Below are 72,089 nucleotides of genomic sequence, written 5' to 3'. Positions count from 1 at the left end.
TTACCTCACCGACTGCTTGCTCGACGGCCTTGCCAGCCACATGGTAACCGTGGAGCAACGCGGCAAGCAGATGCAAGCCCAAGAGTCCTTCCGGATCATATCCCTGCAGCGTAAGCTCAGATCCTGTTCCGATGTAAGAGCGGTTGAGTATGACTCCGGCAAGCTCGAGTGGAGCGTTCACCCACGGCCACGGGATAGATGGAGGAAGGTTCAATCGACGAAATTGCTATCGGGCCCAATGTACGCAGCCGGCCACATATCCTGGCAAACTGATGTCGCCAGACTGCTCGTGCTAGATACGAGCACCATGGAGTTCTCGGAGCCCAATGTCCCTGGGCACATAAACTCTACCAGTTGGGCCATCGGAGAGCTCCGGGATGATGAGGGCTGCCTTGTGTGCCTCCAACGACCTCACCGCCTGGAAGTCTGGGCACTAGAGATGGAGATGAAGGATAAAATTTGTTGGAAACGGGTGAAGCATGTCCCGGTGAGCAAGATCCTCCCAGAGGATGCTCGCGTGTGCACAGTCCGTAAGGTTATCAACGGACTAGCGGTAATTGGCTGCTCGAAGCACTTCTATGCTATTGACTTGCAGGCGGTGACTCTCCTGGCCAAGTTTTGGTCTGGTGGAGATGTTTATCCGTACCAGATGAAATGGCCACCTGGCATGCTGGCTGCTGCTACTAGTGTGGTATCCAACCATTTAGGAGCCAACCTATTAAACGAGTAAGCTTTTACCTCTCCATATTTTCATTTGGGAGTATCAATCATAAATTGCAATTCAGGCTGGTGACATTTTATCTTCCCTTGTACATTCATAGAGCGAGTGCCCAGATTCCTAGCAACAACACGGACGGCCGAGAAGGCATCTCATATGGTGGATCGGAGCCCGGTAATACTCTATAAACAGAAGAATTCACTATGTGCCTCAAACTTAAAAGTGCAATTGCATTTCCAGCAACTTTCTCTGGATTCATAGGTAACTAGAAGAGGACGCGCGCTTTGCCGCGCCGTTTTCTCCATATAATTTATTTTTGTCGTCTGTTTGATGGTGTGTTCTATTTTTGTGTTTTTAGTTGATTGAAGAAAAAAAGTGTGCGTATTTTAAGCTGATTGAAGAAAGATGCAGCATAAAAATGTTATTACAACCAATGCACATTAGATCGTGCCCATGAAAAGTGAAGTATTATCCCAAAGAAATAATTTATGAATTTACAATATACTATCCAATAGATACAAAATGAGTTTCTTTATTACTCCCCCCGTCTCATAATATAAGACGTGTATATTCAATATGCTCATATACTGGATGTAATAATGTCTTATATGAGACAGAGGCTACAGGTGGCGTAAGCTCCAACTTACAAGTGTACATAAGTTAACTACCACAACTTTCCACTTCAGAAGACTTTGATACAAAAACAACTAATACATGACCTTCCTATTAGGAATTTATTCAGTAACCTGTCATTACTGAGAAGAAAATCAGGGAGTCTCTCCCTGATTCCATCGCAAAACAATGAAACCATACAAAGTTCAGTTCGACGAACTAAGACTCCGGTGAAGCTGTTCTAAGCAAAATCCCGCATGAGGCCATAATTTTGGAAGCAAAACAAACACATCTGCAGCACAACAGATCACTCATTCTCCTTCAGGTCCATTGTGTAGTGCTGCAGGCCAGTCAGGGGAGATGGCGCCCCTGTTGCTTTCATGAAGTCAGGCCAACATTCTTGTCCACGTAAATCACCCAGGTTGAATCATTAGGGTCAAATCCAGTGTCCATTCAAGGATGTTAACCCTGATTTTCTATATCGATGCTCTTAGAGTTGACGAAGGGTTGCTGACTCTTTTTGTTTCCCTCCTGGATGGTTCGATCAAACCAACTGGTGACCACTGGTGTGCATAGCACACACTAAACCCTGTAATAATCTATCGAACACACTTATACTATACGCCGATGGCATACCAAGATATGTTTTGCACACACAACTCACAGATTAAACAATGCAAGTAGACACATAGGAAGGACACAGGTTCGTTTCTCAGGGGATGGGAGAGAATAGTTCCGGTACCACTAGTTACCGGAAATCTTGGCCCAAATTTTTCTAGGGTAGCAAGTACAGCAGTACTATGATCTACCATCAGCACTTGTGGTGCCTTTGAACCTTACATATTCAATCCTCTCACTTCATGTTCAGTTGAGATCTGTCTAGGGGATCCAGAGTGCGGTTGAGTAGCAGACAGTGAGAGTCAAAATTAGGATTTCATATCTGCAGTATGTTTTAAATGGGCACAAAGTGGAAGTCACTATTCCAGTATGGAAATATATATATATGATGGCCCACCATAGGCTATAAAAAATACAACTGAAGTTGGTGTATGAGTGAAGCTACCCTAAGCAGAAACAAAAAAGGTTAATCTTTCCATTAAGCCATAAGTTGTTAAATAAAAAAGAGCTAGCTAATTGCATTTGACATAAAGGAATATGGAATCGATTTGAACTTTCTAAGGCAGCAATTGAACTACAATGTCTCATATGGCTTCTCAATATTAACTTGAAGCATGTCCTGTCTATTACTACACACAGTGAAATCGAAACACCATTACTCATGTAGGCATGTGTAGATGCTGTGTGACTAAGAAAACATTAGAATACATGATAATTAGTTTCTACTTTCCTCCATTTCCTTAGATGTCCCGCCCAACAAAAAAATATAATTTAGGAAAATATAGATCGATAACAAAAATGATTAGAAAATTTGTTTTTTTAATACAATGTGAACATGAGATTGCTTGCCTTGGGGTGCATACCTTTATGATCTGCACAGAAAAAGCATGTACACCCTTAAAAGGCAAAGTTAGCAAGAGAACGAAAAAATGCCAGCATTGGTCATTCAGGTATGCCAACATGTAAAAATGAGTTCAAATATGTGTGTACCTTATAGCAGTTCCACAACCGTGACAATATAAAAGACAGTAAAACATGCCATATCAGTCCACCGAAAGAATACATAACAGGAACTCCTCACAGCATGCGCCACAGCAGTGTAGAGACCAACACTCTTGCAAATCATTTTTTGAATGCACCCCTTGCACTTAAATATAAGTGTCTATCAGCACAGAACAATAGCTGTCATTAAGATAATGGATGCTTCATGATATCCTTAAAACTATAAGGCAATTTTTTTATAAGAATATACTTTTCTGCTACATCTTCAATAATAAAAACCATGGAAAAACTGATCAATTTGTTATATTAGTGTTGTTGCGAACTTCAGCCCTTTGTTTCAATACCAACATCTGAATACCTTTGTCATGGACAAAGAGAGAGGGGAGGGGAGGGGGGATGGAGCTGGCTGAGCAGTGGTGTTGAAAGCTACCAACCAAATTTTAACACCAATGGTCAGAAGTGGTTGCATTAATACCAATCAGTTGACTACAACTACAGTAATCAAATATTGCAATTAGGCTATTGAGGCTTAGGCTATAGTGGGCGTCAATGGAAATCACAACTGTAAGATCAGGCAACGAAGAACTGTGAATACATGAAACTGACTTGTTAAATTCGTAGAAAGCCTAGAAAATGTGGTGCACAAGAAGAAAACCAATCACTGGCTATCCAAAGCACCTACATTACAAATCGTTGTCTGACCTACACATGCAGTTGGGAGAAGCAATTTCATACATCCAGTCATAAGCACAATAAGATAAAAGACAGTAAAACATGCCATATCAGTCCACCGAAAGAATACATAACAGGAACTCCTCACAGCATGCGCCACAGCAGTGTAGAGACCAACACTCTTGCAAATCATTTTTTGAATGCACCCCTTGCACTTAAATATAAGTGTCTATCAGCACAGAACAATAGCTGTCATTAAGATAATGGATGCTTCATGATATCCTTAAAACTATAAGGCAATTTTTTATAAGAATATACTTTTCTGCTACATCTTCAATAATAAAAACCATGGAAAAACTGATCAATTTGTTATATTAGTGTTGTTGCGAACTTCAGCCCTTTGTTTCAATACCAACATCTGAATACCTTTGTCATGGACAAAGAGAGAGGGGAGGGGAGGGGGGATGGAGCTGGCTGAGCAGTGGTGTTGAAAGCTACCAACCAAATTTTAACACCAATGGTCAGAAGTGGTTGCATTAATACCAATCAGTTGACTACAACTACAGTAATCAAATATTGCAATTAGGCTATTGAGGCTTAGGCTATAGTGGGCGTCAATGGAAATCACAACTGTAAGATCAGGCAACGAAGAACTGTGAATACATGAAACTGACTTGTTAAATTCGTAGAAAGCCTAGAAAATGTGGTGCACAAGAAGAAAACCAATCACTGGCTATCCAAAGCACCTACATTACAAATCGTTGTCTGACCTACACATGCAGTTGGGAGAAGCAATTTCATACATCCAGTCATAAGCACAATAAGATAAAAGACAGTAAAACATGCCATATCAGTCCACCGAAAGAATACATAACAGGAACTCCTCACAGCATGCGCCACAGCAGTGTAGAGACCAACACTCTTGCAAATCATTTTTTGAATGCACCCCTTGCACTTAAATATAAGTGTCTATCAGCACAGAACAATAGCTGTCATTAAGATAATGGATGCTTCATGATATCCTTAAAACTATAAGGCAATTTTTTATAAGAATATACTTTTCTGCTACATCTTCAATAATAAAAACCATGGAAAAACTGATCAATTTGTTATATTAGTGTTGTTGCGAACTTCAGCCCTTTGTTTCAATACCAACATCTGAATACCTTTGTCATGGACAAAGAGAGAGGGGAGGGGAGGGGGGATGGAGCTGGCTGAGCAGTGGTGTTGAAAGCTACCAACCAAATTTTAACACCAATGGTCAGAAGTGGTTGCATTAATACCAATCAGTTGACTACAACTACAGTAATCAAATATTGCAATTAGGCTATTGAGGCTTAGGCTATAGTGGGCGTCAATGGAAATCACAACTGTAAGATCAGGCAACGAAGAACTGTGAATACATGAAACTGACTTGTTAAATTCGTAGAAAGCCTAGAAAATGTGGTGCACAAGAAGAAAACCAATCACTGGCTATCCAAAGCACCTACATTACAAATCGTTGTCTGACCTACACATGCAGTTGGGAGAAGCAATTTCATACATCCAGTCATAAGCACAATAAGATAAAAGTTCAATGGATCCTTGTTGAAAAAAAAAGTTCAATGGATGATAAAGGACATCTTCATTGCAAATCATCATCCTACTTGTAGAGTATCTAAGTATGCAGTCATGCAGCCAAGAAGTGGTCACCTTATCAAAACAACACACTGGTTAGAACATGAGAAGTAAAATACCACAAAATTTGATCAGGAGGGCAGCGGTGAGAGCCTTGTAATGGTGTCCCAGGCAGCGCTGCAAATGATGGCTCCGTCGGAGACAAAACAAACTTGGCTGGTCGCCACTAGTAGAAAACGGAGCTTTAGCGCCGGTTCGTAAGGGCCTTTAGTGCCGGTTCCATAACCAGCACTAAAGGGTGGGCACTAAAGTTACCAACCGGTACTAAAGGTTTTTTTAAAAAAAAAATTTGATTTTTTTTTGATTTTTAATTTTTCTGAATTATTTGATGATTTAGTCTCTAGTCACCTCTCTTAACTACTCAAGTGTGGATCACTCATTCCAAATCATCTAACCTCCCGACGGGTCACCCATCCCTCTCACTACTCTAGCCCGAGCACGCTTAACTTTCAAGTTCTATTCTCCTTCGTTTCCGAGTCTGCACTTGTTGTTTTCCTGACAATAGTAAGATGTCAATCCTATTAACCCTCAAGAGTTTAGCTTGAGCATGAAGTCACACATTTCACCGTTTGAGTTTGAAACTATTATTCTAAAAAAACAGTAATTATTTAGTAACGCTAATATTCCTTGAATAAGTTTGACCATAGTTTGACCACAGTTTGACCATAGTTTGACCAGATTTGACCAAAATTTAAAAAATTGAAATAATTATTTAGTAACACTAATATTCTTGAATAATTATGTAGTAACATTAATACTTCTTGAATAAGTAGTTTGACCAGATTTAACCAATTTTTTTTTAAAAAAACTGAAATTTGACCATATCTTTTTTTCCTTTTGGAATTTGAGGATTCTAAAAAATTCCAAACAGGCCGTAGGCGGTCTCCAACGGATGCGGATTTTCGTGCTGAATTTTTTGATATATTATACGTTTTTTCCAACATCGTATGCAAAAGTTATAGCCGTTTTACATTTTCCCTACACTTTTTGCAAAACATGTCCAAATTGTAGTTTTCAAATTTTCCTAACTAGTAGATGTAGTAATATAACTACCTCTCGAAGGATTTTATTTTTTGAAGTTTTTATCATTTTCTTTTGATTTTTTCAGAACTGAAATGGCGACACAGGGGGGGTAGAGTTTGAAAATTGCCCTATAGTGCCGGTTTGTGTCACAAACCGGTACTATAGGTCAGACCCCTTTAGTACCGGTTCATGGCACGAACCGGTACTAAAGGTTAGACCTTTAGTACCGGTTCGTGCCACGAACCGGTACTAAAGGTGATCGTGGGGCCTCGGCCTGACGCCAGCCTGCCACCACCCCTTTAGTACCGGTTCGTGCCACGAACCGGTACTAAAGGTTCAACACGAACCGGCATTAATGCAAATCCGTTCGAACCGGCACCAATGATACCATTAGTACCGGGCCAAAATCAAACCGGCACTAATGTGCTTCACGTTTGACCCTTTTTCTACTAGTGCGCCGTCGCATAAGCACACAGGCCACACGATGAGGAGAGGTTATAGGGAGGCGGCGGCCACCGTACACCCATTATTTTAGGAAAGGAGACAAAAGGGAGAGAATCTACCTCGTCGTAACCAAATCTGAACCTTACTGCAGATACCCTTTGACTTGCCTGCCATATCTATCATCTGCAGCCAAATCTGTAACTTCAATATAGCCTATAGATACATACCAACCCTTTGGGTCACTACTAGGGAAAAGCCTAGCAGCAGCGAGGATTTTGGGCCTCTCAGTAGCGTGGGTAGGCGCGCTACTAATAAGGCGCTACAGCTATTGCTTAGCAGTAACGCGTGCCAGCACGCGCTACTGCTAGGACAAGTAGCTGCAGCGTTTGTTCAATCCCACGCTACTGCTAATGTAACTACTGGCAGCGTGTTTTCTCTCCCTCGCTACTAGTATTCTTTTTTTATTTTTAGTGTATTTATGCGCCATCGTACAAATATTGGTACAATACCAGTTATGAGGTTTACATCATTATGTCCATAACAGTGTGTCAAATGAAGGTGGATTAGGTTCAAGTGGAGGCAATATGTGGTACATGTCAAAAGTATACTACTAATCCAAACTTGATCTAGTTTGGACTAATAGTACTTTCGATGTGCACCACATGTTGCCTCCACTTGAATCTAATCCGCCAGCACAAGCTATTTAATCATCATCATAGTCATTACCACCAACAATATTTATTTAATCACCACCAACACTAGCTAATAATAATCATCATAGTCATTACCACCAACACTAGCTATTTTATCATCATGGTAATAGTGTAGCACATCATCATCCTCAAACTCATTTCTAGCTAGCTAATCACTCCTGCTGCTCTCTCTTAGGTAAAGTAACATAAAACATGTGTAGCTCTCCTTCTTGATCAAGTTGGAGCATGCAGATGGACTTGTCTCCTAATCGTGGGTAGCGCCTCTGTTTGCTGCCCCCTAGTACTTCTCTGCGCCCCCCATCACATATTTGGTCCAGTCTTGCACTACTAAGCATTCGTCTCTAATCTTGAATGCACTAAAGTAATCTGTAGGATATCTTGGCCGTAAGCTAATAATACTCATGGTACCTTCAGTCTCGATCCCATAAGGCACAACATTCATCGGGAGTCCCTGTTGAAGAACATCGTATGGTAACATACTTAGCAATGAAGTTTAGCTTCAAAAATAATGTATGGAAAAGATGCACTGAGGACAAATAGTAAAAATCTTACCATCCTTCCTAAATAGATGTGACCGTAGTTCATTACGAACACTATAGGTCGCACGTTTTCAGTACTAACATTTCTAAATCCAGGAAGAAAATTTGTCTTGACAGTATCAAGATCCGCAAGCCATGAAACATAATGACTTAGCTCCTCGCAGTTGAGTTCAGCCCCGGGACAGTAGTAGGTCCTGTCTACCAAGCGCTAGACATGTTTGCTTGCACCGAAATAAGCTGACAATACAAATTAGTTGTCAACTATTTTTGAATAAACAATGTCAAAGACATAAATATGGTTGAGAAACTTACATAATGGTATAACTGGAGGCGTCTGCACATCGACCCAGATGTCGGTATTACCTTCAATATCATCTTCCGGACGAATATCAAAGGTGATAACCATATTAGGCTCAAATGCATAAGTCTTGCATAGTGCTCGGCATGTTTTGCATCCAAAATAGGTGTAGTCGTCTGAATTGTATAATTTTGCGTGGAAAATATAACCATGCTCGGTCTTACACTAAATAGTTAGGGTTCATACTAAGCAGAGAAGAGGGATCGGAAGGGGAGAGTGCTTACAGAGGGCGGGGAGAGAGATGGGGTCGGGGGAGACGGCGGCACCGAGGCGCAGCGAAGCGGGGTTGGGGGAGACGGCGGCGAGGCGGGTCGAGGGAGACGGCGGCGAGGCGGGGTCGGGGGAGACGGCGGCGAGGCGGGGTCGGGGGAGACGGCGGCGAGGCGGAGGCGACGAGGAATAGTAGAGGAGATCGAAGCAGAGGAGATCGAGGGAGTCAGGCCGTGCGGGGGGTTAGGTGAAAATAGCTTTAACAGTAGTGTGGGGAGGCAAAACGCACTGCTGCTAAAACCCGTAGTAGTAGCGCTGTTCGTAGAAGGGCGCTACTACTATACCTAGCACGTCGGGAACGGTGTGGCAATTATAGTAGTAGCGCGTTCTGTCCCTACCGCGCTACTGCTAAGCGGGTAACAGTAGCACCGTTCTAGCAAACGCGCTACTGCTAAGTAGCAGTAGGGCCTCTTTTTAACAATCGCTACTGGTAACATTTTGTGTATAAGGTTTTCCCTAGTAGTGGGTGGATGTTTGGTGTGCCTGTCATATATCTCTCATCGGCAGCAGCCAAATATGGTATACCAACCCTCCTGCATGCGACTACATACCTATCTGGTATGTTGATGAAATTGGCTGATGAGGCACTGGAGCCCTTCTCTCGCAAATCAAAATGCTTCTCCAATCCTCGGGGTATTAAAATTCCAAAGCTAACAAAATTTGGACAAAACGAGTAACTGCAAATTGTTTGTCATGTGTCCTCAACTTGATTGGGAGGCACCTGGTGCTTGGATGTTTACAGTGCAAGTTCATTTTTATGCGACTCTGCTTTGAACTTGTCAAATTAAGAAATAATCCTTTTTCAGTTGACCATATGTACTATATTATTCAAAATCGTCCATAAGTAATGCAGTTTTATAGCTAGCACTGATCTCATGCGAGTAAGAGATTTAAATGCCATTAATTAACCGAGAGGAATTTGCAAACAGGATACGAGGAAACTGAGCCACGCAATTGACCAAGCCTGCAGGTGTGCGTGCATGCAGAGATGGTAACTACCTAGCGTACGTAATGATCCTTCTGTATGATGCGTTATTTGAGTGAGTACTCCAGCTTTATAGGAAAGAAAGTTACTATCTATACCAAAATTTCAACAGAGAGATGAAAGGGCGCGTTCCACCTTGAACTCAATTGCGTTCCAAAATTACAAGTACGTACTAGCAAAGGAAAGAGGATTCAGCCGCTCATAACTACTCACACAGGAAATCAAGATCACTGGGTAACACACCAAGTATTCTCACAGTAATTTTCACCAATTAAGCCATGTCCATGCAACGATTCACAGGGTCATGTGCATGCAGATCAAAGCAAAACAGTAGAGAGTTTCAGAGATTTACAACCAGAAAAGAGAGATTCAGAGTTGATTCCGATGATGTAGATGTTGCAGGTGAAGAAGAGGAACAGCAGGGACGAGTTGGAGACGATCTGTGGCAGGAAAGGCTTAGATCGTTCAAGGTCCATGAGCAGCAGAAGGGAGGTGGTGACCACCCGCGGCCACCGTGAGAAGAGGTGGAGGAGCATGGGGATCGTGCATCAGCTTTCTACACGGCGCCAGCTATGAATCTAGCAAAGACAGACGGAAGCGGGACTACAACCAAGCGAGAGGAGACGCCTGCCAGCTGCTTTGCTGGCTAACCGAACCGGAGATTATAAGTCCCACATTTTTTTTTAGAGAAAAGGCAGGAGCCCGACTTTATAAATAAAGCCACCAGGCAAAGTTACATCAGCAGAACCAACACCCAGAACGAGTTTAACAGCCAGGGAACATAAGTAGCATTACAAGGCCTTCAGCCTAACATGGCACACAGGCCAGCACTTCACCAAAAAACATCGGAGTAAAATTAGGGAGCCGCCCTCGGAGTACGCCGAAGAAGGAAGGACGCCGTAGATTTCATTCTAGATGACATGTCGTCGAAAGCCTGAAGGTCCCCTTCCTTAGTCAATAATCTCCACTGCTGCAAAAAGACATTGGCTTTAAATAAGCAGCTGACAGGGTTAGCCGGAAAAATGCGTTCAATCGTGAACTTGTTCCTAATAGTCCACAGAGACCACCCGATCGCAGCCCAACCCACTAAGAAAACCCGCTTGGACTGCCCTGATAAGGAGTTAGAATATCGCCTTAGGTCCTCAAAGGAGGAGGGAGACCGCTTAACATGAAGCCAAAGTCTGATGCAACACCACATGAATTTAGCTAAGGAGCAATGGAAGAAGATATGGTCAGTATTCTCAAGAGCCCCACATAGCACGCACCTATCAGTGCCCGGCCTGTTCCTTTTCTTAATTTGATCGGCCGCCGGCAGCTTACGGCGCACAACTTGCCAAAGAAAGATTTTAATCTTAGGAGGGATACGGGCAGACCAAATATCCTTAAACTTCACCGAACGGCCACCAGAGATAAGCTTAGAATATGCTGATTTAACAGAGAAGCGCCCCGAAGAAGATAGGGGCCAAACCACGGAATCCTCTTCCGCTGAGAGCAGGGGGAAGCAAGCAGTAAGGCGCTGCTAGTCTTCCAACTCTACAGGGGAAAGGGATCGCCGGAAATCTAAAACCCAACCCTGACCCGAGAGCTCGGAGATAGAGATCTCAGGATCAGCACAATAAGAAAACAGGACCGGGAAGGCAGCCGCAAGCGTGGTGTCACCGACCCACCAATCTAACCAAAAACGAGTGGATTTACCATTCCTGACAACAAATTTGACAAGGGACCGAAAAATTGGCCGAACTTTAACCAATTGACGCCAAAATTGAGACCCGCCAGAAGCAGAGGTGAACATAGGGCTCGAGGTAGGGAAATATTTAGCTTTAAGAATCGAGAGCCAGAATGGGCACTCCTCAAGAGTCATTATCTTCCACCACCATTTAATCAAAAGACAATTGTTCATGACTCTCGTATTAATAATGCCAAGGCCCCCATTGTCCTTAGGACGGCAAATGATGTTCCATCTGACCAATCTATATTTGCGTTTATTGTCCGCGGAATTCCAGTAAAATGCACCCCTATGTTTGTCGAAACCAGAGTGAGTCCCATTAGACAGAAGGTAAAAACCCATCAGAAACATCGGGAGGGATGAGAGGCACGAGTTGGTAAGAGCAACTTTGCCCGCCTGCATGTTATAGCGGCCTCGCCAAGGGAGGACTCTATTGCCAACTTTAGCGACCACCGGGGCAAAATCTTTAGCCAAGAGTTTAAACGGGGAAATAGGAATTCCAAAATATTTGAGAGGATACAACCCAAGGGAACAATTCAGAAGGTGAGCCACCCGTTGCGCTTCCGAATCCGAAACCCCAGTCACAATGACCTCGCTCTTGGAAAATTTAATTTTAAGACTCGAAAGAGCTTCGAAGCAAAGCAGAAGGAATTTCAGATTAGTGAGACTGGTCTCATTGAGCTGTACCATAATGATGGTGTCATCCGCATACTGAAGATGAGAAATGCCATGAGGGATAAGGTGAGAGCTCACCGGGGAAATATGCCCAGCCAACACGGCCCGTGAGAGGATACGAGATAAAGCATCAGCAACAAAATTAAAAAGCAGAGGGGACACTGGGTCCCCTTGTCTAAGACCCCTACCATTAGCAAAGAAATCACTAGTTTGGCCATTCACAACCACCGTCGTGTGCCCACCAGAGACGAGTTGCATCAAACGATGCATCACCGGACCCTCAAAACCCTTAGCCAAGAGGACTTGCCGAAGAAAATTCCAACTCACCGAATCGTACGCTTTTTCAAATCAAGCTTAAGGACCACAACCTTGGTCCCCTTAATCTGCAAATCATGGACTGTCTCATGTAAACACAGTACCCCATCCAAGATGAATCTCCCTTTAATGAAAGCGGATTGGAAAGGGCTAATGACCCGATGAGCTATCGGGGACACGCTAGTAGCCATGCCCTTAGCTGGCATCTTAGCAAAGTTGTTAATTAAAGCAATGGGCCGAAATTGCGAAATCAAGTCAGCCCCTTGATTTTAGGGATAAGGGTGAGAACCGCGTAATTGAGCCTCGAAATGTCAACGGTGCCCAGCCAAAATCCTTGGATGATTGCTTTAAGCAGGCCTTTAAGCTGAGGCCAGAAATGTCGAAAGAAAGGAATGGAGAAGCCATCAGGGCCTGAAGCCGCATTAGAATTGGCGATCCGAATAGTTTTGAAAATTTCCTCTTCAGATGGGGGAATAAGCAGGAGGTCGTTATCAGCGTTCGACAACTGCTCAAGGGGTGGCCAGAAACCCGGGGCGAGCGAGAAACCCAGCTCAGGTTTAGCCGCTAACAAGTTAGAGAAGAATTGGACCACATGACGAAGAATGACCGAAGGGTCCGAAACCCTGACACCATCAATCAAAAGGCTGTCGATTAGGCATCTACGACGTCTACCATTCGCAATGGCAAAGAAATAAGCTGTGGGCGCATCACCCTTAAGAGTCCAGTTAATCGTGCCTCTTTGCTTCCAATAAACTTCCTCCTGGCGGTGAATATCCAAGAGTGCCTTTTCTAGGCCGTATCGGATCTGCCATTCAGCCTCAGAGAGACCAGAGTTGTCAGCACGAATATCAAGATCACCAATTTGGGCACGCAGCCTCGATTTGTCACGCCTTAACTCAGCAAAATGATTCTTAGACCAACCTTTGAGGAATTTGCGCAGGCAATAGGAAACATGATGCCAATCATCCATAGGGCCAAAAGAGCGACGGGGAGAAGAGAGACATGCCGAAATCTTCCGGGCCATCATGGTGGGGAAACCCTCCACTAGGAGCCAAGATGCATCGAATTGAAACCTATGGCAGCCAATAGGACCGGACCCGTCGTCAAGGATAAGGGGAGCATGGTCAGATCCCACAATGGCCATGGCACGCAAACACACCCGAGGGAAAAGGGCATCCCACCCAGGGCAGAGAAAAACCCTATCAAGAACCGAGCGGATGGGGGAAGCTTGACGATTAGTCCAAGTAAAACGGGCCCCAACCCTATGAATTTCACGAATGGCCGTATCCCTGATGAAAGCATTGAAGGCCTCGGCCAGAGCCCAAGAAAATTATCGGAGCTCTTATCAGAAGGATATCTCAACAAATTAAAATCACCCCCAATCAAGAGGGGGAGCTGAAAGGAATCAATTTTATCATAAATCTCATCCAAGAAATCGTAAGAAAAGGAATGATCTGTCGGGCCGTATACCACCATGAACTCAAGAAGAGTATTGAGGGAACGATGGGAAACTACCGTACTAGCCCAGTACCTACCGTGATCAAAAGCTACAAAGTCAAATATATCATTATTGGTGCCCAGAAGAAAGCCACCCGACTGACCAACAGAGGCCACAAAATTCCACCTGAATCTGTCTATCCCAGCAACAGCCGAAAGTTCACTCGAGGAGAAGGAGGGTTTGAGGGTCTCAACAAGGCCAATAAAATCAACTTTTTCAGACCGCACCAGATCTTTGAGTTGGTCCCTGCGCCCCCTAGCGCAGAAACCTCTGATATTCCAAAATAAGGCCTTCATCTGAAGGAAAGATTTTTGATTCTAAGGCTCGACCTGCATGGAGCCTTGCAGGGATTAGCGCGTTTCCCAGCCCCCTGAACCGGAGAGACCTGACACCCTTTAGTCTCCCCCACTACCCCTCCGGCCACAACCAGAGGGGCGGACACACCAGCCTCAGCCTCCTTGGCTTTCGCAATGTTAGCCTGAGCTAGCTCGTTAGCTCTAATCACATCAAGTAAGGAAGACGGGGAACCCAAACTGGAGTCTAAACAAATCCCAACATCATCTAATATCTTAAACAACTGCTCATCAGACTGAGAAGGTAAAACTAATCTAACAGGAGACGTAACCAAAGGAGGGGGAGGAGACGGAGTAGGGCCCGAACCTGGAAGAGGAAGATCCCACGCCGCCGCACGACGGGCCGCCCGGTCAGCCACCCGCTCGCCGCTGTTGGAGACCCGACCACTCTTGCGAGCAGTAGAGGCAGGGGAACGAACAGGCACAGGGCGAGCCCGGCCGGGGGAAGCAGCCGCCGAGGACGGGCCCGAAGCCGCCCCCAAGTCCACCTCCAGCCTACGGCAAAGCCCAGCCGCGGACTGCCTGGAATCCCCAGATGCCCTGCTCTTCGCAGAGAACTTCTTCACCGATGATTTCTTCCTCTTCTTGGACGCAGACGGGCCAGCCGGGGGTAGATCTTCAATGCCTGACAGCAAAGGGGAGGTGGGGCGAGTGGGAAGATTAGAGCACGCCGCCGACCGTGGGGTGCCCTTCGTCCCACCAGAGGCCGCAGCCCCACCACCAAAACCTGGCAAGGAGCCCTGGATCCCACCGCCCGCCGGAGCGCAATCTTTCATAAAATCTTGTTCTTCAGGGGACATCCCGTCCCACTCGGACTGGGTAAAATGAGGATCTGTGCCATGCATCGAATCATCATGGCACCCATCACCATCCTTACTCTTGTCATCGTTGCCGGAGGCCGGGGGGAGGGGAAGCAGCGCCAGGAGCACCCTCCACCTGGACCCGAAGCCTGAATCCACCCGCCGCCGGGAAAACATCAACATAACCACGAATGCAGATAGGGTCAACACACCAAACCCGAAGACGAACTGGTCCAAGAACAGAGAGCGAGTCTTGATCAACCTCAATGGGCTTCCCTAGGAGCACTCCAAAAGCCATCAAAAACTTCGAAGTGCGCATGTTAGGAGGCACGTCATCCACGAGCACCCAGACATCGGAGAGGGAAGCAATGGCCTCTGATCCATTGGAGGCGGCCTTGACCGATACCACAAGTTGATTCAGAGGGAGCGTGAAACTGGTACAGGAGGATATCATGCGAAGGCTCTCTTTAGAGGGAAATGTAGCAGCAAACTCAGAGTCAGATAACTGGCGAATCTGCCAGTCCCACCCGCCATCGTCCCACAACCGAAGTTCATCCAGAAGGGCCTGGGGGGAGATGCGCTTGTCCTGAACAGATATGATACCAACATTGGAAAGCGAGGGATTGGGAGCAACTACAGGAACCTCCTTATCAAGGGCAAAGAAAGAACAGCCAGGGAGGCCAATCCCGTAATGGACGAAGGAAGGAGGTTTGACACGGCTTTGGCAGTCCACCGTGAGGTGGCCGTCCTCCCTACAGATGAGGCAGAACGGAGGATTTTCACAGCGGGACTGGAAATGGCCAGGACGATGACATGCGAAGCAAGTGAGGGTAGGGTTGGAGACCTGGGAGTGAGGGGGGTTACGGCCAGGGCCACGAGGGGGAGGAGGAGGAGGAAGAATACCATCACCAGGGGAGCCAGCACCCACACCGGCGCCACGCCCTGCAGCAGAGCCGAAAGGGCGGCGGGCCGGGGCCCCCGACACTCCACGGGGGACGAAACGAGCTGGCCCTCCACCAGCCACCGCCGGCGCCCGCGGCGGCCCACCACCCTGGGGGACACGCGAGGGGGGAGACGAGGAGGGCCCTGAGGAACCCGCCCGACTCCCCAGCGCCGCCTGCTCCCAGGGATCGACCGCAGCCACCGGAGCAGTAGACACAGGAGGTGGAGGGTTCGCTAGCCCAGATCCAGAAGCACGAGAAGACGCACCGGCCGCCTCCGCCGAAGCCCTCGCGCCCGGAGCGAGCGAGGCATGGAGCTTGGCACGGAGCGAAGCCTCATACTCCAGATCCGTGGCGGCGTCGCCAGAGCCGTCACGCCCCCGCTTGTGGCCGGAGACCGCCTCGCTGGAGGACCCGCGGGAACGATCCATCGCGGCCACCATCGCGAAGGGGAGGAGGAGAGGGGTTGGAGGAGTAGATCTAACAAAACGGCAGATAAGGAGACGGTGACGGCGCAGGTCAGAGGAAGAGGCCGGAAACCCTAAAAAGGAGGAACCGCACCCTTCTGAACCCATATATAGCCAGCGCTAGCCAAGCCGAGCTCGCCAGGGGAGGCCGGGGAAGGAATGGGCTGAATCTGGGCCAACCTCGGCCCGTGATCCAAAGGCAGGAGGGGGGAAATCAACAGAGGAGACCAACGAGGGAACCGAAACAGGCCCACCCGGCCCAACGACACCCAAAGAAGCCAACGGCCCAACCCGGGGCACCAGCGCCTGCCCCAGCCCCAGATCTAGGGTTGGCACGGGCGGCGCCGCCGCCGCGGAAGCGGGGACCACGGCCGAAGACGAACCAGGGGGGGCAGCCGCCGGAGGGGAAGACGCCGGCGACACCACCACGGCCACCCCAGGGCCCACCAGGGAAACGTCCAGAGACCAAGAGGCAGCGCGCCGGTGACCACGTGCGACACGGCACCAACCATCCGCATCCACACCCAGCCTCACCGACCGCCCCCTGCCACCCGGAGCAAACTTGCGCCGGCGACCCACCGCCAGAGAAGACGACGGACCACCCACCACATCCGGACGAGAGGGAGGGGGAAGGACCTCAGACTCCGAGCCGGAGTCATCCGAGTCGAGCGCCCAAAACCTATTGGCCCGGGATGCAGCCAGAACCGCAACACTGGGGGGAGCCGAGGAGAGGGAGGGGGTGGGATTCGCCGCCGGCGAGGAGCCCGGAGGAGACTTCGGAGGGGAGAGGGAGAGAAGAGCCGCACGAGCTGGGGACGCCGACGAGGGAGGGCCGCGAGGCGACGGCGCCCCAGGGGAGGGGAGAGCGGAGGGAGAAGAGAGCGCCATCGCTAATTTAGGTGGACTTGCACCAACATATTTGTATTTTTTTTACGAAACTAAGGGAGTTTTATTCATGGATCATAAGGTTACAATCGAGTGGCAATATATCCTCACAACATGGAGGACATCTGCTCATATATACCGCAGCACATGACTCAGTACGACTATAATTTGCCATACAATCTGCTACCCTATTTTTGAGCTCTACTGGTTTTCTAAGGAATAAACTCCCTGCCAATCATCGTCGCCTTGATTTCAGCTACCAAGTGTTCATAAGCTGAACGAGACCAATTATCACCTACTAGTATTGAGAGAATCTCTGAGGAATCTGCTTGGACCATCGCTGGACGATCCGTATGTTGTGCAGCAAGGGCCAAACCTTGCATAAGTGCCTGTAACCACAATGGTTGTCTTACATCTACTCCCTCCGTTCCTAAATATAAGTCTTTTTAGAAATTTCAAATGGACTACCATATACGGATGTATATAGACATATTTTAGAGTGTGGATTCACTCATTTTGCTCCGTATGTAGTCACTTGTTGAAAATCTCTAGAAAGACTTATATTTAGGAACGGAGGGAGTAGTACATTGCATCTCGATACTGCACCGGTAACATGCTTAAACTTAATTTCATCATCCGCAAAAAGAAACTTATAATTTCATCAAGTTTACATATTATTTAATCTAAACAAATCAAGTTAACATATTTGTGCATGGTGAGCCTAAACTTATAATTTCTTTAATAAAAATGATGATAAAAATATTGAACAGAGTTTACATATAAAACTAATGGAAACTTTATTGTACAAACTGCACTATTGCCTAAACACTTTGTAGGAGCAATGAGCAAATGGTTCAACCCTGAGGAAGAAAGTCATATAATTCTCAAGGTGTTGTAGAACGTAACGGAACTGCTCAAGTGCCATGGTCACATGCACTAGGATATTATACCTTCCATGTACGTACAGACTGAAAACGAGCTAGAAGGTTATTTTTGATTTGACACATACGTACGGCTCCGGCTCGGAGTCAATTAATATAATTATACAATTCTAGACTGCGAGAAAGGGGTTCACTATGTGACAATCGATGAATTGCGATTACATGTATGGATACTAGCAGAATCAGCCGATGGCCGGGTGGGGTGGATGTTAGCGCACAAGACCAACCTTGGTCCTTATGCTCGCATCATAGACAAATACTCTTACATGGAGCACATAGTGCAGTGGGAGGCAGTCGACAGCAAAAAGGCTCTACTTAGCTTGTTCAGAGTTCGTAACAATGAGGAGGATAACCAGAGCGACACATCCGATCATGTTGACAGCAACTATGACGACAATGAAGATGGCATCCGTGACACTAATGACTTCAGTGACACACCTGATGACATTGATGGCAACGGTGATGATGTTGATGGCAAAAGTGATGACGATGAACATGATGGCTGTGAGCCTGATGACTTCAGCAACACAACTGATGACGTTGATGACGAAAGTAACAACAATGAAGATGGCGTCTATGAAGCGGATGACTTCAGCGACACAGCTGACGATGTTTATGCTGGTAGTCAAGATGAAGAAGCATATGTGCGTGAAGATGAAGATGGCCAATTCGAGTACTCTTGGAACTCGGACGAGGACAACTTCATTGATGTGGATGGAAGTGTCGCCGACCCCGACGATGATGAGCGCGATTGCCATCTCATAGGATTACATCCGCAGATGGACGTGGTGCTCCTACAAATCTCCAACCGCACCGTTGCAGCATACCATGTCATGACTTCAAGAATGCAATATTTAGGAAATCGTCTTGTTAAAGACCCTTTCACATATTATCATGGCGTTAGATCTGCATTTCCTCACCGTCCATGCTACGTTGATGCGCTTCCACGTAGATGAACTTCCAGCAACTATAAATATAAACCACACAGTATGGTTGGTAATCCGTCCTGTCCCGTGGGCGTGTAAATCTTTGGGGGGAAGATAGATCAGAGAAAAATAATTCTATATATTTAACTGTCTGACTGCTGCTTGTTAAATTATCAGCTGGGTGCAGCCAAAAACAGATGGATGTGCTTGTGAGAGGATCTAAGAATCCATTTATATATTTTTGCGAGAAATTCATTATATATATTGTTATACAAGTTTTAGAGTGGTTGGGCTTTTTTAGAACCGTTCGTTGATGTCGATCTAACGGCAGACAAATACGAAGTACTGGGTAGTACTCCGATGAAAGTACGCGAAAGTACTAAAACGAGTGGGGCCGGTACTCGTGACAAGGTGGGGACGCGTTTTAATCTAGGGGCAGTTTAGTCCTAAGAAAATTTGCACGCGCCGCCCCTCTCGTCGAATGCATAACCGCCGCCATGGTGCTACACATTCCACAATTACTCATCGGCGGCCATCTCCTCCCTCTCCTCCAAGTCCACCGCAGTCATCTCCTCCTTCTTGCCGCTGCAACTTCGCTCCACTCAGGCAACCCCCCCCCCACCCCACCCACCCACCCCCACCCCCTCTTACACGGCAGATCGAGCTGATGGCCGGCGGCGACAACACCAACTTCGTGCAGATCGCCGGCGGCGACCAGGTCAAGTTGGCCAGGTTGAGGGAGATCCGTTCTTGGTTTGACAACACAAGGCAGATGAACTGGACGGCAATGGCCACTCTCAAGAATTTGAGGAAGAAGGAGAGGGCAAAGCTTTGCCCCCGCCCGCACAACTGATTCACAAGATCGAGATCCTCCTCTGGGCGATGGAGCAGGCCAATTCGTCCAGCGAGTGGACCAGGCAGAGGTGGTGGGCGTTCAGATCCAGGGTAGAGCATCCACTGGATCAGGAACCCACCGTGCACAAGGTGCCGTTGCAGATTGTGCAGCCTCCAACCGAGTCACCGGAGACTCCGAAGCGCAAGATGAGGAGGATAGTGGTCGCGACCTCACTTCCCCGCCGTTCTCCACGCTTCCCTCGGCGCTCTCCTCGTCTGAATGGCGGCGGTAGCTATGTTTAGAGTAAGCTTCCCCACTCCTCATCTTCCTACTGCTCGTGCTTACATCGTGGTGATGATCGTAATAGCTCAGAGAGGGAATGCTAGATGGCATTTTAATCTCAATGAATTCCATGAATATTTGAGTACATGGATTTGGAGGATGGATTATGATGTATGTGAACCCTAGGCATCATATGAACCCTAGGAAAAATTAGTAATGTTCTAGTGGTAGACACTGAAATATTTCGGTACACACCGGTAGGCACTGAAATATTTCGGAACTGCCCTAGGCAAAATTTGTAATGTTGTAGTGGTGGACACTGAAATATTTCGATACACACCGGTAGGCACTGAAATATTTCGGTACTGCCCTAGGCAAAATTTGTAATGTTGTAGTGGTAGACACTGAAATTTTTCGGTACACACCGGTAGGCACTGAAATTTTTCGTTACTACAATTTCAGTACACACCGATGCACACTGAATTATTTCACTACTGCAGTTTCAGTACACACTGAAATATTTCAGTACTGCAAATTCTATACAAAGTTGGCATTTTGTCATTTATGTGTGACTTAATCCATGCATCATATGGCATAACTTTGTACATGAGTTTGGGTCAATTTCATGTCTATTTATTGTTAAAATTATTGTCATGCCATGAAACACAAGACAAGTCATTGACCCAAGCTTGCAAAGATGCCATATCAATGTTGCTGATATGAATATGCATGTTTTCACTAAGTCTTGTGTCTGAATTAAAACTGAGCATTTTTTCTTGATGGTATCCATGGATCTAGAACTCCTATGAATTTGCTCATGTTGGATGTTTTGTTCTCCATCATTTGTACTAGCATCCCGTGCGATTAGATGCCATGACAAGACCCCTGGCATATTTATTTTCTTGCCTCCAACATCATATGTGTGTTTTGCAGGAAAAAACCTGGAGTTCACCAGGCTGGCTGAAGTTGTGAGGCTGGGAGGCTGATGGTGCTGCTACTGGCTGATCCTTTTTCTTTCAGTTTTTGTTCGTCATTTATCAAGCCGTTGGACCAGGGCTACTTCCCTATGTGCTATTAATGTATTAAGTAGTTCCTTTGAATTTGTAGTATTAGTTAGTTTGAATGTGGAAGTACCTTAATTTTTGGAACGAAATGTTGCTATGTAGGACCAAGGGTTTCATACCTTAATCTTTGGATAATTAATTATGTGAATTGTTGGATGTGGCGCACAACGAAACGCCTCTACCATTGATACTATAGTTCGAAACGCCTCTACCATTGATACTATAGTTCAACATGTCGGTCCAATTAGAGACCAGCCACTACCATATAGAACAGTTAGCATTTCATACTACAACCTGGCACGTACAAAACATCACACAGTGGAAGCACATCCCTAAGCACCTTGCATTGTACAAGGTCTTAGAGACCAGCCTCTACCATATATAACAGTTACCATGTCACACTACAGCATATAAAACATCACACAGTGGAATAATCATAGCTAGTAGAGCATTAATTACCAGTTAATAATAGTTGCAATCCATCACAAGCAATAGTACCTAGATATGAGTAGATATAGGTACGGTAATACACAAGTACTCGCAAACTAGAGCTAACATAACAAGTTCATTTCACATTGATACATGGCCCACCCCAGTTCTAAATGAGGTGGATGGTGATCATCATCCTCAAGTCATGGCGACGGGTGTTCGCAACAGTGAGTAGGATGGCCTGTCCTACCCGAAGATTCTTGGCACGAAGGAACTTCTTCCACCCTGCCCTGCTCAAGACAGTGCGACCGTCCGTGTCCACTGCATAGGCACAGCTGGTGATGGAGCCCGTTCTGGTAAGGCGTAGTCCAGCAGCCATGCCTTCTTCACCCGGGTCGATGCCACAGCTATCAAGTAACCTCTTAGGTAATTTCTGAAAACAGTTGACATGATATATGATCATGTCACGTGCAATTATCAACAAAGCATACACTTCAAGACACATATATCATTGGATTCAACACTGAGCATATATATCATCACATCACAACACTATACGCCAAGCATCAAATTACTACAGTAATTAGGCATATCATTAGATTACTGCGTACACTAAGCATATCATCGCATATTACTTCACTACATGCATGTCAATAAATTCTTCACTAAATGAATTCTAAACTTGGCCTCTCATCACAGTACTACAACATGCATATCATATGAACTACTACACTAACTAAGCATGCATATCATGTAATTACCACACTAAGTAACATACCATGATATGCCGTTTAACATTCGTCCTTGTGAGGCGGGTCACGAATGGCTTCCCTAGGTTGTCTTCACGTAGCAGAAGCATGTCCCAGAGGTTGCCGATTTCCTTGTCGCCCAGTCTGAGTCCTTGGGCATACAGGTATTCAACAAGTGGGTTCTCATCATCATCTGAATCAGCACCATCTTCCTCCTCATGAACTTCATCCTCACTATCCGGAATCAAATTTAGATAAATAACAGAAATCCTGGGCCTATCTCTTCTGAAGGAGAAGCTGATCAATTCACCCCTACTAAGACGCATGCGGGCGATGAAACGATCCCAATCATCTCCTCCTATCTGGTTTATCTTTCGCCCCTTCTCGACCTGCATAGTGTATGGGCCCCCAAGAGCGTCGAAGGTCACGGTGTCTGTGACGAGCTCATTGAATGCCAATCTCACATTGCATGGTACGATCTGTGTAAGATAAAAACAAATAACAGACACAATACATTAGTGGAAATAGCAAAAACAAAAACAAAAAGAATGTACTGTCAGAAGGTTCATATAAATTATTACCGCTGTAACAACAAAAGAAGGCTGGAAGTAGATGCCGAACAACGTGGCAGTAGAAAGGCTGGTCCGGCACCGTGAGTTGCAGCGTCCACATTGTGCTTCTGCCATTCTACACAGAACATGTTGAACTCTAAGTTGATTTGTACATAGTACAATACAAAGATCATACATATAATAAATCATAGTGATAACCTATACTGGCAATGGCCAATCAATCTATTTTCTATCATCTACGTAATAAAGCAATGCCAATGACAATGGCAATGCCCGTCTCATCTAAACCTGGGAATAGTTCGGTATCCAAACTAAAACCAGTCCAATCCACGGCACACATCAAAACCAAACCAATCCAGATATTTTCATTTAGAATCTAGACCAAACCGAACTATACATGCGCGTCATCCAACCCAGTCCAAACCGTTTTCAACTTTTGAATTGAATCTAAAGGTTCAAACCGTGGACAAAGCCATATGCGAGGGCACGTCATGAATCTATATCAGACATGGCGTCAAAGCTTGTGTGAGCCGACGAGCTCCGACCGGCAACAGCGGCTCTTGGATTTGAAGCAGTAGTAGGTGGTAGTGGCGGCTCAAACTAATTGATTGATTTGGTCTCAAACCATATAAACCAAATCAAGATCCAATCCAGAAACTAAGTTTTAGTCCAAACCAATCGGCTCAGATCCGCCTCCGTAGGAAGACGCGTTTGGGGATGGGAAGAAGAGGGGAGATCTCACGTACTTGCCGGAGTTGGCGGCGGCCGCGCACCGGCAGCGAAGAGAGGGGTCGTCGGGAGATGGCGGCGGAGGCGGCGGCGCTGGTCGAGAAGGGGAGAAAGAAAGATGTGGAGTGGTCGAGACAGGGAGAAAGAAAAATGTGGTACATGTGGTGGCTCGGTTGTGTGGATGACAAGCGGACCCACTTGTGAGACCGATAGCAATTGATGGCAAACCGCAGGAGGTGCATGACCGCGTGCACGACCGCCACGTCCCCACGTGGAATGGGGATGGCCGGGTGGGTGTGTCAAGTCAAATCAGCACCCGCGGCTTCTCGGTAACTCCAAGAGGCAGGAGCAGTGCCTTTCTTCCCCAAATCGGGTAGAAAACCCTCGTCCTCTCCCGAACCTAACCACCCTCTCTTCCTTCCTCACCACCCCACCACCCTCTCCTCCTTCCTCACCACCCTCCTCCCTTCCTACGCCTCCCTCCTCCTGTCTTCGACCGACGATGAAGCGGGGGCATGAAGATGCGGCGGACGAGCCGGAGGCAACCATCAGAGCAGAGCAGTCTGCTGCCGTGGCTGCAGCCGTGGGTGGAGCGGCTGAGTCCGCCGTAGCGGCGGAAGCTGGTGGTGCAGCGACCGTTGTGCCTGCTCCCGCTGCCATAGCAGCCGTCGAGGCACCCGTTGGCGAGCACAAGGTCGGGGAAGATCTGGAGAAGGAGGAGATGGGAAGGCGTAAGCGCAAGGTGCATGACGAAATCGACGAGCTCTTCGAGGAGAACGCCATAAAGGAGTTCGACCTAGATAGCAGGAAGGGCAGCGACTTCGACGAGGATGCCATCGACGAGCTATCTGAGGTAGTACTCTGTTTTTTGCTCTGTTTTTTTCATGACATTGGGGTTTTTCTTGTTAACTACATGAGCATCAATTTCACTTGGGCGTGCTAGTTGTACGTATGTAGGATTGTAGGGATCTAGCATAGATCTTCATGTTGGATGTGGTTTTTTAAATCTGATTCACATTCTGATTCCAGCTGATACTCTGGGTTTTTTTCATGGCATTGGGGTTTGTCTTGTTAACTAGATGAGCATAAGTTTCACAAGGGATACATTAATGAAAGAAGTGGGGTAATGAACCCAACTATAAGAAAATGTTCATGGCAGGGATACATTAATGAAAAAAGTGGGTTAAACAATGGATATATGGCAGGATTCTCCATTGGCTTCCCCAGGACAGTGACAAAATGATGCAGTTCCTGATTCATTTTAGTTTATGTAGATGAATTAATTTGCACACATGTTCATAGATGATTAGGTTGCACACATGTTCATAGATGGTCCATTTGCAAATTCTATACAGATTTCCATTTTGCAAAGGAAGTGATCACTCCCTTAATAATTATGGGCTGACAGTACATATCCACTGGATACCAAAAAATCAAAACATTTCATCTAGCCAATTTTCCACAGTATGTTATCTAGATGATCACAGCCACATCTTCATCAATATGAGCAGTGAGACACCCAATAGCTCCTTTACCAATTTCCTTCTGAAACTTATCAGGGTCTAACAATGTTGGAGAAGCAGTATTGCCGCTGTCAGAAAAAATAATGGTTTCTTCATTCCAATAGATAGAACAAACCCCCCTTGTGTGAAACATGGAGGAGTACAATGAAGCCATTTTCCTGATTCCAATAAGAATTACACCTATAACAAGTATCAAATATCATTAAACCAAGCCACTTCATGAAGTCTTTCATGTGTTAATTATGTACTACTTCTGCACTAATCTATAAATGCAACTATTCCACCATCCATATTTATGCATGTCAATTTCTTTGGCTCAATTATGTATGTGCACATACGCCTTATTTCTAGCAAATAGATAGTTGCCATGTTACACATGTGTACTTTCAAAACATTGTAATTAAAGTCAATGTACCATAATAGATTAGCTGAGTTGTTCTATGTGTACTAATTCACTAATTCATAGGAGGATGAGGACGACGTGGACTACAACATGGACAGCAGGCACAACAAGAGCCGGTACACCCTGAGGCATCTGATTGCTGGGAAGATCAAGTACCGTTTCTTTGGCAAGATTGGGTGCCCTTTCTGTTGCAAGGTGATCGGTGGCGGCATAGATGGCATGATCCAGCATGCCTTCAACACTGGCAATGGAGATGGTAAGAATCATAGTGCCAGTACTCTGGCTAAACATGCTGCATACGCACGCTTCCTCGAGATTGTCCAAGTCAATGAGCCCTACAACATGCATTGAAGAAGGGAGAGAAGTGATGTGCTGCTAGAGTGTTGCTGCTGCCCCAGGACCGCCGTGTCCTCTTATGTTATCTATGTTTCTTTGTTGTTCGAGTCTAAAACTGATGTCCTATGGTGTGTCTGAACCTATGCTGAGCAGTGGTTGATCTGCCGTTTATGTTAAGAGTTTGCTGCTACTCTGGTTTAGTGTTCCTAGTTGTTAATACTATTTTGGTGATGCATGTTTAAGCCTTGTACAATGCTAGATGCTTAGGGTGGTGCTTAGAAAAATAAACAGGGTTTTTCTGAAGCACCGGTGCCTATTTGTACAGGAGAGACGCCTAGTTATGCGTCTACCCTGTACAAATAAGCACCTGTGCTTAAGAAAAGCCTGGTTTATTTCTATAAGCAACTCCCCTAAGCACCTTGCATTGTAAAAGGCCTTAGCAAATCAAGTATCGTACGGTGGTCAATGTTATGGTTGCTGTGTTATTCTGCCGTATGGTGATGCATGCTAGGAACTCTAATAATATGACTATGGTAGTTATAGCTTGGCATGACTATGTTTAGTGTATAACTCAGCATGTTCCTGCCATATCTATGAGCAGTTACAACTGAACTATGCATTAATTTTTGACAAAATTAAAGCATGCAAATGATTGCCGATTCCACCTATTGCCAAATCAAGCTTTGTACTGATGATGCATTAGATATTGCAATAAGTAGAGGATGCTCATGATTGCCAAAAGTACCTATTTCTACTTTCTGATAAGAACTCAACGTGTATCAAATGATGCTAAAAGTAGAGCATGAGCATGAGAATGTATCAACGCATTAGATATTGCAATAATTAGAGGATGCTCATGATTGCCAAAAGCACCTATTTCCACTTTCTGATAAGAAAAACTAAACGTGTATCAAATGATGCTAAAAGTAGAGCATGAGCATGAGCATGTATCAATTAATGATCAATTGATGCTACCTATTTGTGTTTGAATGGGCTCAATAAAGCTGGTGCTGGTTTATGCTCTCTGCATGACCGTGATGGTAACGAAGACACTTGGTTGGCTATGGTCTTGCTGTCAAATTTAAGTTTCCGTTCTTTAAGACTCTTTGTTTTTGCTGCTTGCTCGGGATCGACTAGCTTTATCGGGCGTCCACGTGCTCTCTTCCTTTTGGGGGACCATTTTTGGGGGAGTTGGGTGCACCGGTATCCTTCTGGGAGTTGGATGTGTCAGGTTCGTTGGAACCATCAGGATTGTTGACTAATTGTACGTCCTCTTCTAAAGCATCAGGTAGAACTGCTTGCTGGGCATCGTCCACCTCCTTCTGTATAAGAGAGAGTGCTGCGTTAGTTCTAATCATGAGACTTGTGAAATAAATGATATATTCTTGATGTAGCGCTAACCGTTATGGGAACTTATATGATTCGAGACGGAGCGCATTGCAATTTGAATGCAGTAAGGCTGTACATATTTTCCACCTGAAAATATCTATCCTTGCCTATATTGGATAACCGACACTGACGTCAGCATAGCTTTCAAGCTAAACAAAGTACAAATTTAAATTAGGCATTCAATTACCTGGTTCAAAATATCGGTCATTTCATCCCCGTTCCATGACAACATGTATTGCAGTGTCCAAACTGCATAGGAAGTCCTGCGATGTTTAGTTAAAGATCAGTAATCTTATTCGTGTACGCAAATAATAATTTATGAGGCCATGCATACCCATCGGTCTGTTGTGGTATGTTCTCATAGCGTTTTTTGGTCCATTCGGCAAAATTGATGTTCTTAGCTGGTGATATCAACCCTTTCTTGACAGCTTCGTCAATGCAGAACTGAATCGAGTCCACCTAGGGTACGACGAGTTATACATAGGGTTACGGTACTTTGGGAGCTCATGTTCCATGCGGATCAAAAGAGGCATCAAGAGAACACTTACAAGAGAATCTTCCTTGGTCTTGTCGCAATGATAATTCATGGAGTTCAGAGTCTGAATTTCTTTTTTGTCAAAATTAAACATCATTAGCATCCAATGGTTTTGGTGTACATTCAGTGGGACATGCACCTGCAGTAAAATTTGGGTTGGGTTGAGAACCGAAATTTGTCGTGTACGTAAACTATGAAAGTGTGGAAAACGTGTACCTTTCGGCGCCCTACAAATTTTCCTGCTACATGAGCTAACCATGAGGCTGCACGTCCAACAGGAACCACCCCCTTCATTTGTAACAGCTTTTCGGTTTCTTTAGGGGATATGATTGAGGTAGTATCATTCTCAATTTGGCTAATGCTAGCATATGCCATAATAACCTGCCAAATTTTCAATCAGACAATAATAAGACAGTTGTTGCAGTAATGATGTAGAATAGAGTATAATGGGCTTACATCACCATAAATGTATTTGTCGTCCAAATTTCGCTTCAGATTTTCTTCTGTGAGGGTAATGTCTCCGATTCTAGCTATTTCAACAGGGTCGTATGTTCCGCGGATGTAAATGGCTGTCTCTATGTCCTCATCCGTGAACTTGTAATCATTACCAAAGACAGGCTTCATCGGAGTTAATTATGGTTCCTCATTGTTTTCCGTCACATGTCTTGCACTTGGTGTACTCGAAGTCCCTGTCGTGAATTGGCTAGCCCTAGGAGTTCCTGTCAGAGATGAATTGCACACATTGACTTGATCCTACAATGAACAAAGGTAGTTCATCATTAGTTTGTTACTTTTAGATATTAACGTGTTGGGCCATATTGATCACCTGCACGCCTCCTTTCTGTTATACTGATTGTCGGTTCCTTGTAAATTCGTATTTTAAGTCCTGTAACAATGCAAACAATAATGAACATGAAGGAACATATTCATAAAAAATACAAAATGCACAGTATGACATACATGGAGTTCCCTCCTTAAGTCTTTAATTTCGTCCTCGGCCTTCGACAACCTAGGATTAGTGCCAGTTTTAGTCTTCATGTCGATCAAGTCTTCACCTAGAGTCTGGTATTTGACATCAAATCTGTGCTCAATTTCCATTAACTTCCAGCCTACCTTCTTTTCATGATCAGCAATGCGTGCATTCATGACTTCAACTACCATTTCAATCTGTGTAAACAAAATCTGTCCCATCTTACTGCATCTCTCACAAAAGGCTTGCGGACAACTAGCAGGAGTATGGCTAGTAGATTTGCAGATTAAACAAGGATCATAAGCTTTGGGTGGGGGCACCTGAGAGGAAGGCTCAGCTCGGGCGACGGAGTCGTAGATCTGCTTCTTCTTGTGGATTTCTGCAGCGTTGAGACCAGGAGGGTTAGGGTTCTTCTCCACCCACCCCCCCCCCCAGATCTGGCCCTCTTGGCTCTCTCCGCAGCCTCATCCCACCGCTCGGTGTCGAGCGATGCCGACGCCTTCTTCTTGTTGGTGGCGAGGCCGTCGCCGTCGGCGTCCCTGGACCACGAGAAGTGGCCTCGACTGCACCCTCGGTCAAATTGACCGGCTCCGCGCCCCATCCGCCCAGATCCGAAGCCCTCCCGACGATTTCCGCGGAAGGCGTGGCCGCCGCGGTTCTCCATCTCGCTCGGCTCGCTTGGATTGGAAGTAACCACCGCTACATAGGATCTGTGGTCGCCTCCAATATTCCCCTCCCACCAGAGGAAGGAGGAGGGGAATCTCGATCTAGGATTTCTCAGGGTCTCCCAGAAGTGAGATAGAGCGGCGTCTAGGTCACGGATCGGAGTGGGAGCGGCTTTTGTACCCACGGCATCCTGTAGCACCCCATGGCCGTGCGGATCTCCGTCCACGTGTCGAGCATCAATGGCGGCCGCCCCACTCGCGCCTGGATGTGGCCCTGGAATCCCAGGGCCCCGCCATCGCCCGTCTAGGACGCGGCTCGGTGCACCGCACACGCCACCACGCGCCGCATGTTCCTGTGTACCTGCACCCGTGTCACTCGTCGGAATACGGTCACGAACCCTAGCAAAGTGGCAGGGGAAGGACATGACCTGGCCAATGTCGATGGATTCCCCCTCGCGCAAATAACGCGCGTCCACCGTCACCCCCTTGTCGTCCAGCACGATCCAGAGCGCTCCACGGCGGAGGAGGATCTCGCCGTCGGTGAAGTGGATGGTGCGTGCGGACGCAAGGTCCGCCGCGAAGGAGACGTGCCAGCAGACGTCAAACTCCATCAGTCTCGGAGTGTTTGTTGTTCATTTACGCTCCTCATCATGCTTTTCTGTAAAAAGACACACGGGGCTGTAAGGCTGTACATTTTTAACCTGAAATGAATGGATCATCACACACTTCGGCTTAAGATTGTTTCAGAGCTAAAGCAGAGTATCACAGAGTAAGTCAGTGAAACAGAGAAGAAATGCCGTCTATCAAGAGGCATGCTAAATTACCATCGATCTTAACATGGCAACCCGACTGTACGCTGAGCTTTTGCTTTGCTCGCTACAGCAGAGAAGTGCATGCATGGTCGAGTTGATACAGTTTGCCTCATCAAAGTAAAGAAATGTCAGCTCAAATGGCAACTTCTTTAGACTAACGTGAATAAGGCTACCAACAGGTGGTGAACAAAGCTTTCTACCTTTTGCCTCTTCAGAGATCTTACAAACAAAGTGTGCCTGTTCGCATGTTATAGGGCTGTAGGGGAAAAGAAGGGACGCCACACTGTACCCAAAACAAATCAGCCCCTATGCTGAAGAGGATGAACGAACAATTGGAGCCGTGTGTGTAATAAAGGAAGCTTTGCCAGAACCGAGATTTGGTTCTTTAGGAGCAGACGGTTGTCGCGGAAACAGCCGAGAACGAAAACCTCCAAACGCAGGTAGCACTTTAAAGCATGTACTGTTCATATGTTCCGTGCGTGTTTGCGACTGTACTGAATGTGCTGTATGTTTTAGAGAATGAATTTGGGAAGTCATGTATACACCAAAGGGTTTTCTGTACCAGCTATTGGTTTTTTGGATGTGTGATAGTGATACCAGAAGCTAAGTTCCTCCACCCTTTTATCTTGGGAAGTTAGTGAGTTATACAGTGATCAACCTTATTAATACAACGTAAGTGTGGCGATGCATAATCCGCTTTCTGCATGACTAGGAAAAGCAGAGCATCTCTTTGTCGAGCTGATTCGGGACTGAGGCTCGAGGAGCTGATTCGGGACGTTGGTGTTCGTTCGATCTATACACTTTGGGAGTGCGTGGTGGTTCCTGATTTCCATGTGCCATGTCAATGGCACCAGAATGACCGAATCTTGAGCAGTCTGTTGGTCAGTGGTGTGCTGAAACAGAAACCTTACCTTGTATCTGCTTTTGCCAGTGTTCGTGAAACAGGGAGCGGCTACTTCAACATTGTGTTTTACTTCCATATGATATGAAACTGCCCTCACAATTTTTAAGTTTCTTTTCATTTGCAGACTCGTGCATTTTTGGATGTTTTAAGTGTGTGAGTTCGCATGAAACCAAAGTTTAAATTGGTGGTTTTGATATTAACAACTGAAGATTTCCCCCTGGAAACAAGTTTAACAGCTGAAGATTACGGACATTAGTGTTGGCTATGGGATACGACATGGTTTGTGACTGCTCACACGGTTTCTTTGTTCTAAATGTCCATCATGCACACCAGCGAATTTTATACTACATACAATTGTTATTCTGTATTAGTTTCAGTTCCTGGGTGCAAAAAAAATCTGATTTTCCTGAATGAAACAGTCTGTAGACATAAAACGTACACTTATTTTCTTCTTAATTTCAATTTTACCTTCTGGGTATCCTGTAACCACCAAAGATGCAAGCGTGGTCGCACTCGAAGCAGTGGCGGAGCTACACAAGGTTGATTGGAGGGGCCAAAGAGAAAATACAGTTTCTAGGGTGGACAAAAACTCTATTTTTCGTAATAACTCTACAAGCACTGGTGGTGAACAGAGCTTTCTTCCTCTTGCGTCCTGAGATGATCATACAAACAAATATGTTCGCATATTAACCAACAGATGCCCTTTTCTTTGCTATGCAAATGTACAAAAGCAAACCGAACAACATGAAAAAGGTAGAATGCAGAATATACATACACTCCCTGTTTGTTAAAGAATAGACAAACAAATACCAATACAATACAGTACAAACGTCCAGCCAAGGCTCATTTAGAGCTAAAAATAGAGATAAGGTGGCAACAAACAAATAACAATACAAAACAGTACATACGTCCAGGGTAATTTAGAGCTACAAATAGGGATATGGTGCAAACATACAAATAATATTTAGATACAAACAATTTACTTGCTGCGGAGTTGGCCACTTCATGGTGCACTTTCTTGAGTTTTCTCCATCACGTGAGCCCACCTTACAGCCACTTGCACATAAACCATGTCGTACATCCTATCAATAAACCGTTAGAACGCATCCCTCCAGGTTCTCTTCATCAACATGGTGCAGAAAACTGTCCACAGACCCACCACAAATCCAATGCTCATGGCAATGTAAAGGGATGGCATATCATTCATATCTCCGAGGCCACTTTGCTCTGCATTATGTGATGAGCAGTTCCTGCCGACAGGACCTCCACAAAGGCCGGGGTTGCCAATGTAGATATACATCTCGTTATCAAGAGCTCGTAGCTGTTGTCCGGATGGTATTGCACCGGACAGATTGTTGTATGACAAGTTCAAGTAGCTCAAATAAGTTAAAGCTGACAAACTTGATGGTATTGCACCAGAAAACCCGTTGAGGGATAGGTCGAGTGAGTCCAACTGCCTTAAATCACCAATGTGGTTTGGGATTGCTCCTGTGAGTTGATTATTTGACAAGTTCAGATTGGTAAGCCCAATGAGTAGAGTTATCTCCTCCGGAACATGTCATGTCAGACTATTACTTGACAAATCAAGAATCACTAGTAGCTTGTAGATTTCAAAGGTATAGTCACGCTTTTGGTCCTTCGTGTTTACTGGGATGCTCTCTTCAAAAATGTAATCCTCTGTGTCCTCTGACACCACTGTCATCATTGCCTTCAGGTTTGAGAAAGACCATGGTATGCTTGCTGATATGTTGTTGTACGCTATGTCCAAATAATGAAGACTGTCAAGGGAAGTGAGATTCTTAGGAATATGACCGCTGAACATATTTGATCTCACTCTTAATATTTTCAGATGCGGCATTTTTTCTTGCAACCATTCTGGCAATCCTCCAAATAACCTATTGTAAGAAAGATCAAGGAACATTAACCTTGATGACCTTTGAAGAAATTTAGGGAATTCACTAGTGAGACTGTTGTTATTCAGGGATAAGCTTAGCATGTCAAAACCAAATTGATTTGTAGAGTTTGCTTCAGATTCCTTCCAGCACTGCATAATATCTCCGGTAAGATAGTTTCCTGATAGGTCCAACCTATTCAGTCTAGTCAACTGGCATATAGATGACGGGATGGTTCCTGTAAGTTGATTATTAGCAAGCAAAAACTCTCCAAGTAGTGGAGCATTCAGCTCTGATGGTAATGACCCAGAGAAAGAGTTTGAAGATAGGTTTAGTCTTAATATATTTATAGGTAACCGTGGAACTTGTCCGGTAAACTTATTGGACCCAAGATATATGTGGTCAGCTGACATGTGTTGTAGATCTGCCGGTATTGAGCCATGCAATTTGTTTCCTGATGCTTGCAAGAATGAAGCTCGGGAAAATGTCACCCAAAACCAATCAGGAATAACATCATCTAGATTTGCATTACTGAGAACAAGAACATCAATGTCAGATTGCCATCTAAGCCACTCTGGAAAAATGGGGCCCACTTGGCATGAAGCGAAACCTGCGACCTTCAATCTAGATGGAGGAACCCATTTTTGTTTGATGGCTAATCTCAAAGAGTTGTACGACAAGTCCAGATACTCTAAATTCAGTAGACCCGTGAAGTGTTCCTCCGTGAGCACACTGCTGAATTTATTATAGCTGAGGTCCAGCATTTTTAAATTACTGAGTGCTCCAACTCCTACAGGTAAAGGTCAGTTAACATGTTTTGAGATGCTTGAAGAACGACGAGACTGGTCATGTTCCCAATCCAAATGGGTAGATTCCCAGTCATATTTGCACCCTGCACTGACAACTCTTGCAATGTAGTCCATGCACACTTTGGCAATCGCTTCATGAACTCCCCTATACTCGAACCAGTGTTGATACCGTTGAACCTCATTATTGTCAAATTGCACAGATTATCTAATGTGTTTGGTATCTGACCCACAAGATCGTTCCAACCAAAGTCTATGACTTGAAGGGATGTCATGTTTGCCAAATTACTAGGAATGGCCCCTTCCAAGCCGGACGCTTGGAGGTAAAGCTCCTTAAGGCTTGTGAGATTCCAAAACCATGCATGATTGAGTGAATTAGTATAGAATTTGTTATAAGACAAATCAAGTATCTCGACATGTGTGAGGTTGGAATGTGACATGCTAGCAGATACGAGAAGATTGAGTTCACAGGAGCTCAGGTGAAGCACTTTAAGAGAAGGAAGCATGTTCACCATCTGAAGCCAATCCTTAGCAGAACTAAGATCCACACCACTCATGTCGAGATGGCTCAAAGAAGAGAGACGTGGCAACCATGCAAGATTCACTGAGTAACTATCCGAATCAAACAAATTCCAACTGACATCTAGATATTGCAACTTTGAGAGATTGTCAAGTTGGGAAGGTATTCTCCCACCGAATCCTACTGACCTGTAGGCCATGTCGTACATGGCATGCTTGCTGGTGTTGCGGAGGTTGAGCTTGATGATATGGCCAGTTCTATTGCTGCAACGGACTCCCCTCCATCGACAACAGTCGTCGCCCTGCCATGATGACAAATGACCATCAGGATCCAGGAGGCTTGCCTTGAAGGACATAAGCGCATCTCGCTCGCCGCCGATGCAGGCTCCTGATGCACTCGCTTGACCATGGGAAGTGGATGCTGCTTGGAAGATCAATAAGCAAAGGAGCAGTGCAGTTCCTCGTGTTAAACACAATATGCGTGACATGATGGCGTGTACAGCAAGGAAGATCACAACCGAAGGAGGAGTAGTTATACAGGATATTCATGTAGTCTTTATCTTGTTTTATCTCTTGTATTCTTCTCTCCCAAGTTGTAATCTCTCCAACGACCTGTACGCGTATTGGGCTCGCAACCCCTCTATTTAACACGCAGCACGTCGGCCTGGATCGGCAAGACGTTTACCGCAATCGCACATGGTATACAGAGCTATCTTCTTCCCAAAACCCTAGCTACCCATCTCCACCAAAGTGCGCAGCATGTCTTCCTCCACCTCCTCCTCCTTCCAGCCAAACCTCAGCGGCGGAGTCACGGAGAAACTCTCCCGCACCAACTACATCTTGTGGCGGACCCAGATCACGCCACGGCTGCGGGGCGCCGGCGTCTACCACTACGTCGACGGCACGTCGACCGAGCCGGCCAAAACCCACGTCACCAAAGATGCCGCTGGGAAAGAAACCGAGGGGCCGAATCCTCTCCATCCGCTCTGGGTGAAGGAGGATCAGCAGGTCCTTGGATATCTACTCCAACACCTATCCAAGGAGGTGCTCGTCACGGTGACCGCGATCACCACGGCGCGGGAACTCTGGGTGGCGCTGGCGAGCATGTTCTCGTCGCAGTCCCTCGGCCGCGTCAACAACATTCGCACGGAGCTGATCAACGCGCAGAAGGGCAACCAATCGGTGTCCTCCTTCTTCGCCGCCATGAGGGGGCTTGCTGATGAGCTCACCGCGGCGGGAAAACCAATCCAAGACGACGAGCTCATATCCTACATCATCCACGGGCTGGACCAAGACTATCAGCCCCTCGTCTCCGCCTTGGACGCCCGCGTCACTCCGGTAACCCTTGATGAGCTTTTCGCTATGCTTAGCAACTTTGATCAGCGCATGGCGCAGTTTCACGGCTCCGCGGCGGCGGCGGCTTCAAGTCCTCGGCCAACTCTGTCTCCAAAGGCCGCGGTGGCGGCTCTCGCTCTCGTTCCTCCTCTCGTGGCAAGGGGAGGTCCAGTGGCGGTGGTGGCGGCGGCTACCCCAACAACACTCGCGGCGGCGGACGCTCTGGCAGCTCAAAAGGGCGCAGCGGTGGCGGCTCCAACAGATCGCGTCCGGACCTCCCTCGCTGCCAAATTTGTAGCAAACCTGGTCACACGGCGAGGGACTGTTGGTACCGTTACGAAGATGATGATGGTGATTCCTCACAAGACGAAGAAAAGTTGCTGCCGCTGCCGATGGTTCCTATGGGGTCGACACAAATTGGTATGTCGATAGCGGAGCCACCAACCACATCACCAACGAGCTTGAGAAGGTCACCATGAAGGAGAAGTATCGTGGAAAAGATCAAATCCACACGGCCAGTGGTGAAGGTATGGGCATACGTCACATTGGTCATTCAATTTTTAATACCCCCAAACGCAAAATACATCTCAAAAGAATCTTGCATGTTCCTAGTGCCCACAAAAATCTTCTATCTCTTCATAGAATTGCTATTGACAATCATGTTTTTCTCGAGTTTCATCATTATTTCTTTTTGATCAAGGATCAGGCAACGAAGAAAGTGCTCTATCGAGGTAGATGTGTTCGAGGGCTCTACCCGTTGATTCCGGAGTTTAGAAGATTCAATAAACAAGCTTGTGGTGCTATCAAGCTTTCGTCCACACGATGGCACGATCGTTTAGGACATGCCTCTTTTTCTTTAGTTGAAAAGCTTCTTAGGGAAAATAAGCTCCCGTTTGTTGGTGAGCGAAATATTGAAACTATTTGTGATTCATGTCAGTGTGCTAAAAGTCATCAGTTACCATATCCTATATCTACTAGTGTCTCCACTAAACCTTTGCAATTGATCTTTTCTGATGTGTGGGGCCCTGCTCCCTCCTCTGTTGGCAGACATACTTACTATGTCAGTTTTGTTGATGACTATAGCAAGTTCTCCTGGATCTATCTTCTTAAGAAAAGGTCCGACGTGTTTCAAGTTTTTAAAAACTTCCAAGCACTCATTGAAAGGAAGTTTGACAGCAAAATTATAGCTGTTCAATCCGATTGGGGAGGGGAATACGAGAAACTCAATTCCTTCTTCCAAAACATAGGCATATCTCACCATGTATCATGCCCACACGCTCACCAACAAAACGGGTTGGCCGAACGCAAGCATAGGCATATAGTTGAGGTCGGTTTGGCCCTTCTAGCAGGAGCTTCATGCCCCTAAAATTCTGGGACGAGGCGTTTCTTACAGCTGTTCACATCATCAAAATGCTACCTAGTTGTGTCATCAATAATGAAACACCTATGGAACGCCATCTTCATGTCAAACCAGACTACACATCTCTCCGTGTTTTTGGCTGTGCTTGTTGGCCAAATCTCCGTCCGTACAACAATCGCAAACTCATGTTTAGATCAAAGCAATGTGCTTTTCTTGGCTATAGTGCTCAGCACAAAGGTGTCAAGTGTCTTGACATCTCCACCGGACGGGTCTACATCTCACGAGATGTCGTGTTTGATGAGACCAAGTTTCCCTTTGCGGACCTAAATCCTAATGCCGGTGCTCTCCTATGAAAGGAAATCTTGCTTTTGCCATCCCATATCTCTGGCTATGATCAAGGGGGCATTACTAATTGTGATGATCATATGTTGACTAACCCTACTAATCGCCTTTATGAGCCTTATGATGATGCAGAAAACAGCGGCGCAAAAATCCCAGAAAACGGTGAAGAAAACAGTGCAGCAGCTCCATATTTCATGTGCCCTGACCTGAGCATCAAATCCCCCTCGGGATCTGGGCAGGTGCTGCCGTTGCGCAGCGAATCTGCCTCGGGATCGGAGCTCTGCCGCGGATCTGCTGCACAGGATCCGACAGGCGCAGGCGCAGGCACGCGTGCAGCCGCGACAGCCGCAGGTGGGCGCACCGAGCCACCTACGCCAGCCACGCGGCGGACCCTGGCAGGCCGTGGGGACTCTCCTCGCGCTCACCAATCGCCGCCGGACAGTTGGCGGACCGGCGCTGGTCTGGACCGCGCGCGGCCTCAGGCCCAACAGCTTGTTTACAAGCGGCGGGCTGTGACTCGTCCGACGAGTGCGGGGACAGATCCTGTCGAAGCGGGGCCCGGGCAATCACGAGGAGATGATGACGCCGCTCGGCCAGATCTTCTGTGGCTGATTCGCCGCGTGCACCACAACTGGCGACCATAGAAGATCCAGACCCGGCTGCTACTATCGACAACGCCGGTTCTGGAGCTGCGTTCGGATCCTCCTCGGGATTGTTAGAGGATCAGCCTGATCCAGGTATGGGATCTTCTGCGCCGGGGTTCTCTGCAGTGCCTCCTGCTACCACTTCACGTCGCACACGGCTACAACAAGGTCTAATTAAACCCATTGATTATAAACATGTTGCAAAGTATGGGATGATCTGTTCAACAGGTGAACCAGGAGAACCCAATACTCTTGAAGAGGCCCTTGGTGATGCACATTGGAGAAAGGCAATGCATGATGAAATTGTGGCATTAAGGAAAAATAAAACATGGCACTTGGTTCCTCCAAGACAAGGTAAAAATCTTATTGACTGTAAGTGGGTCTTTAGGATAAAAAGAAAAGCTGATGGAACTATTGACCGTTACAAAGCCAGACTTGTTGCAAAGGGTTTTAAACAAAGGTATGGTATTGACTATGAGGACACATTTAGTCCAGTTGTTAAAGCAGCTACCATACGCCTTGTCCTGTCCATTGCTGTGTCTAGGGGATGGAGTTTACGACAGCTAGACGTTCAGAACGCGTTCCTCCATGGTGTTCTGGAAGAAGAGGTTTACATGAAACAACCTCCTGGGTTTGTGAATGCACAGGTACCACTTCATGTGTGCAAACTTGACAAGGCTTTGTATGGACTGAAACAGGCTCCAAGAGCGTGGTATTCTTGCCTCAGTAAAAAGATGCAAGCACTTGGTTTTATTCCTTCAAAGTCTGACACTTCGTTATTCATTTATAACAAGTCAAAAATATCCATATTTGTTCTCATTTATGTTGATGATATAATTGTGACAAGCTCATCTGATGAAGCAATAACAGCAATGTTGAAGGATTTAATTGCAGAATTTGCTCTCAAAGATCTAGGAGATCTACACTACTTTCTTGGTATTGAGGTTAAGCAGCACAAGGATGGCCTTTATCTCTCTCAAGAAAAGTATGCAACAGACTTAGTGAAAAAGGCTGGTCTATAGAGTCGCCCACTCCTTTATCTAGCACAGAAAAATTATCTCTTGCTGAAGGAGAACTTCTGGACTCAGAAAATAGTACAAAGTACAGAAGTTTGGTAGGTGCTCTTCAATACTTGACATTGACACGACCAGATATCTCATTTGCTGTTAACAAAGTGTGTCAATTCCTTTATGCACCTACCACAGTTCACTTGACTGCTGCAAAACGCATAGTGAGATATGTGAAAAATACATTGAGCATTGGTCTGAATTTTAGCAAGTCATCTTCCACACTTATCAGTGCTTTCTCTGACTCAGATTGGGCAGGGTGCTTAGATGATAGACGCTCAACTGGTGGTTTTGCAGTATTCTTTGGACCTAATTTGATATCTTGGAGTGCAAGGAAGCAAGCCACAGTTTCTAGATCTAGCACAGAAGCAGAATATAAAGCATTGGCCAATGCAACCGCAGAGATCATATGGGTGCAGTCAATTTTGAAAGAACTAGGCATGAAAAACACTAAAGCTCCATGTCTATGGTGTGATAATCTGGGTGCTACCTATTTATCAGCAAATTCAGTTTTCTATGCTAGAACTAAACATATTGAGATAGATTTTCACTTTGTCCGTGAGAGAGTTGCAAACAAACTCTTAGACATTCGGTTTATTCACTCCCAAGACCAAGTTGCAGATGGTTTTACCAAAGCTCTTCCTACAAAAAGTTTTGAAGTCTTCAAGTATAATCTCAACTTGATGAAGTTGTGATTAAGGGAGGGTGTTAAACACAATATGCGTGACATGATGGCGTGTACAGCAAGGAAGATCACAACCGAAGGAGGAGTAGTTATACAGGATATTCATGTAGTCTTTATCTTGTTTTATCTCTTGTATTCTTCTCTCCCAAGTTGTAATCTCTCCAACGACCTGTACGCGTATTGGGCTCGCAACCCCTCTATTTAACACGCAGCACGTCAGCCTGGATCGGCAAGATGTTTACCGCAATCGCACACCTCGGATGAGGACTGCAAGCTTAATCATGTTGGTCAGAAATGGCAGGAGGATATGAGACACCTTTCCAGGGGTCTTCACCAGCAACCATGGTTTTACAACAACTCCCCATTCTTCGTTGCAATCTTGAAGTAGTGGCGTGATGGCAACGCCTACTAGACCAATGCAATGGTCTCCTACTCTTTAAGAGCTACTACACCGATGATCACATTGTGTGTAACCCGGCGATGGTACGATGTGCTCGCCTTCCACACCGGTCGGAGGAGGCTCAGTGGCCTAACCTCAAAAGCATGTTCCTCGTCTTCGACATGTTCCTCTTTCCAATAAAAGAGTTCCAATTGGAGGAAAAGATGACACGGCACCAGCTCCTAAAGGATAAGGTGTTTTCTATAGTAGTGTTCTCGTCACGGACTGCCCAGTGGGTAAGTCGAGAGTTTTTGTCGAGGGCATGTGCCCCTGGGAAACTATACAACATGGTTACCACCCCACACCTCCTGTACATGCAAAAATGGAAGTCTGCTGAGTACTTGCGGGGCTCACTGTACATTTACTGTTTGGATAACATCCTTGTGATCTTGCGCAACTCAGATGAGGTGTACAACTTGGTCCAGCTACCCGGGAAAGCCTACAAGGACAAACAACCTGCGGGATGTTATGAGCTGCCCAAGAGGTCTGTCTTAGCGAACTATGAGAGAGGGATTCATTATGTGGTGCTAAGTAAGCATCAACTAATCCAGGTATGGTTACTGTTAGAATCGAATGATGGTCACCTAGGGTGGTTGCTATCACATGAGGCCAAGCTAAGTTTTTATAGTTATAAATCAAGAACTTGACTATAAATCTGAGGGTGCCATGGGAGGCAGTTGAAAGCAACAGAGCAATACTCAACTGTTATGAGGAGGGTGGCCAGGGTGACACAACTGATGATGTCGGTGACAACGCGTACGGCGAAGAAGAAGACATCTATAAGGAGGATATGCAGGGCGAAGCGACTGATGATTCGGATGACGACGACGATACTGAAGAAGAAAGCATCTTTTAAGGATGACTACCAGGGCGAAACAACTGGTGATATTGATGACAACGATCTCGGTGAAGCAGATACAGATGAAGATGAAGATAAATGTGAAGATGAAGAATTAAAAAACATTGAGGGTTCTTAGTATTCTTTGAACTCCAACGAAGACAACTTCATTGACCTGGATAAGAGTGGTGCCCACCTAGAGAAACAAGGGCACGCGCATTGGAGAATCATGGGACTGCATCCATACAAAGATATGCTCCTCCTCTGGCACATATGGGGCCATGTTGTGGCGGACCATCCTAACACCTCTAGAATGCAATATTTGGACACGAGGCTTGGTATAGAACCTTCCAACAAGCTCAAGGCATCCATCGTGCGTTCCCTTACCGCCCATGCTACATCGATATGTTCCCTGCAGCCAAATTGATTGTTACCGATGGTTTTCGTCCCATGTGATTCTCTGAAGTGAAGAACAAGGACAACGAGATAGACTGTATGTTTTTCGTATTCATTCAAGCAGTGCTTTTTCAATGGAATTCGTTGGTTGAATCACTCTGGGTGCATATAAAAGTTGCTTAATTCATTGTTAGAAAACGATAAATTGCAGATTGCCGACCTTTTTCAGGTACTTGAATTTATTTGTGCCAAATCAGCGCTGGTGAGTTATATGGTTAATTATTATTATTATTATTATTATTATTATTATTATTATTATTATTATTATTATTTACAATAATTAATGGATCCCATGCATCAGCGTACATAGAGACGGGATAATATTTTGCCACATCCATAATTCATAACTCTGCAACAATAATGGTTGTCTTGCATATAGTACGTTGCATCTCTATAATGCACCAGCAACATGCTTAAACTTATAATTTCTTCAAGTTTACATATTAATCTAAAAAATTCAAGTTAACATATTTGTGCACGGTGAGCTTAAACTTATAATTTCTTTAATAAAATGATGGTAAACTATTGAACAGAGTTTACAAACTGCACTATTGCCTAAACACTTTGTAGGAGCAACGAGCAAATGGTTCAACCCAGAGGAAGAAACTCATAATTCTCAAGGTGTTGCAGAACGTAACTGAAGTGCTCAAGTGCCATATTCCTTCCATGCACGTACAGACTGAAAAGAAGCCTAGAAGATTATTTTGACTTGACACGTACGTACGGCTCCGCCTCGGAGTCAATTTCATTACAATCCTAGACTTGACTCGAGTACGGACGGACCATCTACCAAGCCCTATCTGGCAGCACTATTTATACAACTTGATTGATCGATCGATCAACACATCTCATGTGCTCTTCGTTGTCCTCCGTCGATCCCTCAATCGTCACCTTGTCCGAATTGGCCGATCTACACCCTCGCCGGCCAGCTTGATGGATGGTGATGGCGATGGCGATGGCAATGGCTTCTGTCTCCCCTACGACGTGCTCCTTGACATTCTCCGCCGCCTCCCTTGCCGTGCCCTTGCCACGTTCCGGGGCGTCTGCCGCGCCTGGCGTGTCCTTGTCGACGGCCATAAGTTACTCCTCCCGTACTTCTTTCCCCCGGGGCACTTCCCCGGCATCTTCACCGAGAACCTCGGGAGCCACAATGAGTCCTCCTTTGCCCCACCAGCGCCACGCTCGGAGCTGCCATGGAGGGCTCGGGACGGCCCCATCTTTCGGCATCCGCTTTTCCGGCATGACTCGGCCTCCGTGCTGCACTATTGCAACGGCCTTCTTCTACTTGAAAATGATTCAAAAGATGAGTATTATATCTGCAACCCAGCGACGATACGTTGTGCTCGCCTACCACCACTGTCTAAAAAGCTTGAGCTGTTTCATGAGGGCATGTTTCTCACCTTCGACCCAGCCGTGTCGCTGCACTATGAGGTATTCCTCCTTCCGAGTGGAAAGATCAAAGGTGACGTCCAAGAAAACATCCAAGAACCACGCAAGAAAGAGATACATGCCCATATGCCATCGGCGGAGGAGCCAAAGGATAAGGTAATCTCTATACTAGTGTTCTCGTCACACACGGCTCAATGGATGAGCCGGGAGTTTGTGCCAGGACATTTCACCCCTGGGTACCTCTATGACATGGTGACAGCGCCACACCCTAGGCGTGTGACAATATGGAAGTCCGCTGTGTACTGGCAGGGCTCTCTCTACGTACATTGCTGGAACAATATCCTTATGATCATACGCAACTCGGAGGGTACGTATGATATGGTCCATCTGCCGGGAAAAGCTTATGAAGATGCAGAATATTTTGAGCCGACCAAGAGGTCTATCTTCGTGAGCTATGAGAAAGGGGTTTACTATGTGACAATTGATGATTTCCGGTTACATGTATGGACACTGTCAGAATCAGCCGATGGCGGGGTGCGGTGGATGCTAGCACACGAAACTGGCCTTGGTCCTTATGCTCGCATCATAGACAAATACTCTTGCATGGAGCATAGAGTGCAGTGGGAGGCAGTCGACAGCAAAAAGGCTCTGGTGAGCTTGTTCAGAGTTCGTAACAACGAGGAAGTCATATATGATGAGGAGGATAGCCAGAGCGACACAGCTGATCACGTTGACAGCGACTATGACGATAATGAAGATGTCATCTATGATGCTGATGATTTCAGTGACACACCTGATGATATTGATGGCGATAGTGATGACGTTGATGGAGAAAGTGATGACGATGAATATGGTATCTGTGAGGCTGATGACTTCAGCGACATAACTGATGACACTGATGGCGACAACAACAACGATGAACATGGCGTCTGTGACGCTGATGAGTTCAGCGACACACCTAATGATATTGATGGCGAAAGTGATGACGATGAAGATGGTGTATGTGAGGCGGATGACTTCAGCGACACAACTGATGACATTGATGGCGACAACAACAACGATGAAGATGGCGTCTGTGACGCTGATTATTTCAGCGACACACCTGATGATATTGATGGCGATAGTGATGACGTTGATGGCGAAAGTGATGACAATGAAGATGGCGTCTGTGAGGCGGATGACTTCAGCGACACAACTGATGACATTGATGGCGACATCAACAACGATGAAGATGGCGTCTATGAAGCGGATGACTTCAGCGACACAGCTGATGATGTTTATATTGGTAGTCAAGATGAAGAAGCATATGTGCGTGAAGATGAAGATGGCCAATTCGAGTACTCTTGGAACTCGGACGAGGACAATTTCATCGATGTGGATGGAAGTGTCGCCGACCCCGACGATGATGAGTGTGATTACCATCTCATAGGATTACATCCGCGCAAGGACGTGGTGATCCTACAAACCTCCAACCGCGCCGCTGCTGCATACCATGTCATGACTTCGAGAATGCAATATTTAGGAAATCGGCTTGTTAAAGACCCTTTCAGTTATTTTCACGGAGTTAGATCTGCATTTCCTTACCGTCCATGCTACGTTGATGCGCTTCCGCTTAGATGCACTTCCAGCAACTAAACCACACTCCTAGGGTGGTTGGTGATCCATCCTGCCCCGCGGCGTGTAAATCTTTGGGGGGGTGGGGGGGTGGGGGGGGGGGGTTAATTTATCAGCTGGGTGCAGCTGAAAACAGATGGATGTGTTTGTGAGAGGATCTAAGTATTCATTTATATATATTTTTGTGAGAAATTCATTGATATTGTTATGGCTAATTAATGTGTGCTTTTCTTCAGCTTAAGCAATCCAGCAAAAAACTTATAGATACACTTCATTTGCTAAAGTACAAACATACAAATATTAATGCACTACAGTGCAGACGTCCAGCCAAGGTCCATTTTAGAGCTAGAAATAGATATATGGTGCAAACATATATAAATAATATTTAGATATAAACAATTTGCCTGGGTCGGAGTTGGACGCTTCATGGTGCACCGTCTTGAGCTTTGTCCATCACGTGCCCACCTTACAACCACTTGCACATAAACGGATAAACCATGTCGTATATCATATCAATAAACTGGAGAAGGAAGAGCAAGGTAATTGGTTATAGATGGAAACAGGAGATTTGGAAACTATCACAAGCTGAAGGGGGAAAGAAGTGACTCCACACAGTACCCAAAACAAATCAACCTCTGTGCTGAAGAGGATGAACGAACAGTTGGAGCCGTGTGTGTAATAAAGGAAGCGTTGGTTGTCGCGGAAACAGCCGAGGACGAAAACCTCCATACTCGGGTAGCACTTTAAAGCATGTATTCTTCATATGTTCCATGCGTGTTGCGACTGTACTGAATGTACTGTACTGTTTGAGAGGATCGATTTGGCAAGTCACGTATACGCCAAAGGGTTTTTTGTACCAGCTACTGGTATTTTGGATGTGTGATAATGGTACCAGAAGCTAAGTTCCTTCATGGTTTGATCTCGAGAAGTTAGTGAGTTCTACCGTGATCGGTCTTATTAATACTACTTCCGTCTCAAAATAAGTGACTCAACTTTGTACTAAAGCTAGTACAAAGTTGAGTTACTTATTTTGGGACGGAGGGAGTACTATGTAAGTGTGGCGATGCATAATCCGCTTTCTGCATGACTAGTGAAAGCACAGCATCTCTCTATTGAGATGATTTTGGACTGAGGCCCGAGGAGCTGATTCGGGGCACTGGTGTTCGTTTGATCTATACACTTTGGGAGTGCGTGGTGGTTCCTGATTTATGTCCATGTGACATGTCAATGTCACCAGAATGACCGAATCTCGCGTAGCCTGTTGGTCAGTGGTTTGCTAAAACAGAGAGCCTACCTTGTATCTTCTTTTGCTTGTCTGTTTGCGAAACAGGGAGCGCCTACTTCAGCATTGTGTCTTACTTCCATATGATAGGAAGCTTCCCTCACATCTTTTTATTTCGTTTTCATTTGCAGACTCGTGTTTTTTTAATGTTTTAAGTGTGTGAGTTTGCATGAAACTGAAGACCGAAATGTCTGCTGCAGTTCATCCGATTTTCCCCTGGAAGCAAAGTTTACATGGTGGTTTTGGTATTAACAGCTGAACATTTCCCCCTGGAAACACGTTTAATAGCTGAAGATTACAGACGTTAGTGTTGACCATGGGATGGTTTGTGACTGCTCACAATTTGTTTCATGCACAGAGTGAATTTTATACTACATACACTTGTTATTCTGTACTGGCTTCAGTTCCTGGCTGCAAAAGTTTCCGATTTTTCTGAAATGAAACAGTCTGTAGACACAAAACATACACTTATTTTCTTCTTACTTTCACTTTCACCTTCTGGGCATCCTTTAACCTCCAGAGCTGCAGGCGTGGTCGCACTCAACGGGCTCCAGCTTCTCACTTCGCTGGCAAACACAGCCTCGGCGGGAATGGTCGAGTCGATGCAGTTTGCCTCACCAAAGTAAAGAAACATCAGCTGAAATGGAAGCTTCAGATTTACATGAATAAGTCTACAAGCACTGATGGTGACCAGAGCATTCTTCCTCTTCCTTCAGAGATGTCTTACAAACAAATTTGCCTTTTTCTTTGCTGTGCAAATGGATTGTCGCTCTCTGGGAATAGATGATATAAAGCATAAACAATCTAGCAAAACATATACGTACACTTCATTTGTTAAAGTACAGAGATACTAATACCAATACAAGACAGTACATACGTCCAGCCAAGGCTCGTTTAGAGCTACAAATAGAGATATGGTGCAAACATACAAATATCAGTACAGTACAGTACAGTACAGGCGTCTAGCCAAGGCTAATTTAGAGATACAGATAGGGATATGGTGCAAGCATACAATTAATATTTGAATACAAATAATTCGCTTGCCACAGAGTTGGGCGCTTCATGGTGCACCATCTTGAGTTTTCTCCATCATGTGAGCCCACCTTACAGCCACTTGCACATAAACCATGTCGTACATCATATCAACAAACTGGAAGAAGGCGGCCCTCCATGTTCTCTTCATCAACATGGTGCAGAAAACTGTCCACAGACCCACCACAAATCCAATGCTCATGGCAATGTAAAGGGAAGGCATATCATTCATATCTCCGAGGCCACTTTGCTCTGCATTATGTGATGAGCAGTTCCTGCCGACAGGACCTCCACAAAGGCCGGGGTTGCCGATGTAGATATACATCTGGTTATCAAGAGCTTGTAGCTGTTGTCCGGATGGTATTGCACCGGACAGATTGTTGTATGACAAGTTCAAGTGGCTCAAATAAGTTAAAGCTGACAAACTTGATGGTATTGAACCAGAAAACTCATTAAAGGATAGGTCGAGTGAGTCCAACTGCCTTAAATCACCAATTTTGTTTGGGATTGCTCCTGTAAGGTGGTTGTTTGACAAGTTCAGATTGGTAAGCCCAATGAGTAAAGGCATCTCCTCTGGAATATGTCCTGCCAAACTATTACTTGACAAATCAAGAACTACCAGGAGCTGGTAAATTGCAAAGGTGTAGTCACGCTTTTGGTCCTTTGTGATTACTGGGATGCTTTCTTCATATATGTAATCCCCCGTGTCATGTGACACCACTGTCATCATTGCCTTCAGATTTGACAAAGACCATGGTATGCTTCCTGTTATCTTGTTGTGTGCTATGTCCAAATAATGAAGACCATGAAGGGAAGTGAGACTCTTAGGAATATGACCACTGAACATATTTGATCTCACTCTTAATATTTTCAAGTGTGGCATTTTTTGGGGTAACCATTCTGGCAATCCTCCAAATAACCTGTTGTAAGAAAGATCAAGGAACATTAATCCTGGTGACCTTTGAAGAAATTTTGGGAATTCACCAGTGAGATCATTGTTATTCAAGGCTAAGCTCAGCATGTCAGAACCAGATTTATCTGTAGAGTTTGGAACAGGTTCCTTTTGGCACTGCATAATATCTCCTGTTAAATGGTTTCCTGATAGGTCCAGCCTTTTCAGTTTAGTCAATTGGCATATAGACGACGGGATGGTGCTTATGAATTGATTATTTGCAAGCAACAACTCTTCGAGTAGTGGAGCATTTAACTCTGATGGCAATGTCCCAGATAAAGAGTTTGAAGATAGGTTCAGTCGTACTATATTTATAGGCAACTGTGACGGTAATGAGCCATGCAATTTGTTTCCAGATGCTTGCAAGAATGAAGCTTGGGAAAATGTCACCCAAAACCAATCAGGAATAATGTCATCCAGACTTGCATTACTGAGAACAAGAATCTCAATGTCTGATTGCGATTTAAGCCATTCTGGAAACTTGGGGCCCAGTAGGCATGACCGGAATCTTGCGACTTTCAATCTAAAGGGAGGGATCCATTGTTTGTTGATAGCTAATCTCAAAGAGTTGTACGACAAGTCCAGATACTCTAGATTCAATAGGCCTGCAAAATGCTCCTCCATGAGCACACTATTTACTTTATTATGGCTGAGGTCCAAATGCTTTAAATTACTCAAACTTCTGGAGTGTTCTTTCAAGAGCAATTCACTGAAGTTATTATAGCTGAGGTCCAAATGCTCCAAATTACCTAAACCTGCAAAATTTTCCCTGAGAAGCACACCATTGAAGTTGTTGTTGCTGAGGTCCAAATGAATTAAGTTGCACCAACTTGCAAAATGTTCTTTCAAGAGCACACCGTTGAAGTTATTGTATTCTTTAAACAACACACCGCTAAAGTTATTGTAGCTGAGGTCCAAATAATTTAAGTTGCCCAAACTTGCAAAATGTTTTTCAAGAGCACACCGTTGAAGTTATTGTAGCTGAGGTCCAGCCATTTCAAATTAGTCAGTGCTCCAACTCCTACAGGCAGAGGGCCAGTCAACATGTTTTCAGATGCTTCAAGAACACTAAGATTGGTCATGTTCCCTATCTAAATGGGCAGATTCCCTGTCATATTTCCACCCCACACTGATAATTCTTGCAGTGTATTCCATGAGCACTTTGGCAGTCGCCCCATGAACTCCCCTATGCTCGAACCTATGTTGTTATTATCGAACCTCATTCTGGTCAAATTGCACAAATTTTCTTTTTTTTTCGAAAAGGGGGTTTACCCCAGCCTCTGCATCAGAAAGATGCATACGGCTCATATTTCCTATACTCAAGTAGCGCTGTAGTGGCTAGAATTTGTCATGATTCAGACAGCCCACCATGCACAGCATGGCAGACAAGTTGGAGTGCTCTTCTTCAAAGTCATCATGGAGTTGGAGTCCAGCGTCAAAAGAGAACGTCTCTGTCCGATTCCGGGTGAGAAGCACCGATCGAGCCCAACTGATGAACGATGACCCTGCTGCCGAGGTCTCGTCTATTCTCCATTTGACTACTTTTGATATAGTGGACGTACGTGTCGATGCTGTGAGTGTCGTTTTAAACCCCTGCAAGCAGGGTGAACGTGCAGCATCCAGCGTTCCAACTCACACATTTCACAGCCCGGCCGGCCGGCGGCAAAACCATGCAAGAAAGGCTGCCGTTCCGTGCGATCCGGCCGAGCAAAGGTACCCTGCTGGCTATTACTCTCTCCTCCTGATTACTTACTCAAGTACTGCTTGGCATCCATCTTGTTTGCTGTCAAAAATAAAAGGCATCCATCTTGTTCATGGTAGCAAGCTCGCACATCTTTGCTTTTTCACATGGGTTCTACTTCTAATATTCTCCCCGTTAGGATCATGAAGCCTATTAGTAGTATTGTTCATGAGGGCAAGCTCACAGCAAAGCCGCCACCTCATAAGTTTATTTTCTTTGAAAACAAGATATCCAGGCTACAAGCTAGATTGTGTATATCAAGTTATCAACTGATGCACACACGACTAATTAATCTTGTAGTGAACATAGTTTTCCACTCACAATGCATTATGTTCTTCACACTTTGTAGTTGACGGCGCCCTTAGTCAAGCGGCGAGGCTCGCCACCATGCTTATGCCACTGCCGTTGCTGCTCATTTCTTGTGGAGTCGGCAGCATCCGTTGCTCCTCCTCAACGACAACAGTCCATGACAACAGCACGGACATGATGCCGCTGCTAGATTTCAAGCGGGCCATCACCAACGGCTCCAGGCAAGCCTTGACATCATGGCACACCGGCGTCCCCCTTTGCAGTTGGGAGGGCGTCTACTGCAGCATGACACACCCGGGTCGAGTCGTGGGGTTGGACCTTGGCGACCTAGCATTGTCTGGCCCGATTTCACCGTCCCTCGGGAATCTAACGTTCCTTAGGGGACTGAACCTGGCCAGGAATGGCTTCATTGGGGAGTTGCCTCCTCTCAACCGTCTCCAAAGATTGGAGTACCTTGACTTGGCAGAAAACTCACTGCGAGGGATCATTCCAGATACTCTTACAAACTGCTCCAATCTGCTGTACCTAAGCCTGTCTAACAACTCACTAATAGGTGAAATTCCCCAAGATATAGGTCACCTATCCAATCTAGTGAGTTTAAATCTTTACAAAAATAATCTCACTGGAGAAATCCCACCAAGCCTAAAAAACATCAGTCAGCTTGAATATATCTATCTTGCCGATAATAAGCTCACCGGAACCATTCCTGATGAGTTGGGAAAACTCCCAAATCTTTCTGAATTAGGCCTTGATGCAAATTGGCTATCAGGTGAAATCCCAGAAACCCTGTACAAATACAATCATTCTTCTCTCCAATATTTAACCTTAAGTTCCAATATGCTTGGGAAAACACTGCCATCTAACTTTGGTGATACCCTCCTGAATCTTGGAGCCCTCGGATTGGAGGATAACCATTTTGAAGGTTATCTCCCAGCGTCACTAGGCAATATTTCAGGGCTAGAGTGGTTAGACTTGTCATTCAACAATTTTGTTGGTCAAGTTCCAACTTCTTTTGGTAATCTTGGACTATTACAACACCTAGACCTTCAGCAAAACAATTTGTCGGGCTTCATTCCAAGAGAGCTGGGTCGCTTGCAACACCTCACCAATTTTTATCTATCTGATAATAATCTGGAAGGAGGGGTACCATGAAACAGAGTCTTTGTTGGAAATAAGCGGGGTCAGAGCCTTTATCAGTATTGGAGGCAACCGGTGGGGACTCCTTTGGAGGGACACTGGATCTGCTCCCATGTCCTACTATGTATTGGACAAAAGATGTGCATTATGTACTACCTGATCATATAGAGTATTCAATCTAATATTTGGTTCATACCACCCATACTGTTGATCTATTTTATGCTCACCAGGCCGTCAAGAGCAAACCTGTCACTATTGTTTTGTTTTGTTTTGTTTTTTGGCTGTGTGTTATTCTCGGGGTTGGGACCTTCCCACCTTCTTTTTGGCAATAAATGATTCGGTGACATCTGGCTCTCAGTGCTCAGCAATATGCGAGACAAATCTAAAGGATAGTTTCAGAAAAATCATCAAGATTTTTCATACTAGCCATTGGCCAGTTACCGACCACTCCCATTGAATGGTCTACAAGAAAATCTAGTCCACGTATTGATCTTGTCATGCTGACAGTTCTAATACTGGAGTTATGGCAAGAAAGCTTATAACGACTTGGACAGTCAAAGCAGAGAATAGTGGATTAACTTAACTTGCATATGCTTTAGGGAACCGTAATGTGGTTTCTAATTGTCAAGCCCTAACAGGCGCCTTTCCCAGACTTCCCTTGTCTTGGTCACATTGTCATCCATAAAGATTACACTATCCCAGTCATTAGTCTCAAGTTACCCTGCTTACAAAATAGAGAGAAGCAGCACATTCCCAGTCCACGGCATGGTCTTGCAATGCTTGCATAGTTATCTTCTACTTTAGTTATGGATGAAATTTACAGTGATTTGAACAATCGACGAAATCAGTAAGCACATTATCAGTAATTCGGATATCGGAGGGGTAGTATGCATACTTTGAGAGTTTGCGTTTCATTGGTGATAGCAGGTTTCTCCTTGCTGCTGGTTGGAAATAATAACCATGGAAGGAACATAGAACACAATAAGTAAGCACGTACATAGAGTTCAACCAAGAATCCGCGGTTTACCTTAGAGTTGTCTTAAAGATGATGATGAGTCAATGACGGTATAGCCAAGCACAACAAACAAATCGCGAAGAGAAACATATCTGAAAGCAGAGGACATATTACGTGACTAGCCAAAGGACTTAACAGAACTCCACCTCATAAACAAATTTGACGAGTTGGCAACGCTTGGGCAAGAGATCGATGTTATAGTATTTCATTTACAGAACCAAGGCTCAGAGGACCAAGTTAAGAGTTGTCTTAAATTTTTCAGCCAGATGCAGAGCCGTGACAGTCAGCTGCTGCATGTTAAGGCCATGAAGGATCAAGTTATTCTTCAGTATGGGTAGAGGGAAGCTAATCAAGTGGAAACGGAGTAGGAGCTCCAGTCACCGACGATGTGCATTATCAGCTTTGACAGTAAAGCTGAGTCTTGAGATTTGGTTAGGTGAACCGCTTCTCTCCTTGGCTCAAGATCTATGCGTACACAAGGCTGTAAGGTTGTGCATCTTTAACCTGAAATGAATGGATCATCACACGATTTGGCTTAAGAGTGTTTCAGAACTGAAGCAGAGTATATCAGAGTGAATCAATCCAACAGAGAAGAAATAATGTCTATCAAGAGGCGTGCTAAATCATAAATCTTAACACCAATCCCAAATAGAGCTACCCCACTGTACACTGAACTTATGCTTTGCTTGCACATCACACATACTGTTTTAGCATATCCATCACATTCACTCATACTACCTCTGTCCAGAAACACATGTTGCTCAAACAGATGTATCTAGATGTATTTGAGTGCTAGATACATCCGTTTGAGCGACAAGTATTTTCGGACGGGGGGAGTACTATTTTACCCCCAACATATATTTTCTGGCAAGACAAGACCCGAATGGTAATTATATATTCCCCATCCAATATCAATGGGAGAGTTGAAGTCCTCCATGTGTGCTTTGCTGAAAAAGAGACCCTTGTATCATATATCTGCTGTTGCTTGTTTGCTTGTGAAACAGGGAACGCCTACTTTCAGCATTTTTTTACTACCATACGATGATACGAAGCTGCCCTCACATTTTTCAGTTCGTTTTCTTCTGCAGGCTCTTGCTTTCTTGTGAGTTCGCATGAGACTGAAGACCGATTTTCCCTGGAAAATGTTGGTTTTGATAGTATATAGATGAACATTTCCCCTGGAAAAAAGTTTAAATGTTGTTCTTCATATTGCAGACGTTAGTGTTGACTCAGTTTGTGACTACTCACAAATTTTCTCCCTTGTTCTACATGTCCATCGTGAGCACCAGCGAATTTATACTACTCCTACTTGTTATCCTGTACTGACTTCAGTTCCTGGGCGCCAAAATCTCCATTTTTTCTGACATGAAGCAAACTGTGCACATAAAAAAATCTTTTCTTAATTTCACTTTCGGTTTTGGGGCATTCTGTAACGAAACGATGCAGGCGTGATCACACTCAAAGGGCTCCTGCTACAGGGGCTTCAACTGGTCAGCCTTGAGCTTCTCAACTTCACTTGCAAACACAGACTGGGTGGGCATGGTCGAGTCATACTGTCTACTGACCAAAGTAAATGAATATCAGCTCAAATTACACTTCAGATTAACATGAATAAGTCTACAAGCACCTATGGTGAAGAGAGCTTTCTACGTCTTGCCTCTTGGCACATCTTACAAACAAGTTTGTTCACATATTGAGCAACAACATGAGATCATCACATATTGATCAGCGCTGATGGTGAACAGAGCTATCTTCTTTTCTTTGTTTGCTATGCAAATGAGATCATCACTCTCTGCGAATAGATGATACAAAGCATACCGAACAACATATGGAAAAGACAGAGTGCAGTTATAGGGATGTATTTCTTTTCTTGAGCTTAAACAATCTAGCAAAACATATACATACCCTTCATCTGTTAAAGTGCAGACATACAAATACCAATACAACACAGTACAAACATCCAGCCAAGGCTCCTTTAGAGCTACAAATAGGGAAATGGTACAAACATACAAATACTATTTAGATACACACAATTCGCTTGCTGCGAAGTTGGGCACTTCATGGTGCAGGGTCTTGAGTTTCCTCCATCATGTGAAGCCACCTTACAGCCACTTGCACATAAACCATGTCATACATCATATCAACAAACTGGAAGAAGGCAGCCCTCCATGTTCTCTTCATCAACATGGTGCAGAAAACTGTCCACAGACCCACCACAAATCCAATGCTCATGGCAATGTAAAGGGAAGGCATATCATTCATATCTCCGAGGCCACTTTGCTCTGCATTATGTGATGAGCAGTTCCTGCCGACAGGACCTCCACAAAGGCCGGGGTTGCCGATGTAGATATACATCTGGTTATCAAGAGCTTGTAGCTGTTGTCCGGATGGTATTGCACCAGATAGATTGTTGTATGACAAGTTCAAGTGGCTCAAATAAGTTAAAGCTGACAAACTTGATGGTATTGCACCAGAAAACTCATTGAAGGATAGGTCGAGTGAGTCCAACTGCCTTAAATCACCAATTTGTTTTGGGATTGTTCCAGTGAGTTGATTATTTGACAAGTTCAGATTGGTAAGCCCAATGAGTAGAGTTATCTCCTCCGAAACATGTCCTGTCAAACTATTACTTGACAAATCAAGAATCACTAGTAGCTTGTAGATTGTAAAGGTATAGTCACGCTTTTGGTCCTTTGTGATCACTGGGATGCTCTCTTCAAAAATGTAATCCTCCTTGTCCTGCGACATCATTGTCATCATTGCTTTCAGGTTTGACAAAGACCATGGTATGCTTCCTGATATGTTGTTGTATGCTATGTCCAAATAATGAAGACTATCAAGGGAAGTGAGATCATTAGGAACATGACCGCTGAACATATTTGACCGCACTCTTAATATTTTCAGATGTGGCATTTTTTCTGGCAACCATTCAGGCAATCCTCCAAATAACCTATTGTAAGAAAGATCAAGGAACATTAACCTTGACGACCTTTGAAGAAATTTAGGGAATTCACCAGTGAGACCGTTGTTGTTCAGGGCTAAGCTTAGCATGTCAAAACCAAATTGATTCGTAGAGTTTGGAACAGGTTCCTTTTGGCACTGCATAATATCTCCTGTTAAATGGTTTCCTGATAGGTCCAACCTATTCAGTTTAGTCAATTGGCATATAGACGACGGGATGGTGCCTATGAATTGATTGTTTGCAAGCAACAACTCTTCGAGTAGTGGAGCATTTAACTCCGATGGCAATGAACCAGATAAAGAGTTTGAAGATAGGTTCAGTCGTACTATATTTATAGGCAACTGTGGGACTTGACCTGTAAACTTATTGGATCTGAGATATATATGATCAGCTGACATGTGTTGTAGATCTGATGGTATTGACCCATGCAATTTGTTTCCTGATACTTGCAAGAAGGAAGCTCGAGAAAATGTAACCCAAAACCAATCAGGAATAACATCATCAAGATTTGCATTACTGAGAACAAGGACATCAATGTCAGATTGCCATTTAAGCCACTCAGGAAATCTAGGGCCCAATTGACATGACCGGAATATTGCATACTTCAACCTAAATGCAGGAACCCATTTTTGGTTGATAGCTAATCTTGCAGAGTTGTACGACAAGTCCAGATACTTTAAATTCAATAGGCCTGTAAAATGTTCCCCCACGAGCACACTATTTAATTTATTATGGCTGAGGTCCAAATGCTTTAAATTACCCAAACTTGCTGACTGTTCTTTCAAGAGAAAATCACTAAAGTTATTACTGCTGAGGTCCAAAAGCTTTAAGTTGCCCAAACTTGCAAATTGTTCATTGGAGAGCACACCACTGAAGTTATTGCAGCTAAGGTACAAAATCTTTAAGTCGCCTAAACTTGCAAAATGTTCTTTCAATAGCACACCACTGAAGTTATTGTGGCTGAGGTCCAAATGCTCTAATTTCCCTAAATTTGCAAATTGTTCTTTCAAGAGCACACCGCTGAAGTTATTGTTCCCGAGGATCAGCCTTTTCAAATTACTCGGTGCTCCAACTCCTACAGGTAGAGGGCCACTCAACATGTTTTCAGGTGCATGAGGAACACTGAGATTGGTCATGTTACAAATCCAACTGGGTAGATTCCCGGTCATATTTGCATCCTGCACCGAAAATTCTTCCAATGTATTCCATGAGCACTTTGGTAATCGCCTCATGAACTCCCCTATGCTCGAACCTATGTTGTTACCACTGAACCTCATTATGGTCAAATTGCACAAATTTTCCAAATTTTCTGGTATCAAACCCACGAGCTGATTCCCACTTAAATCTATGACTTGAAGGGCCGTCGTGTTTGCCAAATCACTAGGAATAGACCCTATCCAGCAGGAATAGGAGAGGTAAAGCTCCTTTAGGCTTTTGAGATTCCAAAACCATGCATGCTTGAGTGAAGTATAGAAGTTGTTTTGAGACATATCAAGGACTTCGAGATGTGTGAAGTTGGAAAGTGATATACTAGCAGACATGGTACTGTTGAGTCCACACCCGGACAAGCCAAGCACTTTAAGAGAAGGAAGCATATTAACACTCTGAAACCAACCCCTCGTACAACTAAGGTCCACACCACTCATGTCAAGATGGCTCAACAAAGAGAGACGTGGCAACCATGCAAGATCCACATTGGTATACGAATTCCCACTGACATCAAGATATTGCAACTTTGAGAGATTTCCAAATTGGGAAGGTATTCTGAAGGTGTTATAGGACACATCAAGGACCTCGAGATGTGTGAGGCTGGAAATTGATATACTAGCAGACACGGTACCATTGAGTCCACAGTCAGACATGCGAAGCACTTTAAGAGAAGGAAGCATATTAACTCTCTGAAACCAATCCCTCGCAGAACCAAGATCCACATAACTCATGTCAAGATGTCTCAACAAAGAGAGACGTGGCAACCATGCAAGAACCACGTCAGGATAAGAATTCCAACTCACATCAAGATATTGCAACTTTGAGAGATTGCCAAATTGGGAAGGTATTTTGAAGGTGTTACCAGACATATCAAGGACCTCGAGATGTGTCAGGTTGGAAATTGATATACTAGCAGACACGGTGCCATTGAGTCCACAGTCGGACAAGCGAAGCACTTTAAGAGAAGGAAACATATTAACCATCTCAAACCAATCCCTCGCAGAGCTAAGATCCACATAGCTCATGTCAAGATGTCTCAACAAAGAGAGACGTGGCAACCATGCAAGATCCACTATGTAAGACCCATAATAATTCTGACTCAGATCAAGATATTGCAACTTTGAGAGATTGCCAAGTTGAGAAGGTATTCTCCCACTGAATCGTGCCCGCGAGAGGTTGAGATACCTGAGGTTCTTGAGAGAAGCCAAGAACACAGGGATGCTTGTGCTATTGAAGTCATTGTAGCTCAGATCAAGATACCTCAGGTGTTGTGAAGTAGCCAAAGAAGAGCTCATCTCGCCTGCCAACAAGCTCAATGATCTACTCCTGTTCGGGTAGCTTTGGTCGTACCTGTAGTAGACCATGTCGATGTTGCGAAGGTTGAGCTTGATGAGATGGCCCGTTCTGTTGCTGCACCGGACTCCCTTCCATTGGCAACAATCCTCACCCTGCCATGACGAGAGACGGCCAGCAGGGTCCAGGAGGCTTGCCTTGAAGGACAGAAGCGCATCTCGCTCGCTGCTGATGCTGGCTCCTGACACACTCGCTTGGCCATGGGAACTGGATGCTACTTGGAAGATCGATAGACAAAGCAGCAGTGCAGCTCCTCGGATGAGAAGCGCAAGCTTAGCCATATTGGTCGGAAATGGCAGATGGAAAGGAGAATGGACAAAGCAGCTTATCTCTATCCCGGTTCCACCACAACCGCAGTATAGGAGTATGGTCTACAACCCACGTCTTGGTCTTGGTTTTGTCATGCATACTTTTCCTATACTCAATGTGTGGCTAGAATTTGTTGATCTGGACAGCCCACCATGCACAGCACGGCAGAAGAAGTTGGAGCTGTAATCTGTGTCCAATATTCGCTCAATAACACCAACAATATCTACACATTGTGTGTCAGGTCGCACATCTAGAATTAAGGTCCTGAGATTTTTTGGTGTTGGCAACCTCTCCTAGACCTGAAATACACAATTCTAGATGCATGTAAATACAATGACTCATGGCTCTCCGTACTCAGCAGCAATCAGCAAAACGAATCAGAAGGGTAGTTTCAAAAAAAAAATCACCAGGATATTTGTCATGCTGGCCTGTTACCTGCATAACCATGTGTTGATTAATTATGCAGTATAACAGCAGAGAGAAGCAGCGCATTCCCAGTCCACGTCCTGGTCTTGCACTGCATGCGTACTTTTCTTCTAGTCAAGTTATATAGCTGAATGATTTGGACAGTCGACCGCGCCGAGCACGGCACGGCAGACAAGCACGTTCAGTAATTAGGATTTTGAAGGACAAGGTTTCATTTTGCCCATTAAAGGTTAGAAATAGGGTGGCTCTTGCATATTGTGACTTGTGCGTAAGTGCGTTTACCGGCGAGGCCCGTCATAGCAATTTTCTCCTCGGTAATCTAGCGGCAAGTATGAATTCCTGTGCTCCCTCTGCGTGAAATAGATAGAAAGCGAACCTGTGGGGAAAGTGGGCGATGTGGCCTGAGATCGTCGGCATCGTTGTCATCTTTTTTTTTTTTTGCGAATATTTCTTACCGGAACTTTGCATCATTCCAAAGCATGTGTTGTACTCCCTCCGTAAAGAAAAATATAAACGCTCTTATATTTCTTTATAGAGGGAGTAGCTTGGAGCACAAGGACAATATGAAATGTCTTGCGCATGGTAGACAAACACATTGGTAGGCTCGGCCCACCGTGGTGGGTGTACTGATGTGCGGCAAGATAGACCTTACGCCGTACGTGCTCCTCCTGCCCTTCTAGTGCTGCCCACCTATGTCCGCACCAACGAAAACAATCAGCTTTGTGCTTCTGGAACTGACTGAGCCGCTCAGGATCCGGCGGTCGTCGCATGTGGTGGGTGCGGATTACATGACCAAGTATGAGCACGTCATAGCGCTCATGAAAGTACTACCGCAGACCAACCCAGATACACTATACCATACCAGCAGGCAAACATACATTGTGCATATTTTACCGGCGCATATACGGGAAGCCGGGTTACCCGCTGTTGAATCTGCCAGACCACTCTTCATGGTTCTTCTTTCTGCACATCATTACATCGACCACGATGAAACTGCCAATGTTTTTGTCTCTGCTGCCATCGAAAAGCAAAGCCATGGAGGAACCATCTTTACCGAAGATTATGTAGGGATGGATGCCATTTGATGGGCAATGGATGGTGGTGCCATTGCGGCTAGAGGAACTGGTGGCTCGGGGGTTCATGCAGCGGGCTGGTCTTGTGCAGGGTCAGGATCCTTGAAACAACATTAAAAAAATGCAACATTATTATATAAAATGCAAACTAATTTGCTGAGTGTACTTCTGCATTAGAATGATCATTTTACATCTAAGAAATTATTTCAACACTGGAGCATTTACCAAAGACGTGAGCCATAACCTTGTCCATCCAGTCGTAATCATTCAGACTAATAAGCAGGATTTTAACAAATTGCTCCTAGGTAGCATTCGATCTATCGTCATCTATATATGTTGCTTTTAATTTTCTTATTTACAACAATATGCATGCACTCGCTACCTGCAAGATGGGAAATCACAATCACGATATTATGCTCTTGGGGATGGAGTTCATCAACCACACAACACTGCAGAGGAAAGAGATCGTACGTCAGTTATTCCTCTCTCAGGCGCAGTGGGCTATCGAAGGGCCTCGCTTTTTAAGTCGCCGTGAATCCCGGGCCACAGTCCTAAGCAAGTCCTCTTCCGAATTCCTTGTCCCCTTTTGGATATTTTCCATCGTATGGAGATAGAATTCTCGAAATTTATACGGGAGTTTCCATTGGTGACAGGAACCTTGCAGGCTTGCAGCTATATATATATATACTAGCAAAAGGCCCGTGCGTTGCAACAGATTATGAAAAACAACACATACACACAGGACCGGGTGGGCCAAGTTGCGCAATGCTTTTGACGTACAAGGAGCGGGCATGAAAATATTAGTACCACCTTGAATATGTTTTAAATTCAAACTGAAAGCGTAAAGTCACGGGAAGAAGCGTATTGTGACGGTGAACCCGACGGAATCAATGCGTGCTTTATTAGTAGGTAAAGATAAAGATATATATATATATATATGTATATATATATATATATATATATACGATAAAGGGTGGATTTTATTGACTCAAAATGGAGCAAGAGAATACAAATATAATGAGTACACACCCGGCCTCTATGTGTTAGTTAGGATGCACACAGCCAACACTAACTCACACACACAAAACATGCCGACAAATAGCAAAGTCATGTAAGACCAAAGCTAAACGTAGGTGATAAAAAAAAATCCAAAGTAACAGACACGCGATCGACAAACTACAACAATGACTATATCCGCACCAATCATCTCATGACACCACACGGACGGGGTTCTTCAACAGCAACGCCTTCAAGAAGGGAGCGACGCCTCAAGTATCGCCGTCGCTGGATCTAACCACCCATGGCCAGAATCTAGATTTTCACCCTGAAGAACCGGTCTGAGCATATCCGAGCAATGCCTTCAACAAGGTAACGACATACAACGTCGTCATTGCCAGGTCTAGCAACATGTGTCAGACCTAGGCTTTCACCCCGGAACTCAAGACCAGGTGCTCGAGTAGCACCATCATCAACATCACTTATGTGTCGCCGCCACCACTTTTCCTCGATCTCAGCAGGTACATGCGTTGTGCACCGCCGCTGCTGCACCATCATCCCTCTGCGTCAAGTCATCATCCAAAGTTTGCATCTCTCTTCGAAGTGAGCCATCGGATGTGGAGAAAGGAGCCCTCACGAAGACCTTTCCGTGACCACCGTAATCCGTTGTGAGTCCGCTGTCATAGGCTGGATTGGTTGCCGTAAGGACCAAACACCGCTCGCGGAAAACACCACCGATCCACTACCACCTCGTTGGAGAGAGTTTTGTCCAGAGCTGACATGGCCGGAGTGCCGGAGCTGGAGCGCGGCCAGTAGATCAGAAGCGCACGGTAGCCGTCAGCCTTAGCCTGGACCGAGCAGATCCGTTTGTGAAGCCGCGGTCACAATGTGGGAACTGGGCCGGAGCAGACCACCGCGGCGAACATGTCCACCGTCACGACGCGCCAGATCTGGCTACCACACCCAAGATAGATGAATACTGAGCCGGCAGGTAGCACAAAGCCATCCATAACGATGCACAGCATCCACTACATCCAAGGCCAACCCGCTCTTCTGCTTGCCTGCATGTATTGTCGTCACTTCAGATCAAGAAAAACGCCACGCTGGGCTGTAGCACCGCCCCGCCGCCGCCAGCGCCGTGCGGCTTTGCCGGCAGCGCGCCGTGGCGGCGGCGAGGAGAGATGTGACGGGAGGTGGCGCCGGTTCTGGCGAACGAGGGATCGCCGCCCGAGTCGCCGAGGACGACGCGGGGGCAGCTCCGCTAATTTCGGATCTTCTGGTATCTCGACGTATTCGTATGGTGGTGCTAATTTACGGCAACTCGTGAGCCTGCTCCAGCTGCCAAACTCACGGCGACCAATTCCTCTCGGGCCTCAGCAGATCTACGCAGGAGCCATGGCGGTGAGTTCATAGTCCTCTTTTCCTTGGCGGATCTTTTGTTTTCAGAGAGAACCCTTTTCCCTAGATCTAATCAGGGTTGAAAATCTGCACATCTACATCAAGAATGCATATGGTCGTTTGACTGTAAAAACTGCATCTTCGTGACAGAATCAATACTGCATCATTTATAATTGCAACTTTGTTGTGATGACAAAAAATATGTCACGTCATGATGCATTGAAGTTACATGTTTGCTATTGCATAGAAGTTGCATATATGAGAATATGATTTTTTTTATTTTTTATTTTTGCAACTAGCTAGTGTGAAATCAACTTTTATTTGTCTTTATGCCAAATGCAGAAAGGCAAGAGAGCTGATAGGCTCAGCGCATTGCCTGATGACATTCTGGTCAACATTCTTGACCGGCTCAATCTCCGCGAGGCTGCAAGAACCAGCGTCCTCTCCAGACGGTGGACTCAGCTCTGTGCCAAGCTGCCTCGACTTATAATAAGCGTTCAGCACTTCCTGCCCAAGGGTGTGTTATGCACCAACATCTCTGATGATGAACTAGTTCACATCAATGCCGCTGTGGTCCAAGCGATGGAGAGCATATTGACCCGCATAAATCATGGAGAACACACCATCCGCCTTCTGTCCACGAAGTTCTACTTGAGAGATGATGTCCACGGGGGGGGGGGGGGGGGGGGGGGGGGGGGGTGTTAGTTTGGATGTAACTTTTCGAGTAGATGATTTTTCATATAAAAACTTTTTTATCCGAGTTAGTATGCAAAAGTTATGCCCATTTTTGAGATTTTGCAAATAAAGTCAAAATTCACATTTGCAAATTTTTCCAACAACTAGACCACATATCACATGGGAAACTTATTTTATTTTATTTTTTTGACATTTCCATCATTTCCTTTTATTTTTTAAAAACTGAAAAGGCGATCCAAGGGGGGGGGGGGTATAGTTTGAAAATGGGACCTTTAGTACCGGTTCGTGGCACGAACCGGGACTAAAGGTCTCATCCCCATTAGTCCCGGTTCGTGCCTCAAACCGGGACTAAAGGTCTAATCTTTAGTCCCGGTTTGAGGCATGAACCGGGACCAATGGTTGTGGGCCAGGAGCGAGGCCCATTGGTCCCGGTTCATCCCACCAACCGGGACCAAAAGGTCTAGATGAACCGGGACCAATGGCCCACGTGGCCCGGCCGGCTCCCTGGGCTCACGAACCGGGACCAATGCCCCTATTGGTCTCGCTTCTGGACTGAACCAGGACTAATGGGGTTACCCGGCCTGGACCAAAGCCCCCTTTTTTACTAGTGACGCAATGACCAAACTTGCAGTAAACATAGTATGCACAATGTTTTATTCTTCATTCAAACTTTGCAGGTGACATGGCCATTAGTCAAGCGGCAAGGCTCGCCACCATGCTTATGCTACTGCCGTTGCTGCTCATTTCTTGCGGAGTCGGGAGCATCCTTTGCTCGTCAATGACGACGGTCCATGATAACAGCACGGATTATTGTAATTCACGCGGTTGGGACCTTCCGAACCTTCACTTTGGCAATAAACGATCCACTGAGATCGTGGCTCTCAGTGCTCAATCAGCAAAACAGATTAAAAGGGGAGTTTCACGTGCCGATTGCCAACCACTCTATTGTATTGTTTACAAGCTAACCTAGGCAGGTCTTGATCTTTTCATGCTAACTTTTTCCGATACTAAACTTATGGATTATTTTTTGCGGGAAACTTCTGATGTAGTCATCGCCAATCATGGTAGTACAATGAACAAAAAAAAATTACATCCAGACTCGTAGACCACCTAGCAACGATCATAAGCACTGAAGTGAACCGAAGGCGCACTGACTTTGTTTTTGAAAAGGATGGTCATCCCTGGCCTTTACATCAGACTGATGCATGCAACCATATTATTAAGCAAAAGTACCAGAATGTTTACGGTTCAGTACAAGCTCACATGGAGCTAAAAGGAAAACAAAGAGCAAATAAAAGTTGACAACAACTGGCGAAAATAGGTTGAGATGACTAAACACCTTGCTTATTATTGGATTGCCATCCAAACCGGTTGTAAATACCCTCTGCTACCATCACCTAGAGGGTACACCAAATAGCCAAAGCTCTCTGGCTTCCGCAAGAGTGAGTAACGACCACATATGGATCCATGAAGTGGCCCTGTAAATAACCTGCAAAAAATTTATACAAGTTTCTTGAAAATCATATCATTTCTGCAGTTCCATATAGCCCAAAGTAATACGCATACTCCTGTTCGAATATGTCCCGCACTGTTTGTCTTCACTCCATTTAGCCATGTCCCAAATAATGTGTTAACACTATTTGGAGAGCTGGCATCAAAGGCTATGTGAATCTAATGCCATAAAAGTTTGGCAAGAGGATAATCGAGAAAGAGGTGTTTAATAGTTTCATTGTGATCACAAAAGCAACATCGCTTACTACTCTCCCATCTTCACTTTGCCAAGTTATCCTTAGTCTGAATCACCTCCTTGTGAACAAATCACATGAAGATTTTGATTCTTAAAGGAACTTTAATCTTCCAAATATGCAATGATTTTGGAATTGGACCAGAATCAGTTAAGTCTAGGTACATAGATTTCACTGAGGAAACTCCATTCGTGGATACTGTCCTGTGAATCGAATCTTGTTTATCAGAGAGGTGAATGCCCATCAGCCTTTGCACGAGATATAGCCACGCGTCCCATCGGTATCCTACTAAGGACCTCATGAACTGGATGTTTAGAGGAACATACTATAATACTGCAGCAACATAAGCGTCCTTATGATGTATAATATTATAAAGAGCCAGCTTCATATTTCTAGCCTTTGGTAGATCATGTTCCATGAAAATGGTTATGTCGTCAGCGTATAGTAGTATGGACACCCCACCATCCACAAGGTGGGGTATGAGTCCGCCTACTTGCCTGTCCTCTTTACCCCTACTGATAAGAATTGCCAACATATCTGCCACTATGTTGAACAAGGTAGGAGACATCAGGCCCCCCTTTCTTAGGCCCCTTTGCATATGGAAATAATGACATATGTTATCATTCACTTTAATCTTTACGCTGCCTTTTTTACAAAGGAATCGACCTGATTCCTCCGGGAATCGTCGAAACTTCGCACAGGATGATTTGCCTTTAAAATACCGTGTGCGGAACTTCGCACATGGTGTGTATATTAAACAATGTGTGCTATGCTCCCAATCATCGCACATAGCTTGATTCTGAGCATTTTGCTAGGCTGATGTTGGGCTTTATTAGTTGTCAACATTTTTTAGTGTCTACTTGGTAAAAATCTTTGCAGGCCTGGACTCATGGACACAGAAGTAAAGCAGCGTAAGCAGGTTTCAGTTGTTAATAGAAAAAGAACTGCCAGGCCAACTGACTCGTCCTAAAGAGGTATCCACATTTTCTTGTCTACTATAAATGATAAAACTCTCTCAAGGTTTGTTTTGCCCTCAGTTTCATTCCAACAAAGAGCAAGGTAGGTAGCTGCTAGCAGATGTGTCTCTTTGCCATCATTTGTGTTGTTGATGGGCAACGTTGTATGATGAATCTTTGGTTTCTGTTGCGTTAATCTTAGTTAATTGTAACCCGCAAAAAAAATCTTAGTTAATTGTATGCTTAAAATTATTGAGCTTTTATATTAAAGAACATCTTAGATAGTACCATCCATATGATTGATATCTTCTTGTGCTTCTATTGAGTTCTGCGCTACTAGCTAGGTAGACTTCTTTCCTTACCACAACATTGTTGATTTTCCAGAAGGAAAAAGAAGAGTGGGAGGCTGGAGAACCTTGTTTCGAACAGACGATCATTTGCCAGAGCGATTGAGAATGTTTTTGCACTGTCTTTCCTAGTTAAAGACGTCAACCTGGAAATAACCATTGATGACAATGGGCACCAATCCATATAGTTTGCAAGGGCTTTCCCATGTGGTTTCAGTTGTGCTTTAATCGTACTACAGGGATGCTTGTGCATCTAATGTTATTCTGTTTGAAGGTTTTCATGTGGCAATAAACATTGATAACCATGAATGAAGTATTCTACAAGCGATCAGTTTGAAGGTTTTCACCGCAGCATCTGGACCGGTGCTGAACAGAACTACTTACCGGTGGCAAAATGGATATTTGGACTTTGGCAAAAGTGGTAAATCAAAGAGATTTTCCAACGGGCCCTAAAACATGAAATGTTCTTATCTTGATTAAGGTTTTTTGATTTTTGAGCGCTGCGTGCAGGTACATACAGGTACATACAGCGCTGGGTGGGAGATGAGGGAGAGCATATTCGTTGGGGTCTGCTAAAAATCAGTCGACTGATTTTTAGTCAAGTCTTAGTCGACCAGATGTGTTTGTCGCTTATGTTTGCTAGTGTCGCTTGTCTGGGCTGTTTTTACGTATCAGATGGTGGGCTATTGCTCGGCTCGTTGTCCATCCATCCTGGATCTTTTTATGTGGGCTGTAGGTTACGGCTTGCTCTCTTCTTTTTATTTTTCTCATAGTTTTCCTGCGTAAATGTTTGGAGTCTCCTATGTAGATGCTTACTCTCCTCTAAAAAGATTTTGTAAATGTTTACACCTTAGTCGATATATTTATTTGTACCTTATTTATATGTCTTACGTAAATCTTTTTTATCCTATTTATTTGTTTTTCACAACTCTACTTTTTAATACATTGTTTGCTTATATATTTATTATGTATTGTTTTTGCAATTTTAACTAAGACTAATTGATAATGTGTGTGTGTGTGTGTGAGAGAGAAAGAGAGAGAGAGCAGCGTGTGCCGCTAGGGGATGGCTCAATAATGATTTTTTAAAAAAATTGACTTCTTTCTCCCATTTGCATGAGAACAATATGCAAAACGATCTCCATGAAGAAATTTCAGTTTTTCAGTTGCATGTCAACCCCTCGACATGTAATTACCGTTCACATGCAAAATGCCCCCGATGATGACAAGCTGCATGTCCACTTGACTCGCAACTGCCCTGGCGGTAGCCAGTTGCATGTCCACTCAACTCGCAATCGAGAAATTGTGCATATAGAAAACTCTAAATAAAGAAAAATATGTAGACTCGTGCCATGATTTTCAAATCTTTAGCAACTGCCACATCGGCAGCCACCGACAACATGCAACTATGCTTTTTCAATTCTTTTACTTTTCTTTTGCAACACGCACAAAAACCAAAAGATTTGTTTCATTTACGTTTTTAACTCTGCATACTTCCTTTTTTATTTTTATTTTCAATCCAATCTTATATATTCTTTTTTTATCCAAAACTGTGTAAATATAGTTTGTCTTTTGTTTGTGGCTAGTGCACTTCTTTCATTTTTAGTTTGTGCCTTTTATTTTAATCTTTTAATTTTTATTTCTATTCTTATTTTTAGTTTGTTTTTATTTATTTTTGTAGTAATGTTATGTATTTTGCTAAAAAATGGGTGTTTAATGCAACTACAACTCAGGGGTAGGGAGTGACGGAGGGGCAGTTGCATGTCATGTTTTACTGGTCTTTATTTTTACTGGTGTTTATTTTTTATTTTCTATTGCTTTAATTATTTTTTAAAAATTGTACATTGAATCACATGCCATGTTTTATTTGTCACTGTCCATATGCAACATTTTTTTTCTTTCCAAAAAATATCATCACCGACACACATGTCAAGCACACACGGTTTCATGCACATCAGCCACACACAATTGTATCTATGTCATTGGAGTATAACTTATCTTTTTTCCTTTTAAAAAATATTGTCACCGGCCAATTAGACATTGTTTCTGGTTTGAGTTTTTTTAACTTTGTTTGTGGTTTGAGTAGAGACCAGTAGGGCTAGTTGCATGTTTGACACTAGGAATGCAATTGCAAGTGTCGCACCCGACCGCAACTCCATGTATTCTAGCCCGACCGCAAGTGGAAGTTTTTGTTCTGTCGGAGGGGGCGCCGGTAGAAGGGGCGGGCCAGTTGCAAGCCCGACAACATCCCTGCAACTGTAAACACCACACCCGGCCTCATCTGCATGCCCCCCAACATGGTTGCAATTGGACCTTTGTTTTGTCGGAGGGGGGGAGAGAGGGGGCGAGCCAGTTGCATGTCCGACACTAGGAATGCAACTGCAAATGTCGCGTCCGACCGCAACTGCATGTCTTGTAACCTGACCGCAACTGGGATTTTTTGTTTTGTCGAAGGGGGTGGGCCAGTTGCATGTTCGACACTAGGAATGCAACTGCAAATATCGCACCCGACGGCAACTGCATGTCTTGTAACCCGACCGTAACTGGACTTGTTTGTTCTATCGGAGGGGGCGGGCCAGTTGCAAGCCCGACAACAGCCCCGCAACTGCTAGTGTCGCACCCGACCACAACTGCATGTCTTGTAACCCGATCGCAACTAGACTTTTTTGTTCTGTCGGCGGGGGTGGGCCAGTTGCAAGCCCGACAACAGCCTCGCAACTGCTAGTGTCACACGCGACCACAACTTCATGTCGCCCAACATGGTTGCAATCGGACCTTTGTTTTGTTGGAGGGGTGGTGGGAGAAGGGGCGGGCCATTTGCATGTCCGACACTAGGAATGCAAGTGCAAGTGTCGCACCCGCCCGCAACTGCATGTCTTGTAACCCGACAGCAACTGAACTTTTTTGTTCTGTCGGAGAGGGTAGGCTAGTTGCAAGCCCGACAACAGCCACGCAACTGCAAGCGCCGCACCTGATCGCAACTGCATGTCCCCCAACATGGTTGCAACCGGACCTTTGTTTTGTCGGAGGGGGCGTCGAGAGAGGGTGCGGGCCAATTGCATGTCCGACACTAGGCAATGCAACTACAAGTGTCGCACCCGACCGCAACTGCATGTCTTCTAGCCCGACCGCAATTGGAGTTTTTTTGTTCTTTCAGAGGGGGCGCCGGTAGAGGGGGCGGGCCAGTTGCAAGCTTGACAATATCCCCGCAACTACAAGCGTCGCACTCGACTGCAGCTGCATGTCCAACTATAGTCATGCAAGTGCATCTCTTTCTAATTTGGTTGCAATCAGGCTTTTGTTTTGTCGGAGGGATCTCGAGGAGAAGGGGTCAGTTGCATGGCCCACAATAGTCATGCAACTACAAGTGTCGTCCCCCAACTACAAATGTTTGATTGTATGTAGTTCCGTGTTGTCGATCATGCACAATTACATGTGTGTTATCCGTGTGTAACTTAATTTTTTTATTTAAAATATTTTTTATTTTCCCTACAGTTCACCTACAACTAGTGATGTGTACTAAGAAAGAAGTAGATGGTCCGATAACTAGTTATATGCAATTTAACTCTTGTTCCATAAAATATATTTTTTTTTGTTGATCAAAGGGTGAGCTTTAATTTTCTACTACCGGTTCGCCTTTTGTTAACATTTTTTACCACATGCATCAGGAAGCTCATTCAATTCAACCAGTGTTCTCTGTTTATTACTTTTTTTAATATTATGTGCTCAAAGTAATACAACGATATATTACACTTTTGTGTTATGTGTTATGTTTCAAGAGACACATTCCAGTGCACATCGACTATTTTTTTGTCGAGGAAAAGTGCACATCGGGCGTTGACACAAACACTGACAGTCAAAACTACAAGCAATAAAAAAGGGAACCAATGGACAATAGAAAATAAAAGAGACTGCACACATACGTACAAGCAAAAACAAAACAGCCCATCACGGACAAGAGCAAGAGACGAGGCAAAAAAAATCTGAGTAGGATGAAGCCCAGCCCAAAAGACAGTAGGAAACAGAAACCTGGAAAAAACTGGCGTATGTCATACATGGCTGACACATGGCTAACGTCAGCGAGTCTCAGTCGACTGATTCCTAGACAAACCCATATTCGTTCTACATACAGGTCTGTACGCCACCCCTTTCCGGGCGGGCGTCCAACAGCGCGGAGACTCAATGAAGATGACGTCAAGCACACGCCGCAGTGGAATGTGGCTGCAGGGCGAGCTCCCGCACGTCGACCAGAAGACGACGCCCCGCCGTGGCTCATCGTCTGTGTGCACTCGCCGTGGTACAACACCAACGACTAGCACTATATGGAGGGGGAGACGATGCGTGTCCAGTTGAAGCGCTGCGACCTCGTCCTCCTCGCCGGCCACATACACTTGCAGGTGTCGCCTATGACATCGCCAACGGGAAGGCCACGCCGCAGTTCAACACGTCAGCGCCGGTGTACGTAAACATCGGCGACGGCAGGAACACCGAGGGAGCTTCCGGTCGCCGCAGCCAGACTACCTACTGCCCGTTCAGGGAGGCGAGCTACGGGCACGCGACGCTGGAGATCAAGAACCGGACGCAACCAGGACGTTTTCAAGGTCGTCGCCGACAAGGCCTGGTTCACAAACAGATAAGTACTACTCCCTCCGTTTTTATTTACTTCACATATTAGAGTTGATTGAAATCAAACTTCGTAAAGTTTGACCAAATTTATAGAAAATAATATAAACATTTATCATAACAAATTTATACTAGGTGAAAGTACATTCAGTAATAAATCTAATGATGTTGATTTATTATTAATATTTTTGTTTATAAAATTGATCAAAGTTTACAAAGCTTGACTTTGACCAAAGCTAATACGCAAACTAAATAAAAACGGAGGGAGTACATGCCAACAGACACCACTACATTGGTCAAGGTCGTCGCCGACACAAGCATGCGAGGGAAGCAAAATCCCACCCAGTGAAGAAACCGCCTACCCTGACCAAGCAAAGAGGAGACGCCACAACACCAGCAGGGAATGGACCAAAGGAAAGCACCCAACGGCCTTTTCATCACTCCAGCTTTAATTGCATGCGATTAGTACCTACTCCTACCTCTCTCTAAGGCCCTTCTCAGTGCTTTGACACGTGCTAAGCATGCCACATAAGCAAAAAAATGACATGGCACACTTTGATGACCCCTGGAAGAACCAATGCCAAGCGCGAGAACCTAGGCAAACCACTTAAATGAAACAATTTGACCAATGCATGAAAGACTTTAGGTGCTAACTCATTAAATAGAGTATGCTTAGCAACAACAAGTTAAGCATCTATGCATTGGGGAGTTGGGTTGCTAAGGTATTTAATGCACTTAGCACATCATCTAAGCACCTTTGCATTGGTAGTAGCCTAAGAATTAAAGCACCAAGCATTAATTCACGGAAACTGGCGAGCGTTCCTTCAGTTTTGAATGCTCACGGCACAACTGCCACACCATATATAGTACCCCTCCGTCCCAAAATAAGTGTCTCAACTTTGTATTAAGTTGTACTAAGCTTGAGACACTTATTTTGAAACGGAGAGAGTACATAGTTTTTCGACCAGTCTAGCACATTTTCTCCAGTGTAGTACTAGTATATAAAGTCTATGAATGAACATGGGAGTATGACCGGATATAGTACTAAATGAAGAACTCAAGTCACCATGTGCAGAGCTTAATTACACCTCATCTTTGAACGGCTCTGTGAAGCTTTTTTGCTTTCCTGGAGAAGACATACTCCCATCATTTCAGCTGATTAATCACGGCGAGCGTGTGCCTCTGTAGTTCCCTGTAGAATGGATAGATCCAGCATCTTGTTAGCGTGCGTATTAATTTTGTCCAAAATTCCGGGCCACCATGTGAGAAATAACAACTGATGTACATTGTGTGCAGTGTAAAGAAAGCTTAATTAGTAGGCTGCATTTAGATGATAAAGCTTGGTACAACACTTACAATGTTTTTGATGCGGGCAAGCCTCGGTTCACTGCTGTCCGCATTTATGTAACACCAGGGGAATGGTGAGTTGTTGTATACGCCATGGCAAAGACTTGATGCTCTTGTATCCATAACCTTAAAAACGTCTTCCAATGATTTTCAGGTTTCCCGTCAGGTTTCCATGGCTCTCCGGAAAGGACTTCAGTTTATCACAACGGCTAAGGTCAAGTGTTTGAAGGTTTTTGAGGCTTCCAAAGCTCTCCAGAAGGGACTCTAGTTTCCTGCAGCTTGACAGGTCGAGTGTTTGAAGGTTTTGTAGGCCTCCAAGGCTCTCCGGAAGGGACTTCAGTTTATCACAACGGCTAAGGTCAAGTGTTTGAAGGTTTTTGAGGCTTCCAAAGCTCTCCGGAAGGGACTCTAGTTTCCTGCAGCTTGACAGGTCGAGTGTTTGA

At 45.0% G+C, this 72,089-nt stretch overlaps 3 protein-coding genes and 1 pseudogene across 3 annotated transcripts; 1 reads left to right on the top strand and 3 right to left on the bottom strand.

The window, feature by feature from the left end:
* Positions 1-32,358: 32,358 nt before the first annotated feature.
* LOC147966812 (receptor-like protein EIX2) lies at positions 32,359-35,021 on the bottom strand (annotated as a pseudogene).
* Positions 35,022-47,083: 12,062 nt separating this feature from the next.
* LOC147966811 (receptor-like protein EIX2) lies at positions 47,084-49,089 on the bottom strand. The gene is made up of 2 exons (XM_087529115.1): positions 49,019-49,089; positions 47,084-48,686 (listed from the first exon to the last, which is right to left on the bottom strand). Exons 1-2 carry the CDS (start codon positions 49,087-49,089, stop codon positions 47,084-47,086), a joined length of 1,674 nt encoding a protein of 557 aa, XP_087385241.1.
* Positions 49,090-49,637: 548 nt separating this feature from the next.
* Positions 49,638-51,394, top strand: LOC147966810 (uncharacterized). The gene is made up of 2 exons (XM_087527390.1): positions 49,638-49,720; positions 50,098-51,394. The coding sequence occupies exons 1-2, from the start codon at positions 49,678-49,680 to the stop codon at positions 51,207-51,209; spliced, it is 1,155 nt and encodes a 384-aa protein (XP_087383516.1). The 5' UTR covers positions 49,638-49,677; the 3' UTR covers positions 51,210-51,394.
* Positions 51,395-54,117: 2,723 nt separating this feature from the next.
* LOC147966809 (receptor-like protein EIX2) lies at positions 54,118-58,071 on the bottom strand. The gene has a single exon (XM_087529114.1). It carries the CDS (start codon positions 58,012-58,014, stop codon positions 54,268-54,270), a length of 3,747 nt encoding a protein of 1,248 aa, XP_087385240.1. The 5' UTR covers positions 58,015-58,071; the 3' UTR covers positions 54,118-54,267.
* Between the last annotated feature and the right edge of the window lie 14,018 nt (positions 58,072-72,089).

Source organism: Triticum urartu, chromosome 6A, assembly GCF_056163025.1.
Source record: "Triticum urartu cultivar PI428250 chromosome 6A, HENAU_Tu73, whole genome shotgun sequence".
Lineage (NCBI taxonomy): Eukaryota > Viridiplantae > Streptophyta > Magnoliopsida > Poales > Poaceae > Triticum > Triticum urartu.
This window is presented reverse-complemented; position numbering and strand designations above follow the sequence as displayed.

What these genes read in the sequence shown, in the direction of transcription:
- LOC147966811 (XM_087529115.1), bottom strand. Translation starts at nt 49,089, where the DNA reads ATGACCAATCTTAGTGTTCTTGAAGCATCTGAAAACATGTTGACTGGC. An exon ending in CTGCCTGTAGGAGTTGGAGC is followed by an intron (nt 48,687 to 49,018) that starts ACTGACTAATTT and finishes ACACTCCAGAAG; the next exon opens with TTTGAGTAATTTAAAGCATT.
- LOC147966810 (XM_087527390.1), top strand. Translation starts at nt 49,678, where the DNA reads ATGCAAGAAAGGCTGCCGTTCCGTGCGATCCGGCCGAGCAAAG. An exon ending in TGCGATCCGGCCGAGCAAAG is followed by an intron (nt 49,721 to 50,097) that starts GTACCCTGCTGG and finishes CACACTTTGTAG; the next exon opens with TTGACGGCGCCCTTAGTCAA.
- LOC147966809 (XM_087529114.1), bottom strand. Translation starts at nt 58,014, where the DNA reads ATGGCTAAGCTTGCGCTTCTCATCCGAGGAGCTGCACTGCTGCTTTGT.